The sequence below is a fragment of the Aquarana catesbeiana genome, linkage group LG01 (assembly GCF_042186555.1).
Source record: "Aquarana catesbeiana isolate 2022-GZ linkage group LG01, ASM4218655v1, whole genome shotgun sequence".
In the NCBI taxonomy this organism is placed as follows: Eukaryota; Metazoa; Chordata; class Amphibia; order Anura; family Ranidae; genus Aquarana; species Aquarana catesbeiana.
In genome coordinates, this window is record NC_133324.1 from 275,383,521 (window position 1) to 275,455,609 (window position 72,089).

At 37.0% G+C, this 72,089-nt stretch overlaps 1 protein-coding gene across 4 annotated transcripts; it reads right to left on the bottom strand.

Annotated features, from left to right (window-relative positions):
* Positions 1–9,245: 9,245 nt before the first annotated feature.
* On the bottom strand, positions 9,246–57,662 carry TBX1 (T-box transcription factor 1). Of its 4 annotated transcripts, XM_073628909.1 has the most exons (10): positions 57,193–57,662; positions 47,097–47,207; positions 42,838–43,177; positions 36,943–37,044; positions 34,174–34,345; positions 31,686–31,841; positions 21,342–21,409; positions 19,635–19,732; positions 16,828–16,911; positions 9,246–11,968 (listed from the first exon to the last, which is right to left on the bottom strand). In XM_073628909.1, exons 2-10 carry the CDS (start codon positions 47,134–47,136, stop codon positions 11,583–11,585), a joined length of 1,446 nt encoding a protein of 481 aa, XP_073485010.1. In that variant the 5' UTR covers positions 47,137–47,207; positions 57,193–57,662; the 3' UTR covers positions 9,246–11,582. The 4 variants fall into 4 exon arrangements, with proteins under 4 accessions (XP_073485010.1, XP_073485004.1, XP_073485006.1 ...); XM_073628903.1 differs by lacking the exon at positions 57,193–57,662 and having other exon boundaries at positions 47,097–47,473; XM_073628905.1 differs by lacking the exons at positions 16,828–16,911; positions 57,193–57,662 and having other exon boundaries at positions 47,097–47,441.
* Between the last annotated feature and the right edge of the window lie 14,427 nt (positions 57,663–72,089).

Here is a 72,089-nt window from a genome sequence, read left to right on the forward strand (position 1 = left end):
TCATCCTTACTAAGTATGAACACCGATTGGTCTCCTCCCCTAGTCAGTCCCACCCCCCCCTACAGTTAGAACACACCTAGAGAACACAGTTAACCCCTTGATCACCCCCTAGTGTTAACCCCTTCCCTGCCAGTGACATTTATACAGTAATCAGTGGCTATTTTTAGCTCTGATCACTGTGTAAATGTCAATGGTCCCAAAATAGTGTCAAAACTGTCCGATCTGTCCGCTGCAATGTCGCAGTCCTGATAAAAATCGCAGATCGCCGCCATTACTAGTAAAAAAAAAAAATTAATAATAAAAATTACATAAATCTATCCCCTATTTTGTAGACGCTGTAACTTTTGCGCAAACCAATCAATATACGCTTATTGCGATGTTTTTTTACCAAAAATATGTAGAAGAATATATATCAACCTAAACTGATGAAGAAATTTAAAAAATTTTTTTGGGATATTTATTATAGCAAAAAGTACAAAATATTGTGTTTTTTTTTCAAAATTGTCTGTCTTTTTTTGTTTATAGCGCAAAAAATGAAAACCGCAGAGGTGATCAAATACCACCAAAAGAAAGCTCTATTTGTGGGGAAAAAGGAAAAATTTTGTTTGGGTACAGTGTCGCACGACTGCCCAATTGTCAGTTAAAGTGACGTAGTGCCGTATCGCAAAAAATGGCCTGGTCAGGAAGGGGGTAAATCCTTCCGCGGCTGAAGTGGTTAAACATTTCAATTGTTGTAAACATCTCACTTTTGTGAAATAAAGTGCTCCTGCGTTGATAAATAATCAGTGCTCCAATACTCGGTGTTTAGACAGAGGTGCCCCACATGGATGCGCACTCACCCTTAGACGTTGATCACCTATCGCTAGAGTGGTCACTTGCACTTTGTGGGGAATAAAGACCCCTAAATGGTTTGATCTAAGGTCAGCTGTCTTTCGGATGATCCTCCATGGATGTGGAGAAAATTACAGAAGGGGGGCACCCATAGTGTAAAAGCATATTTTTAAAAAAAAAATTCAAAATTAAACATATGGGATGCACTCACATGGTTTGGTGACTGTGCCTGGCACCCAGTGTAATCAGCATAGGTTACATAGTTACATGGTAGGTGAGGATGAAAAAAGACACAAGTCCATCAAGTCCAACCTATGTGTGATTATGTGTCAGTATTACATTGTATATCCCTGTATGTTGCGGTCATTCAGGTGCTTATCTAAAAGTTTTAGTTAAAGGGTAATCCAGCCAGTCCCTGTTGGACGCCGCTCTGTTGTGGTGAAACCCGGTCCCCTGTCTTTTTTGGGTGTCGCAATGATGCCGAAGGTGGTAGGTGGTCAACGTCTAGGGGTGAGTGTACATCCATGGCGGGCACCTCTGTCTGAACACTGAGTATTGGAGCATTGTTTGTCAACGCACGAGCACTTTATTTCACAAAAGTGGGACGTTTACAACAATTGAAATGTTTAATTCACTTATATATGCTAATCATGTTTGAATTTTGTAACAGCTAAGCGCTGTGTTTAACCATTTCACAGTGGAGGAGATACACTTGGCGTGGGATACACGTCACCATTTGCTTTGGACTTTTTGACACCGTTTTTTTTATGTAATATTCACATGTCTTGATTTTTAAACCACTGATATGGCATATATTGTGTTTGTCATTTACTGGGCTTTATTTATTAAAGCTGGAGCGTGCAAAATCAGGCTCACTTCTGCATATAAACCAATCAGCTTCAAGGTTGTATTACCAAAGCTTAATTGAACAAGCTGAGCTTAGAAGGTGATTGGCTACCATGCACAGTTGCACCAGATTCTGAGTGCACCAGTTTTAGTAAATCTACCCCACTGCATCTATTTATACACCTTGTAGTATATTTATGTTCACAAGTAATTCTGTGTTTGGTAAAAAGGGCAGCACAGTAGGAGATCAGAATTTGGAGCTATATTGAATAACTCATAGCGTGCAAGCTGCTTTTCATTTATTTTTATTTATTGCAATAGTTCCACTAGCACTGTTCAATGTTTGTTTCTACAGTTTTTGACATCATCCAATGCACGACCAGTGGGCACTAGATGATGACAGATTCCAGTTTCCCGTTTTGAGACAGGAGCAAAGAGGACTGGGGTACCTGTCTTTCATAGGATCATGGAATAAGACAAGTTTTACTCTTTTAGAGCCTTTAGATTCCTGAAAAGGAATTAACCAGACCACGCTCGTACAAATATATATGATCAAATGAAAAAATATATAAAATATATATACACAATTCTGAAGTAAAATTAGAATTCCATAACGAATAGTCCAAAAAAAGTGCCCAGTGCAAGTAAACAGTGACACCGGAAAAAAAAATTGTTCTTCCTCTATCCACAGAACTGTGTTTCTACTGTGGAGAGAGGAAAAACACTTTTTTCACTAAAAATATTTTAGCAGTCTACACTATTCGTATCTCTTTTTGTGCTTTCCCATAGAAATACCCATTGGAGATTGGAGGAGACATTTAAAGGATCAGGAGTCTGGCTGACACTATTATTTATCTGAAGTGACCTCCATTTTATAGTGGGGTCCACAAGATCAGGTGAGATGACACCTATAGGGGTTTTTGGTGGTGGGCACATTGGTGGTCCTTTGATAGTGAAGAGTTTGGTGATTACTGGACTACTGAGAAGGCTGGCTTTCCGTTACACTAGAATTGAAGTGGTTTATAGGACTTGGCTACAGACACTTTTATCTATATTTATGCTGCTGCACTTTGCACAATTGTGTTTAATTGGTCTCACATTAGATATGTATTGTGTATGGGACTTTTTTCATTGGATCTGATATTTAAGAAACACCTTGTTTTGCACTTTTGCATATATGCTGTGTATTTTCGAAATATGTATATCTTCTGAGTATTGTAACACTTTTGTTATATAAATAAAACGCTTTACCATATTCCTTTTTATTTTATTTACAGTTGCTAAATAGAATGAGGAAAGCTTGGAATATCGGGCCATTATTTTCAAATTCATGAGGAATAGTTGATCCCAGGATACCAGTAAAGTAGGACTTCTGCAGCCAGGTGCACTCTAGTAATAACTAAATGAAAAGGTGCAGTCTAGGAACGCTGTGTCTTCTGTATGGTTTTCAAAGCTTGATTTTGGTTTGCATGCACCTTCAGGGATCCTGCAGCAGGTGCAGTTACCAGAAGAAGAATGACATATTTGGAGGACAATACAGTCTTTCAGGCTCACACAGGAGAGGACTGAGGTATTAAGCAGTAGCAAGACAAACACAGGACAATAACAAAATGGAAAAAGTCAATTTCGAAATTCTTGTTAACTTGTTAAGTATCAGAAATGTTTTTAAAGCTTAAAGCAAATACCTTTGGATTAAATTGTAAATTTCCAGTTAGCTGACCTAAATTTTAAAATGTGATGGCATCCTAAAGCCTTCAGATTGAAAGTATTTTTAATGTTTATTCCCATTTACTAAAACTGTAAAATACACGTGGTGGAGCAAATTTAGAGAATTCTGGGATTTGAAGCTCTGTGTATATAAAAATACCAATTGAATCTGATATTTGCTGGCATCCTAAGGCTACTTGTGCAACAGGCATCTAGTTATGGCCTTTTGGTGTGCCTAGGAGGTGTAGCAGCCTATTATAACCTATTGCAGACTGATGTATGCTGCAGCTGGGATGGGACTGAATGATGTACCAAGTGGTGCTCATGTTTAGCGCCGTATGTGTCCATAGACGTATGCCCAGGATACAGGTATTTTAGTGAAAAGTAAATGTTTTATCCTCAGCTTTTATTTACCAATGTCTGGACCACATATAACATGTGGGGCAGTGACATGGTCACAGTGGCCTTGCACTGAAACTAGTATGTAGTCTTTGAGTTGGAGAGAGACAGCTTTGATCTGGGCCTTCTCACAGGGGCATTTACTTTGTGACAGATTCCCATTAAATCAATTAAATCATGTAGTAGGACATAGTTTTGGTCAGTTGTAAAGTACTGAGTTTGCCGACAGAGAAAATAGGAGAACAGAAGATGCCATTGTGTTACCACTGCATATGGCATTGAGTCATCTGGAGGGCCCAGCAAGCTATGTGGGAATGCTGTTTATAGATCACAGCTCTGCCTTAAAACACCCTTATTTTATTGTTTGAGGAATTGCCAAAACTGGGTCTGTCACTTTCCACCTGTCTTTGGATTAAGGATTTTTTGGCAAATATATCTCAGGTGATTGACCGACATTCCTGGGTCTCCAAAAAGTTGAACCCCCTACTTTATACCTATGATTGTACCCTGTACTATTGTACAAACAGCATGTTTAAATTTGCTGAAAATACTACAGTACGGTAGTTGGTTGTAATAAAGGAGGGGATGATGAGTTTTTCAGAGCGGAGGTTGGCAAGATAGTAAAGTGGTGTATAGCAAATAATTTAACATTGAATATGAGGAAAATTAAAGAGCTAATTGTAAATTTATGGAAAAGCAATAGCTCTACTTTTCATCAAGGGTGACTGTATAGAGAGGGTTTCTGTTTTTATGTTTCTCAGTGTATACATTTTTGAGAATTTTTCATGGTCACTAAATATACACACTGTTGTAAAAAATCTCATCAATGAATATACTTTCTGTGACTACTTAGAAAGAATGGTCTAGGGCAGAAATAATAGGTGATTTGTCCCATCCTGGCTATCATTTATTCAAATAATTACCGTCGGGCAGATGATATAGGAATATTATATTTTTTCTGAGGCTATTAAGGCCATAAATGTGAACATTAACTCAAGTTAGGTAGCCAAATGGTCAGGGTTAAAGAAGATCCTGTAGCTGCTGACTTTTAATAAAAGGACACTTACCTGTCCAAGTGCTATTTGTAATGTTTACATTTTGATGCAAGACCCTTTGTAGTTAAAAATGTATTATTTATGTTATTGCTTGTAGGTTTGTATTTTTTCTTATATTGGCAGATATGTGTTTTAGATAAAATGGATTGTAGCCCATGTAAGTGTATATTTAGCTAAAGTACACTGGTTTATTACTGCACATCAAACAACCATTTAACAAGTCATAGTTTAATTTACCCCTCTATCTGTGCAGTGTCTCAGGTCTTCATAAATTAGGAGTCATTTTTTTGCAAACACGAAAGATTTAGCTTCATATTTCTTCTATTGAGACATCCTCTAAACAGGTGGTTATAAATTGTGTTTCAGAATAACTAGGAGTAGTGTTACTCACATAACCCAGTAAGTTTTTCGCTCCTGTGGTGCTCTAAGTCCTTATTTGCACAGAGCGTCTGTTTAGCCCCTCTGAACGCCAGAACTCCTAGCAGGAAAAAAAGCTGCCTAAAAAGCACATCAAAAGTCAATATTGCACACGCGTTTAGCTGCATTTAAGAGCATTTAGATGCATCATGCATTGAGTGTTAATGGATGCCATTGGCCAGAATATTATTTGTTCTGCCACTGGAATGTAACAACACTCAAATGTGCCTAAATGCATCTAAGCATTTAGGTTCATTTAGACATAATCCACATTTTTTCTTTCTTCAGCTCCTCTCCTGAAAGCACCTTTGTTGTTTTTTGTTTTTTTTGTTTTCAGCCTCTACTAATATACCTGTAAATGTCTATGTGTGCATGGACAAATGGGGGAGCTTGTTCATTTAAGCTTTAATAATAATAAAACCTGGAAACTGATAGGTTTCTAAGCAGAGCTGCATTCGATTTTGCACTCTCCAGTTTTAGTAAATCCCCCCATAGGCTTACATAGAGGTGCTTTTGCAGGCTGGGAAAAAAAAGCCACATGCCTATAAAAGCAGCATTTTTGAACTCGTGCAGACTTAAAATGAAAGCTTATATTCTAATCTTACTCCTGAGTTTACAAAGAGCAACAAACATAACAAAGTATATTAAAGGAGCAGAGAATGTTTGCACAATAATGCTTTCTTAGCTAGGTGAAAAAGTAAGAACAGTTTAAGGAGAAGCAAGAGACTGATAGCTTATCTCTCTGTAACTCTGCTCTTCCGCAATCTGCATGCTTTGTCCATTGCAGCACCTATGCACGGCACTGTTTCCCCATCTCCCCATTTAAGCTTTGCTATACAGGGACTGCAAGTGGCTGATACCAAGTAAAATTTAGGTACATACATTGCTTGCATTTGAAAATGTACAGTTAATGATCTAATAATAAATACAGAATCTCAGTAAAGGATAATTAAACCCAAGAAAAAAATATGTAATATATTGCAGCTTGCCAGTCCTTAGATGTGGTGACTGCATTTGTTTTCATTTGTCAGGCTTTAGCACATAAGTAAAATATCTGTTGATCCTGCCAGAAATGCATTGTCCTTGTCAGTTTCTGTGAGCTGAACTGGAAGAATAAAAACACATTTATAAACGTCTTATCGTCCTATCCTTGATGTAATGTAGATGACCAAAGGCAGATACATTTGAGGTCAGCCTAGGTAACAACCATGTAAAATCAATAGATACATTAGAATGGGTGAAGGACTGGTTATTTGCAGGATTACTAGGTGGAAGAAAAAATAAAGACTAAACAAAAGAATGCAGCCAACTCATCCAGGGACTGGTAAGCTGCAATATGTTACAGTTTTGAGCTTATATACACTTTAATCACTTCCTTACCACGCTATAGCCGAAAGACGGCTACAGTGCGCCTCTGTTGTTCCGGGAAGGCGTCCATGGACGTCCTCCCGGAACTATGCCCCTCACGCGCTCCTTGGCGTGCTCTGTAATCGGGCCAATCACAGCAGCCCTTTGCCACGTGATTAGCTGTGTTCAATCACAGCTGAACAAAGTGTAAACAGACTTGCCGGTTATTGGCAGTACTTTCCTCATGTGCTGTTACAGTGTGAGAAGAGGAGAGCCGGTAATTGGCAATCCTGACAGGGGACGTGTACACAGATAATCAGGGCACAATCAATGTTGCCCATTAGTGACTCCTCATCAGTGTCCATCAGTGCCGCCTATCAGTGTCCATCAGTGCCCCATATCAGTTTAGCCTCATCAGTGCTGCCTATCAGTGCCCCATATCAGTGCAGCCTCTTCAGTGCCTCGTCATCAGTGCTGCCTATCAGTGCCCATCAATGCAGCCTATCAGTGCCCATCGGTGTAGCCTCATCAGCACACATCAGTGAAGGAGAAAATTTATTTATTTGCTAACTTTTATAACAGAAACAAAAAAAAAGTTTTTTTGTTTTTTTTTTTTCAAAATTTTCCGGCTTTTTTTTTTTGCATAGCAAAAAATAAAAAGCCCACTGATGATTAACCACTTCAGCCCCAGAAGATTTTACCCTCTTCCTGACCAGAGCACTTTTTGTGATACGGCACTGCATTGCTTTAACTGACAATTGCGCGGTCGTGCGACGTTGCACCCAAAAAAAAATTGACTTTCTTTTTTTTCCCACAAATAGAACTTTCTTTTGATGGTATTTGATCATCTCTGCGGTTTTTATTTTTTGTGCTATAAACAAAAAAAGAACGACAATAAAGCAATATTTTTTACTTTTTGCTATAATAAATATCCCCAAAAAATATATAAAAAAACTAATTTATTTCTCAGTTTAGGCTGATATGTATTCTTCTACATATTTTTGGTAAAAAAAAAATCGCAATGAGCTTATATTGATTGTTTTGCGCAAAAGTTATAGCGTGGGGATAGATCTATGGTATTTTTATTATTATTTTTTTTTTATTAGTAATGGTGGCAATCTGCGATTTTTATCGTGACTGCGACATTTTGGCAGACACATTGGACAGTTTTGACACCATTTTGGGACCATTGTCATTTATACAGCGATCAGTGCTATAAAAATGCACTGATTACTGTGTAAATGACACTGGCAGGGAAGGGGTTAAACACTAGGGGATAATCAAGGGGTTAACTGTGTCCTGGGGAGTGATTCTAACTGGGGGGGGGGCTCACTACAACATAACAGAGATCACTGCTCCCGATGACAGGGAGCAGTAGATCCCTATCATGTGACTAGGCAGAACAGGGAAATTCCTTGTTTACATAGGCATCTCCCCATTCTTCCGCTCCATGACACGATCCTGGGCCCCCAGCGGACATCGAGTCCGCGGGACCCGCGGGCACGGTCATGGAGTACACGGTGGGCACGCGCACATGCCCACAATGCCGCGATTTAAAGGGGACATACATCCATTTGCCCAGCCGTGCCATTGTGCTGGCATACATCATCGTGCGCTAGTTGGCATGTGATTAAATACCACCAAAAGAAATCTCTATCTGTGTAAAAAAATAAAAATTATAACAATTTCAAATGAGTATAGTATTGCATGACTGCACAATTGTCATTCAAAGTGTGAGAGTGCTGAGAGCTGAAAATTGGCCTGGGCAGGAAGGAGGTATAAGTGTTCACTAAGCATGTGGTTAATTTGTGTCTTTTATACCTATCTGGAGTTTAGCTTTGATTTTTGTTTCCACATAATATGCTGATTAAAGTGAACACAACATAGCCTTCTGGCACTGCTTACCTCACTGAGCCACCCGCCTGCCGATATCCGAGTCCAGGCTGAGGCTCAGCCGAGTCTGCTGCTTCTTCCAAGGGAAGGGAGAGAGAGGGGGCCCGGAGGAGGGGCAGATGTATATCACTCCGCCGCCTGCGGGACCTGCGCTACTGGAACTATATAAGACCCATCGGAAAATGCAGCTGGATCACTCCGCCGCGCCTGTGGTCCCGTCGACTTCCTAGTCCCTGCAGTGCAGCAAATAGATGCTTTTTCTTGCCAGGACCAACCCAGGCCAGTGGTGACATGAGCAATAGTCACAACTACTCCCAGCAGTCACAACTAGCAATGAGAGCACAAGGATGATTAGGGTGTGCCTGGGCACACCCGGCACACTCCGTGAGCACGCCTATGAGCCTTCACTTTATACACTAACTATCACTCTAAAGAAAGTAGCACCCTAAGCAGGGTACAGGGCAAATAACACACTTTCCACTATAAACAGAGCACCTGATTTTACTAATCCTAAAAAGTGAGATTCCTTCAATCTTACAATTCCAAAGTGAATGGATGCCATTGATCCATTTAGATGACTGCATTGTCAGAAGAATTAATTTGTTCTTTTAATCTATTTTCCCTCTTCTATATCAGCCATGTTGCTTCATGCTGTGAAGGCCGTTTTTTGGGAATGGGCACAGTGTTGCGTTTTCTTATGTGACTAACCAGTTTCCTCATATTACATAGAATAAAGAATGCAAGGCTAGATCCAACAAAGAAAAATATTTATATAAGCAACCATTCATTTTTTTCATTTCTCAACAGTTTTTTTTTCTCTACATACATATCTACAAATGTATCTCCATCTCTATCTACAGAGCTTCAGAAAATGAAGGCCCAATTTCATTGTAATTTATTACTACATTTTCAGTAAGTCTCCAGAAGGAAATAAATAGAAGAGTTGCTTAATTCTGTTCAGGTAAATAAATAAAAATTCAGGGACACTTGCAGTCTGCCGTACAACAATGCTGGTTTGGCTTTAGCATACATATTTGGCTTCATCGGATGATTTGGCACAAACGTACATCCAGAATGAAATTTCTGCAGACAACCAATATGGAAATATTAGATCAAACCTGGCAAAGTATTTAAGGAAGCACTAAAAGTACTACTTTGCAGGTTAACAAAACTCAGATTTCAAAAATACACTGCAAATACAAAACATTTGGCTTTATAAAACACAATTTTACCATTGACTATTTGATATATGAATTAGGTTGTTGGATCAACAGATGTATTACTTTAATTGCTTGTCTGTTGCAGAACTGCAAACGTACACCAAGAAGTGCACATTTGTTTTATCAAAATAAATTGATATGTATATGGAATAGGACTCTAATTTAGCACCAGGAATAATCCCATAATATAATAACATTGAAAAAATGTATTGATATACAGTCTTAAAAAAGACCAAATGGTTTAAACATGATAAAAACAACAATGCAGTGAGCATATGTTAGAAACCAGCACATATGAGTGACATAGGCGTAGCCCAGGATGAAAAACCTCAGGACAAATAAATCAAGTAAGTATAGAATCCTCCTGTGGTAGATAAGATAGTGTGGCCTATTTGGAAGATGCTACGCCTTATGTCACTTATATCAACATATTTATATGAGTGCTTTTGTTTATTCATATAATTACTTTATAACCTTGATTCCCCAGGTTATGTTGGTTAGGTTATATTTATTATTTTCAATGGTATCATCTATTAGGTGGCTGGTTGTTTTTTTTTGTGTGGAGGCCTTATAGCATCCTTTGTGCAACACCAGACGTGCATCCTGCAGTCTCTCTAGGTGAATGCACCCATCCTACATTATGCTATGCCAAGAACCCTTTTTTGTGAGTTATCATTGATATATATTGGATTTATATGTTATTTTTGGTTTTTGTTAATTTCTTCTTTTTGTTTTTCGTTATTTATAGGTATTTATGTTGCAGATCTCACCACTGTACCAACCCCCTGAAGAAGACTTACAACTTTTTGAGTTGAAACGTGTTGGGTTCCCTTATACATGTCATGTGTTGAAGATGTTGTGTACTACATATGTGGTGGTTTATAACTTATGCTCACTGCATTGTTGTTTTTATCATGTTTAGACCATTTGGTCTTTAAGACTGTATATCAATAAATATTTTTAATTTTATTTTATTATATTGTGGCCCAACTCCTGGTTCTAATTTACAGTCCTATTCATTTTATTGTTATGTTACTATATAGGGATGTGGCACCTGTGAATTCTTATTGGGTCTGATGAAGGCTTAACTAATACCTCTGTTTTATTTTACAGGATTGCTAGTTTGTCGAAGGAACATAAGATATACAGCAATAACTTGCATGGTTGTAGTTTAATAGCACAGAATGTGCAGTTTAATTTACAATAGTGCAGCCAACACTTCACTCTCCAAAATAGTGAAAATAAAAAAAGTATCTTAATACCTCACAGTTCCTTTGCCACTGAGCATACACAGAACCATACTGTACATTTATTTTCACAAAATACAATCAAAGAGCACAGCAACAAAAGCATATGGCTTCATTTATGCAAGAATAGTGCAGCTGACCTTGCAGAAGTCAATGCCCTTTTGTAAGTAAGTCTGAAAGATACAGTCATCCAACAGTGCAGATGAGGTGGCTGAAGCTGCTTTTTCCCATCCAGTAGCATTGGTAGAACTGAACACGTACTGAATTCCACTTTATTATTCCTAGCTTGTCACTGTGTGCACCCATTGCACAGCATCACAGCAAGTCAATGACACCTCCCAAGTGCCTTTGTTGGTAGAGCTTGTCCTTCCTCCTGACATATTGTCATAACAGCCCCAGCAGGATTAGGTGGAAGACCCGGCTTGTTTGATGGCTGTTGTCACAACCACAATGGAAACTGAAGGTCTGCCCTAATGAGTTTAGGGAGAGGGCAAGTTTAATTTCAACAGTAATGTAATATCCAAAGCATACACTACTGAACAATTAAAATCATGCATAAAACATCCATTGTCTAATAACTTTAAATAGTTGTCAGTAAGATTGTTTTGTTCCATTGGTTGTTATCTTGGCCCATATTCATAACTGCTTGGTGCACCAGCTGTGGAATACATGTTAGCTGCTGCTGGGTTCATATGGTGATGATGGTAGCCATGTCCTCTAATGCTTGGCAAGGGATAGGGGGTCGGTCTGGTTTTTGCTCCTAAATAGTGATCGTAGGTTGTTGGATACTTGTATGGGTGGTGATGAAGAGGTTCTGAACCTTGAGAGTGTGGGTCCAGACGCAGTTCATGAGGGGGACTGGGTCTGCTAGGGTTAAGGGGCACAAGTCCACCTGGTACAGGAAGTGAAGGGCTAAGAACTCTGGACATAAGTTGCTGGTGAGCTGCGTCTCCATGTAATGGCGTGCCACTGGTGTCCCTTTCATACTCCCTTCTGCTGTCTCCATCTGAAAAAGAAAAGGAAAATAAAACTTCATGATATCTCATTAACAGGGAAACTAATTTCCTGCTTCTTCAAGAAAAAAAATACTTACACTATAAAAATAGAAAAAAAAAAATGAAAAAAATAAATGTGTGTAGCCTGCCCTAGGAAGTGTTAACAAAAGAACATTTTGTTAAAACAAAATCAGAGTTATGGAAAAAAAAACATTATGGGCACAGAGATATAATCACTGTGTCTAGCCCTATTTGACCTTCCTTACGACTGATATCATAAGTCTTAATCACAAAACACAACTTTAACAGCAGTGTACAGTATAATGCATTACTGAACAACAGGTATCTAAGACGCTTCTCATATTGTAGCTGACAGTATAATGTACTCCTTGTTTTATGCCCTAAAAATGTTAACATGAAATCATTACATATATATATACATATGTATATTATTACATATATATATATATATATATATATATATATATATATATATATATATATATATATATACACACATATGTATAATATACATATGCTTTTATCAGAATATTTGCATTTAGCTTATCATTTTCATATGTCATTAAAAGACTATACTTCCTTTTCCATAAACTTTTAGACACCAGTTTGGATGGCAGATTGCGTTTATGGTACTATACCCATACTTCATTCTTTCTCAAAGCTTGGCTAGTCAAAAACGCACTAAGGCCTCATACACAATACAGTTGCTAAACTGAAGTTTAGGATTACAGTAGTAAACTGCTGAAGGTATTCACCCTTAAAGTTCCACCTTCACTGCACAAGCAAAGGGTGCACGTAGCAGAAAGTCTGGAGTAAAGAAGAGATGTCTGGATGGCCGCACACCAATAACATCACCTTTATTTGAATCCAAAAAAGCATAAAACGACGGTCCATACAGTAAGCGAGGGAATAAGATACAGCAGGCAATACAGCTGTGACCATCCAGACATCTCTTCTTTACTCCTGAAGTTTAGGAGCAGATGGGCATTTTTTCAGCAGCTTCTGAACTCTCCTCTATGTTATCTGATGTGTACATGTACACAGGGTCATTTATGATAGTTAAGAGGCAGTTGAGTTTACTGGCATTTTTTTGAAAGCAGAAAAATTGCGCTCAAGACTGTAGTTTACTGGCGTTTTAAACGCCAAATACTTGCAAACCGTGTGTAACTGCGGTAAACTGTGTTTATGAGCATTTGCATTTCTAAAGAACAGGGCCCTCTGATTCCTACTGTATTAAAGTGTATTGTATTTGTACTGTCTACCCTCAAGTTGTTAAAGCGCTACGTAAATTGTTGGCGTTATATAAATCCTGTATAGTAATAATAATAAGTGTTTTTAAAGGGGAAAACATTTCTGATAATTTCTGAACATATAAAAGTGTTGAAAAAACACAAATTTCACCACATGCTTTTTGCCTGCATCAATGGATGAGTCCAGTACCAACGAACTCTGGTCCTCTCACTCAATTTTCTACATCTTTGGAGCCTCAGCAATAGCAACATCAGGAGCATTTCCTCACATATGCTCATGATGGGTTCCATAGCGAAAACAAAAAATAAGACCGCTATCTACAAGCACGTTGCTCTCTCTTCTCTCACAGAAAGGCTGAAATAGTTAATAATACTTGTTTTTCATGCCTTGTGGCCATTTGGGAGGGTCTCCTGAGGTTATCTTTAAAAAAACGCTTCTAACCTCAAATGCTCATAACTGCTGCTAAACACTCATAAACTTGGAATGTAAAATCTGTAAAACCGATATTTTTCACCATCAGTTTCCAGCTGTCAAGTTTCGAACATTCAGAAAAAGTTTTCAGCTGCCCTGTGTACATGAGCCCTACAGTCCTACACATACAGTATGAGTTGTGCAACTTATGGTTTGTAATCGAAATGTGAGCCAGTGGGGTTTGTTCATAAAGGAGTAAAAATTGTTTAAATAGCAAAGCGTTTATTCACTTTCTCTACCCAATTGTGCAGGGATATGTATAAAAAAAATTGAATTTTGCATTTTTGGAAAAGGGTTCTTTGCTATTTTGATGTGATTACAGTGCAACTTTGGCCTCATGGACTTCAATAGAAACACACTAAAAAATGCACGTACGTGCTTTTTTTTGCACATTTTTGCAGGTTATTAAGGCATTTTAACAACCAGCATTCAGTCTCCTTACCCTACCAAAAAACACAGTAGTATCATAAACACATCAAAAACATGTAAAAAACATAACATTTGCACTACACAATGGGGTTTATTTACTAAAGGCAAATTCACTTTGCACTACAAGTGCACTTGGAAGTGCAGTCGCTTTAGATCTGAGGGGAAGATCTGAAATGAGTGGAAGCTCTGCTGATTTTATCATCCAATCATGTACAAGCAAAAATGCTGCTTTTTACTTTCCTTGCATGTCCCCCTCGGATCTACAGCGACTGCACTTCCAAGTGCACAGTGGATTTGCCTTTAGTAAATAAACCCCAGTGACACTGAAAATTGGATCAGATTGCAGCTGCACTAGTGTGAAGCTAGCCTAAAGACAAATATGGGTTGATTTATTAAAGGCAAGAAGACTGTGCACTTTGCAAAGTGCAATTACACTCTTCAAGTGCAGTTGTTCCAGAGTTTAGTAAATTAGATAAATCTTTACTTTGCAAACAGTACTCAATCACGTGCATGGAACATTAAAAAAAATGAATTTTTTGCTTGCTCATGATGGCATGATGGAAGCCAGCAGAGCTTCTGCTTATATACTAAGCTCTGGAGCAACTGCACTTTGCACAGTGCACAGCTTATTTACCTTTAGTAAATCAACCCCATAGACTGTGCACTTTGCAAGTGCAGTTGCACTCATTTTCCCCAGAGCTTAGTGAATGTGGTTAAGATCTGCTGATTTCCATCATTCAATCACATGAAAGCAAAAATGTCGTTTTATTTTTAATTTTCCTTGCACCTGATTGGGTATTCTTTAAAAAGTGAAGCTTCACCACACTCACTAAGCTCTGGGTAAAATGAGTGCAATTGCACTTGCAAGGTGCACAGTCTATTTGCCTTTAGTAAGTCAACCCCTTTGTAATTGCAAGCACACCTTAAGGGTCATTTAAATCTTTTGTCAAATTTGTCAAACTTTCTGTAATACCTAAACCTATTTCATATAAGGATAGTTTCTAATATTGATTATTGTTTAGTTCCACTAAACCTCATTACAAAAATATTGAGATATATATTAAAATAATTTGATGACATCACAAGTCTACACTAAGCAGAAATTGGAGAGAAAGCATGCATAGGGTATAAATGAAGGTACTGATAGACATGAACTGGTTGTTGTTTGATCCTGTACCATGTTTTCAGATAGTAGCAAACTGGTGCAGATATCTCCGGTAGCCATGTTGATGACCTAACATTTTATTCATTTTATTCTTTTTTTTAGTTTTTACAAATTATATATTTAATCTATGTAACATCTCTGCAGTCAAGCAATACAACTTGGTCACCTGCCTGTCCCTAGCCTGTGATTTGACAGTGAAGGAGGAGCATTAAACTAATAAGGTAATCTCTCTCCTTTTGTCAGCATCTTCCTTGTCAGCTCATGTGCATGCAGTAAGGCCTGACTGGCAATCACTACTGCTCCTTTCTCTTATAATGTGCATTGTATTGTACAGGGAATTACAAGAGGCTGATGTAAAGAAACATTCACATACTTGGATTTGTGGCATTAAAAAATAAATGTAATGATGTTATTCAACACATATCTGCATTTATTGTTTTTATCTACATGGAGTTCAGCTTATCTATTATATTTTATTTGTTAAATCTTCGGGGAAAGCATTGGACAAGTGTTGGTACAAATTGTTGATGTTTTGTACACCAACAGACTTTTATTACTGAAATATGGATTCGTTATTATATAGGCAAACTTTTTTTAATAGTGTCTCCCAGGAGAATATGACAGTTGTCTAATTTTAATATTGTGTATCATTGGGGTTTATATAAGTAGGGACTAAGGGCAATTGAAATATGTTTTTTGGGGGATATATTTGAGTGTGATTAATTTCCCTGTAATTTTTTCTTTGTTTTTTTGTATATTTAACACATATTGGGGAAACGCACCCCACAATTGGTGGTATTTAGGGAAGGGAGTAACCACATTTTTTAATATTGTTCCATCTTTAGTTCAAACTTAATAATACATATGTATTATAATACCAACAGGCTGATACTGGGCACAGATTAAGAAAATACAAAGACCAAGGTGGAGGTAGAAGGGGAAAAAAGCCTCATTTGTTATTATTGCTATGCTGAATTCAATGGGTCAGATGTTCTCTCACCCTGTTAGTAAAATAAACAGGGGGCTTTGTGATTGTTCTAAACAGAAGCTGCCAACAATGCAGAAGAGCCTGTGTGAATAGTAAAGCACACATTTTCCAGCACTCCGTACTCAGAATGCACAGGGGAGGAAAAGGCAACACAACTGTTGTAAGCAAAAAGCCTCCAATCCACATCATTGTGAATAAGTCAAACCTGTGTCCTCCTGACAAGACATTCTTATAGGGATGAAATCTGAAAGAAATGACTGACATGTATGTGCACGCTTGAAATTTCTTAAAGTTGTGTAACCCTAAACAAACACAGACTGCGTTTATTTGACCAGACCCAAAGTGTGCTATACAGGATAGGCCCCTTGTTGTCTCTAGAACTGTTTGCTCTGCATAATGGAAAATAAATACATATAAAATGTACCACTGTGTGACACCTCAAGTCTGAAGTTAAGTAGCATGCAAAACTCCTGCAGCTAAGCTCATTTACGAAAGCATACGCATATGGAGACCCTGGGGTGCTAAGGTCATTTAGGCAAATGTACCTCTATTTTGACACGTATAGTGGCAGAGGCTCGTGAAAGGTACACAACTGAATAATTCTGCTTGTTCTTGTAGGGTAGTGTAGCCTGTAAATAGATTCGGCATTGATGAGCAGAAGTGTTTGAATATAAATATATAAGGCAAGTTTAGAAAATGGTACTTTTTGGCTTGAAAACTTTTTTCTGCACTACCATAAGGAGGGGTTCTCTTCTCTGTACCTTGATAGATGTAATATATATATATATATATATATATATATATATATATATATATATATATATATATATATATATATATACATATACATATATATATATAGGCACTTACCGGGCTTTCTAATTAAGAAATAGTAGAAAAATATCAAAGTTGTATTATGCTGACATTTTCGCAAGTCTCGGCACATCTCAAGGTATATATTGTACAATCAATAGCTCATATATGTATACATCTTTAGGCCAACAAAGAGAAGAAGATTGTAGCTTGCTTTTCTCAGACACTCCTTAGCCTCCATGTAGCTGTAGGTCTATATAGACAACAGCACTGGCTTTGAGTGTAAAATGACTGTTCTTAGATTCAAAGATTACTATATGTACTTGTAACATAATAACATTTTGTTATGACCTTGACGGAAAAAAAAATGCATTTTTAGTAAATGCACTTGCAAAATTTCCCAAATGTCATTTTTGATAATTTTCACTTTTTTCTTGCTTGCTGGAATTTATGTTTACTATTTATTTACATATTAGTGTTATATATATTGTTCTAAAGGTTCTCCTGGTGGCTATTAGCAAATTTAGCCGTTAGATGACTTCTGGGGTAAAGGGTAAGCCGCATCAAGAGTGGGTTGTTTTAGTAGATTTAGTAGAGTTTACTAAGATTATTTTCATTAAATTGCTCACAAAAAAAGGGATTAGCAGATTTGTTAAAAAATTTTTTTTTAATTTACATTTTTTCAAGACCTCACGTAAAGTGATATTAAATTGGTCTCTGAGGGAATAGTTTTATTGTTTCTACTTTCAAAACTAGAAAAGTGAGAATATAGCATATTATCTGCACACTGGAAAATAGGCATATTAGTACTTTAAATGCAGTTTGCAATGAGCAGTTTGATTAAATTCATCTTTATGCAGAATATATATATATATATATATATATATATATATATATATATATATATATATATATATATATATATATATATATATATATATCATGCTCTTAGACTGCTTTATAAACTGTTTTAACTATTGATTTTAAACTATTCTTAGTATTATATGTTGCTAGCCTATGCCTCTGGTTGGAATTAAGGAATTAAGGTTCTGATTGATTTCCTAGTTAATTAGGGCAGCCTTATAAGAGCAAATAGTTATGTATGTGTGTGTATTTTGCTATGACTGTAGCCAGGATTGTCGTGGATGTCAGTTTTTACAAATTATATATATATAATCCATGTAACATCTCTAGACTACATATTTTTTAGTATTCCTTTCTTCCTTTTTATAGATGTAATATGGATGGGGACATTGGCATTGTGTGGCTTATATTTAGAAGATGAATATACATATGGTACATATGCAACATATGTGATGTGATAATCACTTAAGATAATTGTATACTGCAATATTTCAGGTGAAGTGGTTCTTACGATACACATTACTTTCAAACATTTCAGAAAAGGTTAATTTTCCTACATAGTGACATTTTCCTCCAAGTACTGGTACATAGGCACCACCTGTCATTTTCGGTGGGAGATATGCCTATCTCTGGCTACCCATCATAATATAGTGTTAAGACCACACAATGCTGAATAAGCCAAAACAAGATTAAGACTGCATAACATATGAAAACAGCACTGTTAAGAGCTCTCGGGTCTGCATAGGAAGATAAAGTGAGCTGGCAAAGATCCTGATGACTAGATCCTAACACTAAGCCCAGGAACCGACCCAAGCAATGTAAGCATCCTATAAGAAAGAAGCCAGATGCAAAATCAAGGCTTCCTCTTTAGGAGCTGCTTTGAAAATGCTGACAATGTTTCTGTGTGCTGCATTTAGCATTTCCAAGCTCAAGGGGCCAGACAGGAACATGGCAGGGTGATGCAGAAAAAAAAACTTAAATAATTACACCCCCTTCTTTCCACTGACTTGTCCAAGCACAGCAGAAATAATGTAGATTGGTGTTGGTGCTTGAATATGCAGCAAGATAACTAAAGTGTAGTGTGCTACATGTTGTTTTCTGCTGCTGCTAAACTAAATTTTTACTGAATTGTAAAATTGGAATAAATTAATTTGAACAAGAAGTTTCCAAATAATTTACTTAAAAATTGAAGTTACCATTTGTCTGGAAATTTGGCGGTCAATAGACAAGTTCTGTAATGAGCAACAACTGTTCATCACACCTATCATGTGACATATTATAGGTCATGCAGTTAAGCGATTAATTCAAGTCAAGTCAAGTGATAAGTCAAGTATGTACCCCTTGATATTGCTGTATTTATTACCAGTACCCCCTTATTCTGCATACCTGAGATCTGTTTTATAAATGATATATTCTTTTTAAAACTCTGTTAAGATGCATGTACTTTAGCAAACAGGAGAATTCCCTAGGGGTACACTTGTTGAGAACTCTGGATCTAGTTTACTAAAGGTCAATATAGTATTTCCTATCATTACTTAGACATGTGATTTTTTTACTATTTGCTTTCATGGGGTCATTTCTTTTAATAGAACATAGGTACTATACATTCTGCTAGCATAGACATGATGTGAGCCAGCATATTGATAAGCATCGAGGCTGGAAATATTTCACTGACCTTTGTCACTTCCATTTTGTGGAGGTGATGAAACAGGATTCCTAGACCTTGCAAACGCACTCATAAGAGGAAGAGATCCTGGCCGATGATTCCTAGGCCTGCCAGATAAAACAGAAATAAGTCAATCCCAAATTGTACATGACCATAATAAGCTAAATACTGGGACACATTTATCAATGAGGCAACGATAAATATAGATAAAGATAAATATGCTTTTCCAGAAGTCAGTGTATCTATGTAAAAAGAACAGTACAATGGCCCAGCTGGGGCTAAATAATACTACTGAAAAATGGCCAAGTGATTAAATAAGCAACAAGCATAGGACTTCTAAAGCAACCAGAAACATTGTATGACAGACAATGGAACTTACCATCTGGGTCTGAAATGGAAATAAGTTCCAGTGCTATACTAACTCTAATGCTGATAACAAGCAAACTGCAGAAGAGCAGACAGAATATACTTTCAATATCTGATACTAACTTTATAAATGTGTTCCAATACTGTTTTAAGCTAGGATCACATGGTTGAAAGGACTGTCTTTTTTCCATCACGTTTTTGTAAAATGAAGTGGATTAGACACAGGAGAATAGGAGATAGCAGAGTAGGGCAGCTTAGAGAACTATTGTTCTCCAGGCAGGGATGTATTAGTAACATACACACCGTCTGCCAAAAATTAATGTCAGAAGAAGGTCAAGCAAAAGTGCTGTTTTTTTCAGATCTCTATGCTATCCTGCTCTGCCCTGTCTCTCTCCCATCTCTCACCTGTTTGTTTATAGAAGCCTGATAAGGGAGAGGTGGTCCTTTAGGAAACTGCATGAACAAGCCCATACAAGGCCTTCTTACATTTTGTTTCAATTATTTCCTATATTTTCATATTCAGCCTGTTTATTAAAGGGAGTTGACCACCTGAAGACCTACAAGGGTAGTCTGATATACATGCATGATCTGAATCTCATCTTACACATAACTAGCAAAGGGGTTCATGATGGGAAGGAGAGGAAGTGTTGATGGAAGCTGCCGATACTCAAAATATGATTTTTTTTAACACCACCAATGGTAAGCAAAATCCCTTCAGGCACAACCAATCAAATAACTATGTCTTACAGCTTCTTTTACCAGGCCATGTCACAATTAGTCTTTGTCTACCTCAAATATTCAGCCAAGTTAAAAAAAAAAAAAAAATGAATCTGTTTCCCCATAGCCATGCTTGGCTATCTGGAATTAAAAATAGAAACATGCCTCATGTAAAACATTACATATTTACTAAATGACTCCTGATGTATATTTAAATACAAACAGAATAAAAGCCAAGTGGCTTTACTAAAAATGCTCAAATAAAACAGTAGCTGTTTTATATATTCATTTTAGTAACCATTCATCGTCATTTCTGCTTTGCATATACCGGTTTAGCAAATTCTTGATATCCCTGTGCAAACATTTTGCACTGAGGTCTGAGGCATGCAGCCACTTGCACTTCAACTAAAGTCAATACAGTGCAAGTGCTAGTGAAGATTTTGTTATTGAAAGGAACCTTGTTCATAAAATTGGAAATGTAAGGTTGTAGTGATTTTTCTGTCCTAGGAGCTTGTATATCCACATCTGTTAAAATGGAAATAGTCAAAACACATTTATTCATTGTGAGAGAGCGATTTTTTTCAGCTCTGCAACTATTTTTCACAATAATGTTTTTCAATAGACAATACTCACCAGTCTTCTGGGTCACAGTCCCGGAAGCCCTTGGCAAAGGGATTGCTAGCAATTTTAAGTTGGGTTATCTAGGATGAAGCAAAAATATATATATATTAAATATTCTTGAAAATATCAACTCAATTAAAAAAATGTATTCATACATTCAAAATCGGTTAATAAAAAAGTTCTGTTTGAGGGCTGGAATTGGTCTATGTGTAGATTTAGCAGTCAGCATTAATTGATTATTTAGCAAAATTTCCATTAACTGCAGTCTTTACTTCTTCTCAGATTTCGTCATTTTGGTGAAATGCATTGGAGCCAATTGAGAAGGAGAATTGAAGGTAGTTTTTAAAGGTGCAATGGTATTTGAGGGTTATGGAAGCTCACGTCAACTATCCTCCACTTGTTCCCGTGACAAAAAATGGTCTTTAATTAGACTCATTATTTTACATATTTTTAATAGGATGAAAAAAAAAGAGTGGAAAAAAGTTTAATAAAAATATAAAGTGACTGTACACTAATAACATTTAAATACACAAAAAATGAAAAGTAAGTCCTAAGAACAGTGCCAGTTTTCAGTTTCCATGAGTATGAATTATCTTATTCTCCACAGATCAGACATTTTTCTCAAAACAACTAATCTCAATTAGTGCAACCTATCTGTGATTAAGGTTGCACTACACTGTTTATTAGATTATACGTTACACTATTTACCAAGATTTCCAGAACTGCAAAGTGACACACACTTAAATATTTATTAGGAGCTGTGAAAACGGTGACATTTAAACCTTATCAGTTCTCGTCTGTTAAAATTATTTAAACAGTTAAAGAATGGTTTACTGAGGCCTTGTTCATAAATTATATATATATATATATATATATATATATATATATATATATATATATATATATATATATACACACACACGCCTTTTTGAAATATATTTTAGTTTTTATGTGTTTTGATATGCACAGCCATTCATTTGAACGAACCATGTATGTGAACTTCATTACTTTTTTAAAAGTCCTGTACATATATGTGAGTTTTGAATAGTTCGTGTTTTGGGTTGTGCGCTATTGAGGTGTGAACAAGGCCTAAAATTGAGCTTAACCTCTTTTTAAAATGTTGTTGGAGCAGATATGGAAAAACAAAAGCTAGAAAAGCAAAGCACTTGTCTATGGTAATGCCTTTTCAAGTTTTATTTTTTCCTAAGCTAATTAAAAACTGAAAGTGTATAACATTGACTTTGGCTCTGTTTTGTGTATTGCAATTTTAATCAGCAAAGTGCCTTCATAATATAGTGGTTTTGGTTGATTTTATTTTACATTTTTAAAAGTTTTTTTCTAACTAATCTTTTATCTTTTTTTTAAAATATTTACATTTCTTACAATTTCATAAGTGAACATTCAATAAAGTGTATACAAATGACACTGGATTGGGGTTTTCTGAGGCGGGAGGCTATGAGACTCAGTATGAGTCAGGGAGGGGGAGAATTCACTAATCTGACTTATTCACTTGTGTGTGTGAATTTCAGCTTGAGCTATTGGTGTCTATACAGCGTGGGATTTTTTCAACAATTCAGGTAATGTTAGTCTGATAAATGAGCACCACCTGCTGGCCATACATTTTTATGCATTTTCACATTACTGAGGTTGGACTGCAGGATTAGTGACAAGCAGTAACTGATAAGGGTTGGTGAATAGAGACTAAGGCAAGTTGCAGACTGGACACTAGCAAACCTGTTGCTGGTGACAACGTACTAGTGACCAGAAGGCTAGAGAGACCAACAAAAACACTAAAATCTGCACTTGTAACTATGTCATCATTTTCACACTGGCTGGTACAGCAAGACCTTGCTGCCTCACTGTTGAGGTAGATGCTGCAGTGTTCCAACCAATGAGGAAACAACACAGAGAGGGACACATGCAGTAAATATTGGTAAGTTCAATTCACGCTCTCTCTAGAGATCCATTTGCTGGTGTGTTCCCGCCAGCAGCAGGATCGCCACTATGGTGTAGCTTAATAAGGCTTGGCTGGAAATATATATATATGTTTTTTTAGAATTACCTGACTAAAAGGACAACAAACATATTTTAACTGTTTTTCCCCAAACATAATAGGAAGTATAAATACAATAATCAGAATACTATAGGAGTAGAGAATGTTCACTTAGCAATGTGAAGCTCTATTTTTTTGAATTATCCAATCATATGTAGGGTTAAGTACTGTTTATTTAATTTCCCCTGTGCATGATTGGGTATAGGAGGATACAGCTTCACTATTCCAAGTGCTTCTTGAACTCTCTTAGTACATCAGTCCCAGGGAATAAACACTACAGCTCAAGTTGAGGTGAAAGTTAGATCTTATAATTACAATTTTTAAGACTCAGCTGTGTTGATTTACTAAACAGGCCTTTTTCCACCACATTAAACACCCACTTGTTTCCAGGAGAATGTAAAAATAAGAATTTCCGTTGCACTTGCCTGGATAGCTGAATGGAACATAGATTCACTGGGTTAGCTGAAAAGGTTACACCTTTAGTAAATCTACTTCAATGTATTTATATTAACTTCGTATAAAAAATTACCAGCTGCTTCCCTCCTTGGACGCTGGAGGGGAAGAGCGGTTATTTACTAAAAAGGATAACTGTATTAACTTTCATGGCCTATCAGTTTATAGGGGAAAATGTTCTCTTAAACCTATTTAGGTAAGGAAAAAAAGTTATAAAAAATGTAATTTTTACACCAGCTCAGTGTTTGGGATCTACAAAGATAAATTATTAACATTTGAAAATTCTAATTGACAAGGCTTATTTAAAGCGTTCAATGTATTTAAAAATAAGGAGAAATACAGAGAGAAGGAATAAAACCTTGCGTGGGCTAATTTTTTTTTACTTTAATTTAATTTGTTTTCAGGACACAGGTTTGGGGGACAAACTAAAATTCCTCTTTTAAAATCTCCGAAAGCTACTTTCTAGGTGCAAGGTTTTTACATTGTGATTCTGATACTTCAGTAGACTGGTTGGAAATTCCACAAAATTAGGTGAACCAAACACTGATCACAACAATCAGGGTACAAAACAAACTAACTGATGATTAATAAAAGTGAACTGCCAGATAAAATTATTTTTTAATATGTTGGAAAATTATTCTCTGCCGACAATCAATTTCGAGAGAAACATTGAGGGGGATAATGATCAATGGTTTGCCAACTCAAATTCACGATTTACTAGGTATTGTTTTGCTTGTGAACAGTGTCACCAAACCAACATGAAATTGAAATGTCAATAGCTGATTCTAAATTAGGTAAAAAATAGGACCAGAAAATTCAGGTTCCTTATGAATAGGCTTTATTACACCTTGCATGAGTCATGCTATTAATAAACAAATGTGCTAAATTTGATTGATCCCCAAATTTTTTAATTAAAATACAATTTGGCAAATTCAAAATTTTGGATCGAATTGCATTAAACTCAGGGGGAACTGTTTTTAAAGCCACTTTTGGCCCTTTGAAGAACTGTAGGGGACCTTGCCAACCCAAAAAAAAAATAAAATAAAAAGCATTTGTTAAGACTTTTAGGCCCACGTTGAAAATACACAAACCCCTAAAATTACAGGTTAGGGGATGCCCTAAAGTTATACGTAGTGTTACAGAACCACAATGGTTCTCAGGGACAGCATCAGTAAATGTGTAAATATTTTGGCTGTGGAATTGACATTTCTTTTTAATTAGTTGCTTACAGACAACAAGAAGCACTCCAACCTATTTGTATTGTATTCATTTTAGTTAAAAAAGCTGGTACCTTTTCTGGTCATTTTAGCAGCAGCAAGTATGCTTCGGTATCAAATAGAGTGCTGGGCATTATGTTTGGGCCAAAATTGATGACAATTCCATCAAAAAGTAAAAATGTTAATCTAATTATAATTTTGAAACTTCAGGTTGAATTTGTGTTTAGCCAAAATTTGAATATCATGATAGTGGGGGCACTATTTTTGAATATCCCACATTAGGGCAGAGTCATAATGGGACAAATGTCCAGAGTTTTATTCCCATTCAAACCCCATGAATGCAGACAACCTGGCAGGTTTATTTAACAGAATTAAATGTCAAAGTGCCGACTACACTTTCCTTTAGAACTTTATAGACATCTCTTATAAAATAATGGCATTAAAGGAATAAAAAATGAAAACTGAATAAAATGAAACTATATTCAATTTATTCATGCATTTGTTGGCATCACAAAATACTGTATTTTGTCTTACTGCCCTACACATCATTGAATATTCAAAACCTATTGATTATGCAAGAAAGCAAAACATCTGGAACTATGGGGCTGTCCATTGCAGAGAATTCCAGCCACAGAACATTGATTTAATTGCCAAAATACCTTTCATAAATTTATAGAAAGGCAAATTTATGTAAGAAAACAGATTACTGAGCTTGATAAATCTGCCCATTAAAAACCAGAACACTTAAAACCTAAAAGATAACAACTACTGTTCAATGTGCCAGTTATCGGAAGAAAACAACCTAACTCCAAGACTAAATACAGCTCATAAAACACAAAATTTAGGATTAGAATCCAGTGTTCTTTATTTCAATAAAGAGTACCAAGACTTTGCCAAACTTCCTCTAAACTCTCACGAGACTTAGCCTGGACCTAGACAGAATTATATTTTGTTTTGCTCAACTGGTACACAAATACCAAGCAAACTCATTTGTGGCAACCTATTGTTTACAAGAGATGTTAAATATTGAAAGCAGAAGATGGCATAGCCACTGCGATTTTGATTTCAAAACCAAAATCATAACAAAGAACGACAGCATGGAAAATTGTTCAAATGTCACAAAGCCATCATTCCCACCCGCATTTACTTTTTTCGCAGTCTTGTAAATATCGATTGCATCATCAAATCTTTGTAGAACTGGGCAAAAAATTGAGAAGAAAAATTGGTCTATGTGGACAACCTCATGGCCCAATAAATACAGAAGCTGAATCGGTCTATATTGCCATAACCTGACAATTTACATACAGCTTAACCACTAGTGGCCCATGGTCTAAAGAAGCAGTTTTGGTGATCTGCAGAGGAACATATGGTTCTTCTCTATAAGTAAAAAAAAAAACTATGTTGTAACGCTAGCTGGAGGAGAAAGCAGGCAAGCTGCTGGGAGAATAGGAGGGTGTGTTATGCACTTGTAAGAATACGCCACATTACATCGATGGGTCAACAGCAGAACAGCTAAGACAAATCGCTAGCTAAATCATACGTGTGTATTTATTTAATTCATCTGGGACAAGGCAGGGCATTTTCTATATTTAAGTAAATCCGTGGATAAAGTATGTGATTGTGAGTTTCCGGAATGGGTTGAAAAACAAACTTTAAGCCCTTTCAGTGACAGTTTCAGACTTAGAGGTCAAAGTGATAGAAACCAGGAGAGAGGCAGTGAGAGGGGGAGAGAGAAAGAGAGCAGCTGTCCCAGGTCATCAGGAAAATGCCAACCTCACATGAGCTCTGCAGACACCACTTCTTTCCCTGCAAACCTGTAAGATTGTGCTCAGAAAATCTGCACACAGCATTCATAGATGGGAGCAGTCACCGCCACTCCTGACTGCGCAGATGCCCTCCCTTGATCTCAATGAGCCTCAGTTCACTTGTTTATTGAAAATCTTGGCTTTGGGGAGCTGTGTGCTTGTGTATGTGCTATGAGCCTCCAATAGCTACTAATTCTACACCCATCCTTCCAATATGAATGTGATAACTGAGAATAACCTTACTGGGGTGAATAAAAAAATAAAATAAAAAAATGATGATAATTTAAAAAAATATTCTGTATTTAACTGTGCTGTAATTGTGCAATTGTGCTGTCCCCCCCCCCCCCCCCCACATTGTAAAGCGTTGCGTACACTGTTGGTGCTATATAAATCGTATATAATAATAATAATAATATTATAATAAAAACATAACAAAATGAATAGGAAATAATAATAACAGTAACAATAATAATAAATACTAAATTTGAAAAAGGTTAAAAGAATAACCTAATTAGGAACTGAATGGCTAATTTAATATTCTCTGGCCCTACTAAATGCCTGCATCCATTTAGATTAAAAGGCAGGCCCCTGCTGCTTTATTTGCAGTTGTTTACCTGATTATATTAGTGGAAATTGACCAGTGATGGGCACTTCCTTTGTGCTAGGTTTGTACATGGGGATTGGCACATCTAGGTAAACAGAAAAGCAGATTTGTCCAAACACAATTTGATTGACATTTAGCAGTGGGGAAGCCATAGAAGTCAAAGTAGAGTGGGTCTAGGGTTTACATAGGTAATGGTATCCCTCTGGGCTTCAGAGTTGTTTTTATTTCCTAGTGACTGAATTTCTGCAGTTTTTGGCTCCTGATGTCCATCAGTGACAGAGCCCTCTGCTCCCCACTTCCTGCTCTACATGGCCAAGTGATTTAGCAGATGGACAGTCAGCATCTCCAGGCACTCTCCTAACAGCATAGATTGCTGCATATATAGTACTTCTACTAGGCCAGAGAGGAGGAGTGCTCATATCCCACATATACAGCATAATTTACTTAAATACCTCTCTAAAGTCAGTTTTTTTTCCCTTATATTTTTCAACGATGGTTTGCGAGGAATTTAGTTACAGCCAGAGCTAAATACTGAAAGTATACAAGTGAGAACGTTTAAATCTAATTAAAACTCGGATCTGCATTAGAGGATTTTTTTTTTCATGTATTATGATACATTCCTTCCAATCAATACACAGATTTACCCAATCTTGCAATACATGATCCAACAGTGCAAATTCCATTTTTGCATACACCAATATGTGACCGATTATGAATCCAATTATTTTCTAACTTGTGTTCCTTTTTTTAAACTAGAGCTGAGACCAACACAACCTTCTCCCGGCCTGCTACATATAACTACATAGAAAACACAGGCTTCATCCTATCTGAGAAAAACAGAATTCTCCCTACCTTCTTCAGCCAACAGTAAAAAAAACACAGACTTCTCCCTGCCTTCTACACCTAAGGCCTCATGCACACGGGCGTATTGAGAAATTCCTCTAAACACTGGATCTTTCTGTCAGGAACTGGACGAAAATATCAGCTTAAAAAATGCTTGCAATTATGCACATTTATGTGCGTTTCTATCTGCATAGTGTTTAGAGGCGTATACACAAACTCATTCTACTGGCCATTAGAATTTTTTTACGCTTGTTTACGTGCATTTGTGTGCGTTTATAAACGTTTATGCATGCTTAAGCAAAAAAAAAAGCGCAAATATGTTTCTCCAGGAACGCAAGTTTCTAGCAGTTTTTTCTACACCCCTGAACGCTGCCCACAAATACCTATATAAACCCCTGCATGTGCATCAACACATTATCTAACATGCAGCTGTGTTCAGAGGTGTAAAAAAAACATGCCAGACGCCCCTTAACCACTTCCGGACCGCCGCACGCCAATATACGTCCTAACTTTGAAGAGGGATATCTGTGTTATGGCAGCAGCTAGCTGCTATAACCCTGGTATCCTCTTCTTCGGCCGGTGTTCTGGCTTCTGAAAATAGTGGTCTCTGCAGCGGATTTGCCACAAGATCACTTTTATCGGCGGGGGAGAGGGCCCCTTATCGGGGCCGTCAGCAGCGGTGGAGGCGATCGGGTCCTTCTGCTGGCTGGGTATGGAGACGAGTGAGGGGAAGATAGCCCCCACCCGTCTCCATACCATTGCAGGGCGGAAGCGACGTCAAAATGTCACTTCTGCCCATAGCTCTTAAGAAGCCATTTTTTAATTTTTTTTTTCAAATGACAAAATTTTTTTTATTGCATTTTAGTGTAAATATGAGATCTGGGGTCTTTTTGACCCCAGAACTCATATTTAAGAGGTCCTGTTATTCTTTTTTTTTTTCTATTACAAGAAAATTTACTGTTGTCTTATTTTTTAATTCAAATAAGTGTATTTTTTCCAAAAAAAGTGCCCTTGTAAGACCACTGCGCAAATATGGTGTGACAGAAAGTAACAACCGCCATTTTATTCTCTAGGGTGTTAGAAAAAAAAATGTATAATGTTTGGGGGTTCTAAGTAATTTTCTAGCAAAAAACTGTTTTTAACTTGTAAACAACAAATCTCAGAAAGAGGCTCGGTCCTTAAGTGGTTAAAGCAGCTTTTTTTTTTACATCCCTGAGGCCAAACAGAGGGAAAATACAGACTTCTCCCTGCCTTCTGTACCTGGGAAAAACATAAACTTCCCCCTGCCTTCATCACCTAGCTGAGAAAAATATAGACTACTTCCTTCATCACCTAACAGAGAGGAACGGACTCATGCTGGCCACACATGTATAGATTTTCATGCTTTGCTTGGGTCAAATCGACGTTCATTTTCAACCACAGTGATGAGAAAATTCTAAGAAGCAGGATGGAAAATATTTCTCGAATGAACAGATTTTCAGACAGTGTATGTGTTTTTTGTTTGGGAATTCCTTTCATTTAAAAATTGAATGTTACAATCAGGTGATATTCTCGATCAACATTTGCCCATTCATTGAATGTACAAAGAATTTTTGTGCGAGTTTACGTATGAATATTTTCACATGAAAATCTACTAGTGTATGGCCAGCATTAGGCTAAATTCATATCTATGCAGGTTGCGGTTGATGCGTTTTTCTGCCATATTTTGCATTTTTGAACATGCGTTTTTGATGTGTTTTGCATTTTTTTTTTTGGCCAATAGGAAAGTATGACAGGTCTGTTCATGTAGTGTGACTTTGATGCTACTTAACTTTTTTAATGCTACTTAACTTATACTACTTTTATGCTACTGAACTTTTTTTTCGGTCACAGCGAGCGCGACATTAAAATCATGCTACTTCACTTGAAGTATTTCAGTGGTGCTTCAGGTGCCACTTGGAAGACATCTGTGCGACTTCCTGCACAGATGTCTTTGAAAGTCACACCTGAACCTGCAAAATATAGTGCAGCAGCTACTTTTAAAATTGCTTCAAATGCGGACAATAGGCTGCGACTTGTCATGTGATTTAAAACGGTCAAATCGCATGACAGGTTACACAGGTGTGACTGGGGGCTGAGTGCCAGAGAGTGTAAAGTTGCATCAAAGCCACACTACTTGAACAGAACTGTCATACTTTCTTATTACCCAAAAAAAAAAGAAAAACACAACGCTTGCGTTTTCGGTGCGGCTCCATTGAAGTCTATTACATAGGAAACGCAATCTGCTGCGGGAAAAAGAAATCCCTGATCCTTTCCAAAAAGCACGCTGGCTCAAAACGAACAGATGTGAACTAGATCCATAGCAAACCATGCTAAATGGACTGTAGTGCTTTTCTGCAAAACACAAAATGCACTAAAAAACGCATAGGTGTGTACCAAGGGTTATGCCTGCCTTATGTACTTGAATAAAACAGACTTCTCCCTGCCTTCTTCGCCTAACAGAGAAAACATTGGGGAGATTTACTAAAACTGGCGCACTCAGAATCGGGTGCAGCTGTGCATAGTAACCAATCAGCTTCTAACATCAGCTTGTTCAACTAAGCTTTGCCAATAAAAACCTGGAAGCTGATTGGTTCGGTTACTATGCAGAGTTGCAACAGAATTTTGAGTGCACCAGTTTAAGTAAATCTTCCCCATTGCATTTTCCCTGCCTTCTTCACCTATCTGAGAAAAACACAGGCTTCTCCCTGCCTTCACTACCTAACAGAGAAGACACAGACATTTACTTGCCTTCTGTGCCTATTTGAGAAAGACACAGGTTCATTTACTAAAACTGTGCACTTTTGCAAGAGCTTAGTAAATAAGGACTTCCATCCTGCAGATTTCCATCATCCAATCATGAGCAATTTAAAAATGCTGTTTTTTTTTTCTTGCATATGATTGGGTATTCCTTGTAAAATAAAGCTTTACCTCATTTACTAAGCTCTGGTGCAGCTGCACTTGCAAAGTGCACAGTCTAGTTGCCTTTAGTAAATCTACCCCATAGACCTCTCCCTGCTTCTGTACCTGAGAAATACATGGACTTTCTCCTGCCTTTTTCATCCATCTGAGAAAAGCACAGACTTCTCCCTGCCTTCCCCAAAGAAACGTTTTCCTAAGTGAATTTGACATATGTAAATGTCCTTACTGATCGCTGGAAAATGGGAACAGTAAAAGGAAAAGTCTATTTATTTGCAAACGACTTGGTCTCCTTTCTTCCAGACTCTGAGCTGTGTTTTGCTGGTAGTGGCTGCTCTGCATTATAAGACCCCCCCCCTCTCCTTCTCCAGGCCATCATCCATCATTGGGAAGGCTCTGATAAATGATGCATTGGAAGCGGTAATAAACTCCAGAAATACTCACTCTGTGGTTCTGATAGGCAGTCACTGCGGTGAATCGGGTTTCCTCAAACACAAAAGTCTTAAAGTTCTCTTCTGCATATTTCTCGCTGTCCTTCCTGGGGTCCACATACACCACATGAAACCGGGGCTGGTATCTGTGCATGGAGTTCAGGATGATCTGCAGGAAGACACGGCCACAATTAGCCCCCCATCTCCAGGACTACACACAAGTGCAACTATGGTTCTTCTAGGCTACATTTCCCCAAAAACACAGTGATTCTGGCAAAATGCAATCATTGTAACTTCGAAATTTACCTGGCTGCTTATTGACCAGGATTCAAAGGCATTCTCTTTTTTTTTTTTTTTTTTTTTTACTTTGCACCCCTGTCTTCTGTGCGCCCTGGACAACTGCCTCACTGCCCTACTCTAGACACTGTCCTGCTCTAATCACTGCCCTGGCCACATATGTATCTTTCCGGCCATCTATACGTTCTCTTATCAAGGCATATTATTTAATCGTCATGTATAAATGCACATAACCCACATATTTATTATTTGCGGCACTCTTTGATTGTTTCATTATTCAGTAAACAAGCAGGCAAACCACGAAGATGTTCAAGTTACTACTTGTCAAAGAGCATCGAAACATTTGTAGCAAGTGTAAAAAAATACATCAGTTCATTAACGAAAACAAAGTATCTAAATAATAATAATAACAATAATAATAAAAAGGAAGAATACGAATAAGAAGTCATGAAAATAAAGTATCCAGATTACTATTATTATTATTATTATTATTATTATTATTATTATTATTATTATTATTTGTGGTGTTGTTGTTTTGTTTTGTTTTTTAACAGTGGTGTTATTGTTCATAATAATAGTAACACTATTCATCATCATCATCATCATCATCATCATCATCATCATCATCATAATAATAATAATAATAATAATAATAATAATAATAATAATAATAATAAAAAGAAGAATAAGAAGTCATGAAAAGGAAGTATCCAGATTATTATTATTATTTGTGGTGTTATTGTTCATAATAATAGTAACGTTATTCATCATCATCATCATCATCATCATAATAGTAATAATAAAAAGAAGAATAAGAAGTAATTAAAAGAAAATATCCAGATTATTATTATTGTTATTAATATTTGTGGTGTTATTATTCATAATAATATTAACACTATTCATCATCATAACAATATAAGAAGAAGAAGAAGAAGGGGAAGAAGAAGAACAAGAAGACGCATAATAATGATAATAGTAATATTAAATGGTATTAATAATAATAACAGTACTCATCATTATAACAATAACATAATAATAATAATAATAATAATAATAATAATAATGAAAATACTTTGTTTTCGTTAATGGCATAATAATGATAACAACAACAATGATAATAATAATGAAAATACTTTGTTTTCGTTAATGGCATAATAATGATAACAACAACAATGATAATAATAATGAAAAAATTGTAGTAGTAATAATAATAATAATAACAATAATAATAAAATCATCATCATCAGTAGTAGTGGTAGCAATAAGTAGTATATTTCAGGTGCTGTACACCGATTCCTTATTTATGTGTACACACAAGTATTTGCACTGTCTTCTAATGACTCTTTTATTACTTTTGCTACAAATGTTTTGATGTGATTTCTATTCTCTTCTTAGCATTATCTCCTAGTTGTGTAAACTGTCATTGGTAAGTTGTTATTCGGATGTGTGATTTGTTGGCTGGAAGAGCCGTGCACAACCAGAAACTGCAGCCTGGGTCTTGATGTTTCGAAATGAATGAAACAATTAAGGAATGTTACAACCTGGGATTTTTGTTTCCTGTCGATAGAATATTTTTGGAGAGGTCCCTGTTATGGGCATTGCCTGATCCTGGGAAGAGTGCTGCCCGCCTCCTCTTTCATTTAAGACTGATTTACTAAAGGAGTTGAAACTTTTCACTCCGTATTATAATTCTATTCAACTATTCAAACATGCGGAAAAAAAAAGCAAATTCATATTTAATTTGAATTTCCAATCATGTGCAGATGCTTGCTATATGATTATATAATTTTTTGATTGAAGATTCCCAACTCCTTTAGTAAATCAGGATTCCAATGCTAGGACAGGGCTGATCGTTTACTAACCACAAGCCAATAGAATATATATATATATATATATATATATATATATATATATATATATATATATATATATATATATATATATATATATATATGTATATATATATATATATATATATATATATATATATATATATATATATATATATATATATATATATGTGTATGTACAATAAATATAAGCTTCTGAATACAATGCTCCAACGATTGTCTAGCATTCCATATGTTTTCAGTTATCAGCCCCCAGCTCCAGTGGTGTCGGGTGCCCAGATGAATATATCAGATTAATAATAGAGATATGAGAGTCTCAGCCTTGTTCCCCCCAATCCCCCAATTCACACTCACATGGCCATTGTCGTCCAGCAAATTGTTTGTCAGTTTCAGTTTGTCAAAGGAGACGATTTGCTTCATCCACTGGGCGCCTTTGGCTGGGGAGTCCGGGTGGTAGTGTACCCTCCCTGGGGTGGCCGGGTCAGCTTTGCCTGCTACCAACCAAGAGGAGCTGTGGAAGGCGTACCTACAATGTACAGAACAAGGCCATGTCATCACTCCATTGCAGCACATTACATTACATGTCATCTACCAGTGTGTGTGTCCAGGAGTGGTCAAAGTTTTCAGGCTGATTTACTAAAGGAGTTGTAAATCTGCATTGTATGAATATTAATTTCCACTGTCCATTTATTTCATCAAAGTGAAAATTCACATATAAAAAATTCTCAACTCCTTTATTAAATGATCCTCACTGTATTTTATTGGTAAAGTAGAAAGTAAACAAATAATATAATGATAATAATACTAATTACAGGCATGCCCCACTTTTAAGTACACAATGGGGTTTATTTACTAAAGCTGGAAAGTGCAAAATCAGGCTCACTTCTGCCTAGAAACCAATGAGCTTCTAACCCCAGATTGATAAATTAAGCTTTGGAAATAAAACCTGGAAGCTCATTGGTTTCTATGCAAAAGTGAGCCTGCTTTTGCACTTTCTTAGTAAATAAACCCCATTGTGTACTTAAAAGTGGGGTATGCCTGTATTATTATTATACAGCAATAATAATAAGAACAAAATCAATAACAACAACAGTAACAATAGTAAGATTAATAAATACTACTACTACTATTACTAATAATAATAATCCTCATCATATTCATCATCTTCATCATTGGTATGTGTGAGTGGCATTGTGTTTGTGTTTTGCTGCAAATTATTTTAGTATAGGATGTGTTACTATATTTACATTATTGGTATACTATTAATTAATACAATTGGGTTGATTTACTAAAAACTGGTGAGTGTGATCTGGTGCAGCTCTGCATTGAAACCAACCGGCTTTCAGTTTCATTTATTTTATTTATTTTTTTTTTTTTGTCAAAGCTTTATTGAACAAGCTGAAGTTAGAAGCTAATTTGCTACCCTGCACAGCTGCACCAGATTTTGCACTCTCCAGTTTTAGTATATCAACCCCAATGAATTCTTCCATCCTTGTTTTTTGGCCATTTGAATCCATAAACATGTGTTTTCAGTGAAGTAACTTGTTGACCTTCTCCAGGCGCTCAGAGACATGACATAAGGTTCCTGGAGAAGCTTCTTCCAAAGAAATAGCAGATCAGTAAGTTATGGATTTTATTCAATAGTAACGTTTTCCAAAAATGATGTCTCGCTTACTGGAATGTGGAGATCCCAAAATGTTTAATCCAATCCTAATTTTATGTGACATCACCCTTGTCTTATCTACAATGACATCATCAACTTCCCCTTTAAATCCTCAACCGAGTATAGCCTTCCATATGCAGACTATGATCTGACAATGCCTTTGTCTTTATTTCATTAAAAACTGCTGCTGCTACTATTCTCATTGTTATGCCAGCCCCTGGGTCCCTTATACAGTCCTCTTTTTCTGCTCAGGTTGGTTTAAAACACCCAGCCATTTTATGGGAAATCATTTAAAACAAATAATACATCTCGGCTGGAGCAGCCACAAAAACTACAAATCATATATCAAACTGTCATATAAAAAGTGTCAGAATTCTGCCTGTGAAATAAAATGGTAACACACTGTGATAATATAGAGAATTTTACATTCATAAGACCACACAGCATAGATATTGTCTCTGCTGAAGGCAATAAAGGGATGGTTGGCTAACAAAGCAATTTCCCCAAACCAGAATCCAGAAAATTAATTTATAACTCTGTATAAAAAGTCATCCTTGCCCAGACTAAAAAAAGACTCTTCTGTTTACTCACAGCTCTGTTGAATGTATATCTAGCTTTTCTATAATAAATATCAATAACAAAAGATGAAATTCCTCCCTGGTTAGGGCCAGTTTACCTGAAATCCCCAATATGATAAATAGGGATTGATTTACTAAAACTGGAGAGTGTATAATGTGGTGCAGCTGTGCATGGTAGCCAATCCGCTTCTTACTTCAGCTTGTTCAATAAAAGGCTTTGACAAAATATTTTTTTTTTAAAAAGTGGAAACTGATTGGCTACCATGAACAGTTGCACCAGTTTTTGCACTCTCCAGTTTTATTAAATCAACCCCGTAGTTTTTAACAGTATTTCTATGATTTCCTATTAACACCTTATGGATTAGGGAATACTAAAATGCTCATACTTTACAATGAATACCAATGTTTTAGTATAAAATGTAAAAATCATTAATTGTGATTTTTTTTCCCAGCCATGTGACTAACAGTTTCAAATATCGTTGGATTCAAAATAACTGTTATTTATATATATATATATATATATATATATATATATATATATATATATAAGGCATACTTGCCCTGATGTGATATATCTTTTATCTACCTTGGGAGTCATATTTATGACATCAGATGATAAATGATGATATATAAGACATGTGCGCTGTGTATATATTATTCATTTCGGGAATTATAGGAGGAAGCTGTCTCTTAAGATCACAAATAAATTCTATATTTACCATACATGTACACCAATAATATTCTTATATTAGTATGTAGCAAATAACATAATCCCTATAAGTAAAAAACAAAAAAGCACAATGAAATCTCATATCATATATAATAATTGCACCCTTCTGTGATCTGGTTTCATTAGGAAATAATTGTGTTTCTTGTACTCACCGGTAACGTTTGTCGTCCACCGGTACGAAATCCATCAGCAACATATAATCGGCCATAGGATCCATCCCGAAGATCTTCACCTGGAAGGTGGGAAACATCCGCCTGTCAGGAAGGAGAGGAGGAGCAGTCAGCAGTGTGCAGCAGTCAGCAGTGTGCAGCAGTCAGCAGTGTGCAGCAGTTAGCAGTGTGCAGCAGTCAGCAGTGTGCAGCAGTTAGCAGTGTGCAAGTCATCCAGACAGCGCCTGTCAGGCCCACTACAATGGGCTAATGACAACAGCTCCCATTTTGGTTTTGGACAATTCCGTAATCGGATTTTTATCGTCCATCTCCGTTCCCTGACATCGCTCTAGATTGATGAGTGTGGCTGAAAAGCTTCTAATTGTAACCTGCACGAGGATTTGGTATCCATTTCAAAGTGTGTGCAGAGCAGCCACTAATTTACTCCAGGCTAAACTGAGTGTATCCCTGATAACAGCGATCTGCCTTATCTCTGGGCAAACTCAAGTGTTGTTTTTATTTTGACTGCTATGGCATGCCTTATTGAGATCTGAGTTTTCCAGATCTGGAAGAATGTGTGCAATAGTGAATGGAGTGCCCCAGCACTGTTCATGGGTGCTGATGACTTGTATGGTTGAGGGAATGCTCTCAGGTTGGATGGAGAAGAAGTGGAGACACTGCAGGAATGTGGAGGCGTCCTTCTCCAACCTATGATTGACTTCTCATGGAGGCCATTGCTCAGGCTGGAGTGTCAGCAGAACAATGCAGGGAAGGACAGACCGGCTGCACACAACACAAATTTTCCTGCTCATTTCCATCTCTGAATGGCGCTTTTAACTAATTTACCCCTCAAACAAGTTTCCATGAGCTCCCAATGTAACAAGATGTCATGTCACACATTCCTGGAAGACTGGACCTAAACAATGGTAGCAGTCCCCAGGGCCAGGTCCCCCTATTCTCCCTGGATTTACTGCCTGGTAACTGGAGATGGCAGGACTGCTGACCCGGTCCCTGTGTGAATTATTCAAGGACTGATTTCATTTCCCTATTACCCGACCCGATCTGTCTACCTGGCCTATTTTATAGAACACATAGGAGAGTCTAGAAATGAAAAAAAAAAAAGTATCTTCATACTATATACATTCGTCTGTTTATGTTTTTTTAAAAATTATTATTATTTATTTTGTATCTGTTGATTTGTCTAAAACAATTGATACTTAAAAATGATGTTCATCATTCCTATGTGAAAAAAAAAGTTGTAATTTTATTGGTAAGTGAAATGATCACATTACCAAAAAGTATAATATATATTTATATAGACACATTTAAGTTTATCATTTTACATGTATCAATTTATTTCTCTCTCTTCCTCCTTTTACACACTCATTAGATAGATAGATAGATAGATAGATAGATAGATAGATAGATAGATAGATAGATAGATAGATAGATAGATAGATAGATAGATAGATAGAACACACACGTATATTCTTTTATAATAATGTTAACAGTTTTGAAATTAGTTGCAAAGATGCACCATGTGAATACAGTATAAAAACGAACTATTGTAGTTCCTTTCATATACATTGTTTCTTTATGTTTTAATTCCAACTTTAGTTTATGGCCAGTTTACCATAAAGTTATACGATTTTTATATATATCTATATCTACAGTTATAGATCTATAGCTATAGATTTAGATCTAAATATATCTACATATATCTATTATATATATAGATATATATATCTATATAGATATATATAGAAGATATACACGCACACACATACATACACAAACACACATATGTTTATAGTCATTATATACATATATATGTATATATGTATATATATATATATATATATATATATATATATATATATATATATATATATATATATATATATATAAATGTCGGTTGCCTGCAAAATCAAAGGTGTATTTTGTTTAGTTATAATTACTTTAGGAAGCAGTGGTATTTTTTAAGGTAATATTTGATGAAGACTTATTAGGCCAAGACTAATATCCTTGTGTGTAACAAACAATAGAAGCCCTGTGTTGAGATGTCGATTATTTATATATTTCGCCTCCTGCAGTTATCCCCAAATAGTGACAAAAGGCAGCTCTGTAAACAGCTGGAAAGGGGCTCCCAGGGTGATCCAAAGGCAGGAAAGGGTTACAGATGTGCTTATCAATGAAATAAGTAGATCGGTCCTTGCTAGGTGTGACCCTGATTAGATATCCTTAGATTGAGAGTTGCAGTGTTCAGGTCCAGGCACTTTAGCTGAATAGCTCCCCTCTTATGTGTGAGTATTTAGGGTGCCCCTGTTGTTTCATCAGATGGAATTGATCTCACTTTTACAGCAGGGGCTGGAAGGGTTAATCATGTGTGCCGGATAGGAGCCCCAACTGTACATGGCTGTGGTGTGAAATTAAAAGAACATTTTTCAACCCCCATGTCATGCATTTTTTTCTGCCTTTCCTATCTGCCTCTCCTAAAGTGACCCATTCTGCTCAATCACCTGTTGTGAACTAATTGGATTCAGTAACTTGGAATAATATTTACTCTGAGCTTCGAGGGGGGAAAATGAGCAAACAGAGGAACTAAATACCCAACCAGGCTCAGGTCACATCTCCAGCCAGGCTTGTGCAGGGGACAGTAGGGACTCTGCAGCCTAGGAACTGGGCCAGGTGCTGGGAAGTTCTATCCTTGTCTTCTACAATTCAGACCAAACTCAAAAAAAAAATCCTGGGCAGGAAACATCATATTTCAGCGTCTTCTGTCTGACTTTCCAGGAGCACAAACAGCTGCAGTGACCCCATACTTATAATAAAACGATCTCATTTTTTGGTTCTTGAGGTCAAAAGTGTCCTGACTGTGGTCACTGATTGTCTCTCAGCGCTGAACATTTAATTTAATTTTTATTTTATTTTACGTTATTTTAAGCAAGATCTACATTTTAAACGACTACATGCAAAAAAATGGAATGTGTGTAGATATATTTATGATTTAAAAAGCAATAATCAATTTTATAAATATACAATATTTCTACTTTCCCTATGTATTTGTAAATTAAACAGCATTTATATGTACTTGGGGAAAACCAATGGGCAAGCTTTGGTATGCTAAATGGGGTATTATAGTAGGTTGGTATAGTATGAAAGGGTATAACATATTTATTATTATTTAATAATGTGTAATATTTTAGCACCCATAAACACCAGTAGTTTGTGTTCGTGATAAGAAATGGTTCAGATATAGCATTAACAATGAAAATGTATTATTATTATTAATAACAATAGTAGTAGTAGTAATAATAATAATAATAATAATAATAATAATAATAATGGCATGAACATGTATGTATGTATGGAAAGAAAAACCCATCTGTCTAAAATACATGTGTTACTTACACACACACACACATCTATCTATCTATCTATCTATCTATCTATCTATCTATCTATCTATCTATCTATCTATTTATCATAAGTTTCTTTAAGATAAATATTGTTATCTCTCTCTGAATACACGTATACACACACACACACACTATCTATAGATATAGATCTATTTATATCTATCTAGATCTAGATCTAGATCTAGATCTATATATATATATATATATATATATATATATATATATATATATATATATATATATATATATATATATATATATATATATATATATATATATATATATATATATATATATATATCTATATAGATATTTATATATCTATATAGATATGTAGCTATATATATCTAGATAGATAGATAGATATATAGACAGATAGATAGATAGAAAGCGTCTGATTTACTTCAATTATTCAATTATCAATTATTTAATCAGTGAAAAGAAAATTCCTGTTTCATTTGCACATGTTTCTTTATAAATTTGTTGTGTGAAGATCCTCATCTTCTTTAGTCAAGTGTATATACTATTATATACTATATACTATTATATTATATACTATACTATTATATACTATATATATACTGGATTTATTCAAAATGATTTTGTTTTATATTAAGATAACTCTTATATGTAAAATATTTGTGGTCTGATATATATGACCACACTTGAATTCTGCACCATTTGCACTCAATATATCACTGCAGAGGTTCCATTGTGCACTAGACATGAAGAACTGTGTATCTAGTTTTTGGGTCAAAGCTGTCATCTATATATCTAGTTCCCCATGTGTGGTTTAAATTTCGGTGGAGGATCATTGGGTTACAATGAAAATGATTATTTCCATAATGTATGTATAAAAAGAATTCTTTTTGTAGATATGAAATGGGATGACCGCAGTGTGATGAGGACAGTAGTTTTGTAAACGTGTTCTATAAATCTGCCTGTTGAATGTAGGGAGCTATAAACCTGATGAACACCCAGCAGGATTTGGAATAATACAGGGGGAAGAAGTAAATCATTGAAGTAAGGAATCCACGGCGTGTCTTGATCTCTAGCATTGTCCTGAAAGCCTCCTTGACGTGGGAACTGTTGCTGTGTTTTAACACCAGCTTATCCTGTCCTGTCCTGTGCAGCTCACACTCCACAAAGCAGAGATCTCCCATTTTCTACAATAATCCCAGGGGTCTTTATACTGGTGTGCCTGGGTGGTGGCTGAGAATTCACCAGGAATTATAGAAATGAAAGCATAAACACGGGGCTGGATCAACCTTTCACTTTATGGATCTTCCAATACAAGTCCTAATACCAGGGGTGATTTACTAAAGGAGTTGAGGATCTTCACATAATAAATCCACTGCAATTATCTAAAAATGAGCAAACATGGATTTTTATTTATGTATTTACTTTTGCATAATTGGCTAATTGATGTTTTCATTTTCAACTCCTTTAACTTTGTCTATGAAGGTGTGCCTATTCCAGTAATGAAATGAAAGCATCTCTGTTTGTAAACACAGGACCGGATCGACCTTTTACTTTATGGATCTACTAATATAAGGCTGCTCATACATTATACAATTTTTTTGGTAAAATTTCTCTTTAGAGATTATTACCAAAAACATAATATATGAGGTTGAACCTAAACACTTTCAAATTGTATGCAATCAGGCAGGCCTTCTTGCACTACATAGTTGAAGGTAAATCTAACGAAAATTGTATAATGTATGGCCAGGTTAATACTGAGGATTGGTTTCTAAAGGAGTTGAGGCTCTTCACATCATAAATTCATTTTAATTATATAATCATCATGTGTAGATGTAATTGTCAAATAGTATTTTTTTGTTTGTTTTTGTTTTTCTGTTTGTTTTTCTGTGATTGTCTAATTGATCATTGGCTAATTAATATTTGCAATTCCAGGTGTGAATTTAGTAAATCAGGCTGTCTGTGCATGTATTGCAATATAGTAAATAGCCCTGTTTTTCGTTGCATGGTTTGCAGGACAGGGTGTATAGCAGTGTGCAGAGGGTCCATCCAGCATTTGTAGTGTCTACTTTACTTTATTCCGGCAGTGGCCGATCTAGCAGGTGAGGAAGCTCCTATGTTTACAGAAATGTTGGGAAATTAAATATTTTTAAGGTTTTTCTTTAATTTTAGTTTTAGTTTTCTTTTAGCGATCTTCATGCTGCTCTTTCTCCTTCCAGCATGAAATATCGGCCTTATGAAATGATCAGTCTATTTTCCATAGCTAGCTCCCAGCCTTCCACCCCCCATGTTCTTCCCAGGCCATGGAAGTCCTATCCTGGACTGGTCAGGGGGGGGGGGGGGCAGGTTGCAGAAGAAGAGCAGGGCCAGTGACAGAATCCAGGTAGAGGTCACTAATAAGGGTGACCATACACACTACAATGTGATCTTGCGATCTCCTATCTCTACAATCCATGGGCACAGAACCTTTGATTAGTGTACAATGAGATGGTGGACTTACCTTCCAGCTTTGGTGACGATCATCTCGGTGCCCAGCTGGTTGAACTCATCCCACAGAGCCTTCATCTCCAGCTGGACGGTGATGTTGGCCACCTTGGGGTTCTTCTTGATCGGAGCCTTGCCGGTGCCGGTTCCCGGGGTGGAGGAGGACGAGCAGCTGGAGGACGAGGCTTCGGGTTCGGGACACGGGTGGCTGGAGGCCGGACCGAAGCTGTAGGGGTGTTGGGCGGCGGAGCACGGCTCATAGTGGGCTTCATGTTGGCTGTAGGGGTCCCCCGGAGACGGGGAGAGGTGGTAGCCCCCCGAAGCGTTCAGGCTGCTCAGGCTGTTGGCTGTGAAAGCTGCAACATCGCAAAAGTGAGAGAGCTGGGTGAGCCAGGGGCTGGAGATGGCAGAAATCATCCCAAAAGGAGCACAGAAATAGGGGGGCAGAGAAAGGATAAAACAAAGGGGGGTGCTGAGTCCTCCTGGGGTATCCACTGATCTCCTATAGTCCCGACAAATGTGGGGGTACCATTCCTAGCAGTGATATTCCTGCTTGGGGCCCGAGCTGTGTTAGGAGCCCAGAGCTGACTGCTGGAGTCTTATCTGGAGGCTGGGCCTCCCTCCTCCTCCTCCTTACACCAAACCGGTTCTTACTTCTAGAGAGATAAGCACACGCTGGAAGCTTGCAGGTAATGTGCCTTGTCCTCGCCTCTGGGACCCTGATAGGATGATTGACACACAAGTGCCTCTTCTTAACAGAGCTTCCTCCACATGACACCCACTTTTCAGGGCAGTTATATAAGGCGTTCCCCTTGGTACACCCCCCTCCTCTCTCTGTCTTCAGCCCTCCCCTTCCTATTGTTTAAACAATACACATACACACTTGTGTGCAGCTCCATCCACAACTAAACAAACAGGGCATTTTTCTTCCGCTAAAAGCAAACAGCAATCACCAATAAGGTGTCACCCCCCCCCCCCCCCCATCAAACCTCCACCCACCCCACCCCTCCACCTTGGCTCCATACCTTCCCTAGTAGACCATGAAGGACAGGTCACTGAGCTGCTCCTCCCTGCCTATGTCATACTACTCATAGGTGACATATTGCTGCTAATGACAGTGCTAAGCACATTGAGATGGAAGCTGCAATGGTAGGTCTTTTACCCAAGACATGTGATACTGGGCACTTCTGCTAGTGGGAGATGAGGGTTAACCTGGCAGTGAATGGGTTAAGCTGTCTACATCTTACACTAGTCATGATTGGTGATATGTATCTAAACTGCATTGATAAAGTGTATGCAGTGATCTGTCTACATCTTACACTAGTCACGATTGGTGATTAATGTATCTAAACTGCATTGATCAAATGTATGTATTATTCTGTGTACATATTACACTAGTCTTGATTGGTGGTATGTACACCTAAAGTGCATTGATCAAGTGTATGTATTATTCTGTCTTCATATAATACCATTCATGATTGGTGATATATCTAAAGTGCATTGTTCAAGTGTATTTATTGATCTGTTTATATATAATACTAGTCACGATTGGTGATATATGTATCTAAAGTGCATTGATCACGTATATATTGTCTACATAGTCATGATTAGTGACATACTGTATGTATCTAAAGTGCATTGATTGAAGTAAATTGTAATAAACTGCCTACAGTTCACTACTGTCATGGCTGGTGATATATCTAAAGTACATTTAGCAAATGTTTGTATTATTCTACTTACATATTACACTAGTCATGATTGGTGATATATGTATCTAATGTGCATTGATCAAGTGTATGTATTATTCTGTTTACATATACTAGCCACGATTGGTGATATGTGCATCTAAAGTGCATTGTTCAAGTGTATGTACTATTCAGTCTACATATAATACTAGTGGTGATTGGTGATATATGTACCTAAAGTGCATTGATCAAGTGTATGTACTATTCAGTCTACATATAATACTAGTGGTGATTGGTGATATATGTACCTAAAGTGCATTAATCAAGTGTATGTACTATTCAGTCTACATATAATACTAGTCGTGATTGGTGATATATGTACCTAATGTGCATTTATCAAGTGTATGTACTATTCAGTCTACATATAATACTAGTCGTGATTGGTGATATATGTACCTAATGTGCATTGATCAAGTGTATGTACTATTCAGTCTACATATAATACTAGTCGTGATTGGTGATATATGTACATAAAGTGCATTGATCAAGTGTATGTACTAATCATTCTACATATAATACTAGTCATGATTGGTGATATATGTACCTAAAGTGCATTGATCAAGTGTGTGTACTAATCACTCTACATATAATACTAGTCATGATTGGTGATATATGTATCTAAAGTGCATTGATCAAGTGTATATATTAATTCTGTCTACATATAATACTAGTCATGATTGGTGATATATGTATCTAAAGTGCATTAAACAAGTCTATGCATTAATCTGTCTACATCTACACTAATCGCGATAGGTGATATATAAAGTACATTGATCAGGTGTATGTAATAATCTGTCTACATCCTCACTAATCACAAATGGTGATATATGCATCTAAAGTGCATTGATCAAGTATATTTATTGTCTACATAGTCATTATTAGTGACATTATCATATGTATCTAAAGTGCACCGATCAAGTGCATGTATTAATCTGTTTATATATAACACTATTCACGTCTGGTACTATATGTATTTAAAGTACATTGATCAAGTGTATGTATTATTCTGTTTACATATAACACTAGTCACGATTGGTGATATGTGTATCTAAAGTGCATTGATGTATTGTCTAGATAGTCATGACTGTATGTATCTAAAGTGCATTAATTGAAATAAATTATAATAAACTGTCTACATCCCACTACTGTCGTGGCTGGTGACACACACACACATATATATATATATATATATTGCATTGATCAAGTGTATGTATTCCACACTAATGACCAGGAGTATACCAGGTCTTTTACCGAAGACATGATATTAGGCACTTTTGGTTGTGGGGGTTTAGGGGTGAGCTGGTAGTGAATGGGTTAGGCTGTATATGTATCTAAAGTGTATTGATCAATTATATGTCAACTGTCTACATATCTAAAGTGCATTGATCAGTGCATGTAGTGTCTACATATAACACTAGTCATGATTGGTGATATATTTATCTAAAGTGAATTGATCAAGTGTGTGTATTAAACAGTCTACAAATAACATTAGTTACAATTGGTGACATATGTATCTAAAGTACATTGTATGTTACACAATGTTATTTTCTATATCGAGAGTTACCAGGGGAATGCTAAAAGTCAGCAATGGTAGGTCTTTACCCAATACATATGATATTGGGCACTTCTGGTTGTGGGATTTGAGGGCTAGGTTGGCTGCGAATGGGTTAAGCTGTCTACTTCTTACACTAGTCCTCGTTGGTGACATATGTAAGTAAAATTCATGGATCAAGGGCATGTATTCCACACTATAGTGGCCAGGAGGCTGCTAGAGGTCAGCAACATCTTTTCTGCCTTCACATCACGTGATTCTGCCTGTTGCTGATAAACTGAAATATGTACTGTCTGTGATCCACTATATATATATATATATATATATATATATATATATATATATATATATATACTGCCACTGGAATACTGCAGGGGATTCAGCATTATAAACTAAGTTACTGGAGTGTGACGAGGTGTCATAAAATGGCCATTGTTATAATAGCCGCCTGTAATAAAATGCACTTCTATTGATATGACTGGGTATATAAAATAATGACATAAGGATTGACATCACAGACAGGTTCAGGCTTATATGGCATATGAAGGGTCTGTAGATTGGCTGTATGAATTGCCATTCATATGCACACCTTAGTCTATAATCTCTTGATAAGTATATGTTATGTTAGAAAGGCGTTCTACGGCCCGAAATATATTTCTAATAAATGTGAAATAAAATACTAATCACTGTGCTGAAGGCAGATGACATTGCATGGGCTGTTTTATGTCTTTTATTGTTTGATTCAATGAAATATGTGTTTTTTTTTTTTTTTACTTGGTGATTGATACATTGCTATATCCCTAACAGCGAGCAGCACTGGGTGAGATAAGAACATTAATGATTTTATTATCAGTGTTGTTGGATGTCATTGTGTACTCTTCTGGAAGTGTCCCTGTGCTACCAGACCCCGGGCACTGTCATGGGACTAACCCTGTGATGATGACAGGGACACTGTAGGGTGTTGATGAGGACACTTACCCTCCATATCCCTGGTCACAGCACTGAAGTGCATTCTCATAGGGTGACACTGGAATCTGTAGAGCTTGTCCAGGGCAGCGCTGGGCTCCTCTGTGGCCACTTCTTCTGAAGCTGAAATCAGAGAGGCGATACTGAAAGCATTGGCTTTGGGGGACAGAGGACTGAACTCTTCCATAAGGGACCCCTAAACACTTTCCCCGGAGAACACCATTCCAGGACAAAGAAGGAAACTATCACTACATGACAGAAAAAAAATAAATAAAAGAAGAAAGAAAAGGCTGCAGCAACACAACTTTCAGATCAGCTGCAACAAGTTTGATCCTGCCAACTCCATTGTCTGTTGTCATGTGCAAATAGCTCGGCCCTGGGATTTCCTGCAGTATCAGGGATTGGATTCGGTCTTATCTGTCCCCAGTCTCTCTCCTGAAGGCAGGAGCTGGCTGATGTCACCGTCTATCCTGCAGCCTTGTGTGTCACCCAGCCCCCGCCTCCTGGACTGCACGTTCTGCTGCTGGATGGCTCATGGAAATAGAGACCTGTCAATCAGGAGGACTGCACAGCACACTGCACCACATACCCACCTACCTACCTACCTACAGGGGATGGATGATGCCCACACTGACCTCTGCAGGCTGCCTTGTCTGTATATTATATATTTATCTATATACATACCACTTACAAATACATTCATAGGAATGTGTGTGTGTATATATATCTATATCTATCTATCTATCTATCTATCTATCTATCTATCTATCTATCTAGATATATATATATATATATATATATATATATATATATATATATATATATATATATATATATATATATATATATATATATATCTATAGATATATCTATAGATATATATAGATATATATCTATAGATATATCTATAGATATATATCTATATATATCTATATAGATATATATATTCATGATATGTAGATATATATATATATATATATATGTCATGAATAGAACCTCCCATATTCATATTGTTATCTGAAAATTGGAAAAAAAGACAAACATGCACGTACATGCACATATATCTATATCTATAGATATATGTCTATAGGTATAGATATATATGTATGTGTATATTAATATAACACAGCATAATAATGAATAGACCCTCCAATGTCTTTAATAAATGTAATACACCTGAAAATATAAAGAGGAAACAAAACATACTATATATATATATATATATATATATATATATATATATGATGAAATGATCGCACTACTACTTTATATATGTATGTGTATATATATATATATATATATATATATATATATATATATATATATATATATATATAAATATATATATATATATATATATATATATAAAAATATATATATATATATATATATATATATATATATATATATATATATATATATATGTATATGTATATAATGGGCCACATACCTCTTCTGTAAGGTATAAATCAATATAAATCTATAATATATTTATATCCCCAGTGAAATGCCCGTTTTACTGAAGCTAGGATATATATAGTATATTCCAAGTATCTATCTATCTATCTATCTATCTATCTATCTATCTATCTATCTATCTATCTATCTATCTATCTATCTATCTCTATATATGTGTGTAGCAGATAAATAGAATCCTAGTCCTCCTATGACTGGTTGGTGTATACATGAAATGATATATCTAGGCAGAATCCTTCCTATGTGTTTTTTGCCCTGGTTGAACCTATACACGTGCGTTGTACACAGCTCCCTGTAGTTTCTGGTGCCCCATGGACTCCCTGTATACTCCATGATATAAAGATTTGGATGTGAAAAGTAATGATATCGCCTGTAATGTGAATGTGACAGTCCGGATGCTTTGTAGCTGATGATGGGAATATAATAGGATGGGGTTGTGGATGAAATGTCCAGGAGATATTACTGTGGGAAAATAGGCCTTTGTGCAGAAATAGTGTCAGATGTTATTATCAGGGCAGGGATTATAGTGTGCTGTATCCTGCTATATCCTGCTCACATTACCTGCTCAAACGGCCCTTTCACAAGGACTCTGACACAAGGGATGCTCTCCTGGCTGATCTGGAAATGGCACAATAAGAAATTAATTTCTTTACTCTGTAGATCCTCACATTAGTACTGATTGAAAAGGGCCTAACAAGTGGGGAAACCCTCTGCTGTGCGGAGCAGCCAATCACATTCTTCCATTCTTTTCCCCGATACCTCTTTGATTGGCGGTGAGCGGTGACACAGAGATGAAGCGGTCTGTGCAGTGCTGTGTGCTGAGCCAAGCAGAAGAATGGGCAGCTATGTACTGGGACAATAATGTGCAGAGCCCAGTGCGGACACCAGCGAGCCACTAATATAGGATCTGCAGCCCTAATTAAAGTCCCAGGGCCACATATTAATATCACTCACTGGGGAATTCTTGGGGGTCCAGTAAGACAGAAAGGAGCTCATTGAGTAAAATGAAGAGGTCCAGGGCTTGGCCATCTCTCCAAATTATCGAATTAGCAGGGCTGGGATCAGATTCACCGCAATGAAATATCCACATGATAGGGCAGCAAAAGCGTGTAATAAGTTCCCATCAAACAGAGAGAAAGACACAGGGGGAAACCCTGGAGATGGATATCCACACCAGAAATGTCACTCAGCGATCAGCAGACTCCATCCACACTCTGCAGGCTGGGGATTGACATACTGGGAACTCACCACTACCGGATTCTATGCTGGAGATCACACACACACACACACACACACATATATATATATATATATATATATATATATATATATATATATATATATATATATATATATATATATAAAAAATATATATATATATATATGTATATTATATGCACAGTTATGTCACAATTTGCTGCAAAGAGCTTCCATCCTAGTAATGATTATTTTTACAGCTTTTCTGGCAATGATAAATCGAGGAAAATCTAGTATTGTCTATATTGATTTAATTTACTATCTCACACATTTTAGGGGTGTCGGATAAAGTAGGGAATAATGTGAATTCTCAGTGATAGCTCAGCTCTGCAGGAATCGCCTATCAGCAATGCACAGAAGAGTCACATCACTGTGCCACAGGGACATTTCCATTTCATAGACACTGCCTGGCCCAATAAGACACTCATCCCTTTATTGCATGTCTGCATACATGTGTGTATACATATATATATATATATATATATATATATATATATATATATATATATATATATATATATATATATATATATATATAAATAAATATATATATATATATATATATATATATATATATATATATATATATATATATATATATATATATATATAGTGCGTAGACAGCGGCTATTATGCACTCTGTATATTCTTTCTGCACCACCACCATTTTTTTTCTACAGCAAGACACAATCATGTGAAAAGCAAATTTTTCAATTCTTTACTTATTCATATGATTGTTTAATTGTGTACACATTATCATCTCCGAAATCATCCTTAAAAAATTAAAACAATTTAAAAATAATATAATTATTAATATAATAATTAACAAATAAATATATTATGTACTATGCACTCTGTTAATTCTTTCTGCACCACCACCAATTTTTACACTTTTTTTCTATGGCAAGACCAGGGTGCCATCATTTGGAAACTCAGTGTTTAATAAGTCGTTGGTGCTGTGCATATTGCAGCACACAGTTGCTCTGCACACCTGGCCAGCACTGGGACTTGCAGAGTAGGAGATCAATTAACTAAAGGAGTTGGGAATCTTCACACAGTACATTTTGTGAATACAGTATCCACTTTAGTTCTATACACACTAAATTAACTATATGTATGTATAATTAATATATTATCAATTATCGAATAATCTAAAAGCAAATTACTGTTTGCTTATTTCATCTGCACATGATAGGACATTTGAAGTGAATATTTACATTATTGTGTGAAGATTCTCCACTCCTTTAGCTGTGTCTGTCAGTGGGGAGATGCTCTGGTGCTGTAGCTATCAGTTGTATTTGTTCTCTGTTTTGACACTTGTGATTTCCGCAGTGTGGGAAGTAGACAGACAACAGGGGTGAGTTAACATTACTGCTCTCTGCTCCTTGAAAACACTGTGGGACCGATCAGTGTGCCTGAAATAAAGATTGTGCTGCCACTTAGCAACCAATGAGATCCAGAGCGGCCCTGGGCAGTGACAAGGAATATTTAACTACTACTGGTGGGGTTGGAGCTGTAACAGTTTTTATTGTTCCTCCAGGTCCATGCTGTCCTAAGAGGTTTATTCTCTAATACCAGATACAATGGACCTAATCATTAGGAGTCATTGTCATCCTGCCTTGTGTTCACTTGAAAAAACAGAAATATCTCCCAAATTCTTGGGTAATTTTTTTGGTCAACAGAGAATATGGTTATTTTTATTATATACATAAGTCCAAAAATTAAGCTCCATGCACACTTAAAAATCACTGCTTGTAAAGGAGTTTTGTGTTCTGCCCATAGAAGAAGCTCAATGCTATCCTGTGTCCATGGACATTAGGACTTTATATTTTGAGATCAACTCCATGCACACTGGCTTAAAAAACGTTGCTTCTATAGGAGTCTTGTGTCCATGCACATTAGGACGCTTAGAGGCATATTTTGAGCTCAAGGTTAGTAGAGGCAGGAAAAATGTTTGCACTTCTGAATGGAGCTCACTGGCAGAAAAAATGCAGAAATCTCCTAAAATTCTCTAAACTTTGTACAAAAAATGCTCTATATGAGCATTTTTTTTTGCAAAGAGAACAGACGTTTTTTAAGCCCAGTGTGCATGGAGTTCTGGTTTGCGTTTTTTTTTCTGCCAGGAGAACTGTAATGGATACACCTTGTTGAAAAGGCAGTGTACAGGGCCAGGCGTACTGTGGTAAAAAAAAAACCTTGTGGGCCCAGTGTACAGTCCTACCCATATCCAGGGGATTGTATGAGCAGTGTGCAGCCACTGTATAACCCCAACCACACCTACAACAAATACATATACAAAAAAACGCTCTGAGCGCTTTTTTTTCTGCCAAGGGAACAGACGTTTTTTTTTAAGACCAGTGTATATGGAGCAAAGCAGCGTTTTTTTAAACCAGTGTGCATGGATCCTATGACAAGCCTATAGCCATACATGAACAACCCAGCAATAATATGTACACTTACTTTTGGAGAAACCTAGCCATTAGGAACAACCCAAGCCCATGTACAAATGCAACAATATTATATTATTCAAACACAGCAATATAAATACACTAATGTACAAACCTGGCCACGTACAAATCTAGCCATATTATACCTATACAGGACAGAATCGGCCATATTATACATTTATTATACAAACCAAGCCCAGCCATATTAAACCCTTGACATCCCAGCCACATTATACGTTTTTGTAGTCACTCAACCGAATTATATAACAAACCTAGCCATATTGTACTCTTAAAGACAAACCTAGTCAAACTTTACATTTATGTACAAACCCAACCCTATAATCTTTAGGACAAACCCAACCATACATAATGGACAAACCCAGCCACATGTCACTCCAGGTATATTACACTTGAATGCACACACCCAGCTACATTATACACAAAACTCAACCAAAATGATGTACATCCGCAGCCATACTATATAATGTGCTCACCTACCCCAAAATTTTGGACAACCTCAGCCATATTATACAATGTACAAACACAGCCATGGTATACAATGTACAAACCCAGCCATACTGTATACAATATACAAACCCAGCCATGGTATACAGTGTAACCCAGCCATGGTATACAATGTACAAACCCAGCCATACTGTATACAATATACAAACCCAGCCATGGTATACAGTGTACAACACAGCCATGGTATACAATGTACAAACCCAGCCATGGTATACAATGTACAAACCCAGCCATGGTATACAATGTACAAACCCAGCCATACTGTATACAATATACAAACCCAGCCATGGTATACAGTGTAACCCAGCCATGGTATACAATGTACAAACCCAGCCATACTGTATACAATATACAAACCCAGCCATGGTATACAGTGTACAACACAGCCATGGTATACAATGTACAAACCCAGCCATGGTATACAATGTACAAACCCAGCCATGGTATACAATGTACAAACCCAGCCATGGTATACAATATACAAACCCAGCCATGGTATACAATGTACAAACCCAGCCATGGCATACAATATACAAACCCAGCCATGGTATACAAGGTACAAACCCAGCCATGGTATACAATATACAAACCCAGCCATGGCATACAACGTACAAACCCAGCCATGGCATACAACGTACAAACCCAGCCATAACCCAGCCGTGGCATACAATGTACAAACCCAGCCGTGGTATACAATGTACAAACCCAGCCGTGGTATACAATGTACAAACCCAGCCATGGTATACAACGTTCCAACCCAGCCATGGCATACAATGTACAAACCCAGCCATGGCATACAATGTACAAACCCAGCCATGGCATACGATGTACAAACCCAGCCATGGCATACGATGTACAAACCCAGCCATGGCATACGATGTACAAACCCAGCCATGGCATACAATGTACAAACCCAGCCATGGCATACAATGTACAAAGCCAGCCATGGTATACAATGTACAAACCTAGCCATAGTATACAATATACAAACCCAGCCATAGTATACAATATACAAACCTAGCCATAATATACAATATACAAACCCCCCGGCCATATTACACCTTTTTATGAACTCCAGCAGCCACACAGCCCCAAATCTATCTCACATTCAAAAGCTTTTAATGACTGCTGAAAATAATTTCTTGGGATTTACAAACAGCACGACCGTAAATCGACAATCTAAATAACAAATCAACAGCAACAATAATATTATTAATTTTATTAATAGTAGTAGTATTAGTAGTCCTAAGTAATAGAATTAGAAAACATAGCCACTTCTATTATTAATCAATATTACGGCATCGTTATTAATTGTATTACATTTTATTTTTTAATACTATGATGATCATCGTCATCATCACTATTATGATGTTTATGAGATGCTGAAATCTAGATGACTCGTTTTGTAGCTCTTGGCATGCATCTACCTTGGATGACATATATAGCTCATCACTCAAACCTCTGTTGCCCTGACTGAAATAAAGTCAGGAAAATCTCCCGGTTCTTCCCATCCTACATCATCATGTACATCCTTTTCTCACAACAGACAGCGGTCCATTCCCCCGGCTGTGAAAGGGTTAAAGGGCACTTAATTTATCACTCTTAGACACGTCAACACCCAGCTCTGTGCCTTTTGTTATTTTTTCCTGTTGCTTTTATTCTGAAATGGCCAACCATTGCAGGAAATTCAAGTCAGATTCAGTGATGCCATTCTATCAAGCCAGCTCGGCAAACTTGTTTTTTTCTTTTTACCTTTGTTGATGAAACGCCCATGCTGGCACCGAGAATGGGTATAATCAGGTATGATCAGCCGTGGATGGGCATGATTAGATAGGTATGATCAGATGAGAATGGGTGTGACCAAATGGGTAAAATCAGATAGGTATGATCAAATGGGTTTAATCAGCTGAGGATGGGTATGGTCAGAAAGGTATGATCAGCCGGGAATGGGTATGGTCAGATATGTATGATCAGATGGGTATAATCAGGTGAGGATGGGTATGATCAGATAGGTATAGTCAGCTGAGGAGGGGTATGATCAGATGGGTATGATCAGGTATGATCAGATGGGTATAATCAGCCGAGGATGGGTATGATCAGATGAGTAAGATCAGATAAGTATGATCAGATGGGTATGATCAGCTCAGGATGGACATGATCAGAAAGGTATGATCAGATGGGTATAATCAGCCGAGGATGGGTATGATCAGATGAGTAAGATCAGATAGGTATGATCAGATGGGTATGATCAGCTCAGGATGGATATGATCAGAAAGGTATGATCAGATGGGTATAATCAGATGAGGATGGATATGATCAGCTGAGAATGGGTGTGATCAAATGGGTAAAATCAGATAGGTATGATCAGATGCTATAATCAGCTGAGAATGGGTATTATCAGATAGGTATGATCAGATGGGTATAATCAGCCGAGGATGGATATGATTAGCTGAGAATGGGTGTGATCAAATGGATAAAATCAGATAGGTATGATCAGATGCTATAATCAGCTGTGGATGGATATCAGATAGGTATGATCAGATGGGTATAATCGGCTGAGGATGGGTATTATTAGATAGGTATGTTTAGATGGGCCAGCTGAGGATGGGTATGATCAGATATGTATGATCAGATAGGTATGATCAGGTGGGTATGATCAGATAGGTATGATCAGATGGGTATGATCAGATAGTTTTGATCAGATGGGTATGATCAGATAGGTATGATCAGATGGGTATAGTCAGCTGAGGCTAGGTATGATCAGATGGGTATGATCAGCCAGGAATGGGTATGATCCTAGTTCTGGGGACATGCCTGGTGTACATACACTGCAATACTAATAAACAGTGGGTGTACATGGTGAGTGTAGCTGTCCCTGCACACAATACAATCCGTGCACATTTTGCAGGAGACATCAATCCGTTTGTTTATTATTCTGCAGTAATGAGATCCTGAGCACTAAGCAAATTTCCTGAACAGCCCCAGTTAAGATATGTGTTTAACCATCACTTAATCCTCATATCAACATATCGAATGACTTATTTGCTACAACTCTCCATTTTTCTCAATGTAAGCTTTATTTTTCTCCTAGATGGAAAGCAGACATATTAACATATTTACCGACACTTAACATTACATGTAACAAGAGATCGGCATGGCGGGGCTAGAAAATACCTTAAAATATTATGATTACATCGCCTCCACAAACAAAGATCCTCTTAACAATGGTGTTTTAATTGTGTCATGTTGGAACCCCCCCCCCCGAAAAAAAAAGAAAACCGTCAAGGGGGCAAATGACAAGGTCACCGAGCTGCAGACAGAAGCAGAACACTGACAGCTCCATAGAGTGCAGCCCATCCTTCTATGTACACCCTACCTGCCACTGACTACTCTGGGGGGGGACCCCAACAAAACTTCTTCATACACAGGAGGAATTATTTACTTCCCCTGTTTAAAATGTTATTATTTCTAGAAATTAAATAAACCAGACCAACAAGGAGATCGATTTGCTAAAGGGGTTGAGAATATTCCCTTAGTGAATTCAGTAAATACGTGTTTCCTTTAAATACTCAATCAAGTGCAGAGAAACTTAACAAAAACAAACAAGACTAAAACAATTTTTTGCCTATCAATTGATTGAATGATTGAAGAGAATACAGTTTCACTTTATTTACTTAACTAACGTCTCCTCTACGTCTTTAGTAAATCAGTAGCAATCATCAAACATTTTGGTTGGTGTTTACCAAACCTAAAAATTGTTGCATGCAATTTACTAAACCTTCAGCACCAGCAACTTCAACATTATTAGTAAATAAACGGACAATGTACTGAACATGTGCCGCTGGCGGATAGTATAGTCGATTGGTTAGTATAGACCTGAATAAAAATATAATTCTTGCACAATAATAATAATAACAAAAACAACAATAATAATAACAATATGCAATGTGTGACTAAAGTATGTGAATGTGCAAAAAAATGTAGTAAAAGACAAACTAAGCAAACTAAGGAGTGGTTAACAACAAAAAACAACACAAAAAAATAAACAAAAATTTATACTTAGGTAGTAATTACCATATTGATAATATCTCTTTATATATATATATATATATATATATATATATATACATCTCTCTCTCTATCTTTTTATCTATCTGCATTTCTCTCTCTCTCTCTCAATATATATATATATATATATATATATATATATATATATATATATATATATATATATATATATATATATATATATATATATATATATATATATATATATGTAGGTAGGTGAGTTTTGTGAGCCCATGTGAAGTGTAGATGGAAGATTGTGTCTATGTAGTCCCCTGTAGGATGCTGCCTATCTATGAAGCCTCCTGGATGATCAGCCTCTTTCCCTGTCTACTTACTTGCTAAGTCCCAGGGTGATCCCCTGACTTGTCCTCAGAGCAGACCTTGGCGCTTGGATCAGACAGCAGTGGCCTCGGATTTATTTATACTGCTTCCAACACAGCATGCAGTCCTGGCTCCTTTTTCTCTTGCCCTATAAATCCAATAGAGGATATCTTAAGGCAGCCTCTGTGGACCAACCACTAAGGCTGGCATGTCCCTACACCTTTTTTTTTTTTTTTTTTTGGTGTAGAAATTGATTAGGCGGTGGTGTAGAACATGTGAATCCAGAGAATGACCCAAGTGCTTCCAAGAGTTCAGCTCATGACTCCTAGTGGATGGATTATTCTGATGGATGTAGTGTCCCTTACCATGGCTCGGATGGCAGCCTAATTAATGTCGGTGTGTATGGGGAAGTATGGGGAAGTATAGTCAGAGCTCCTATATCCAGGGATGAGAAGAGCAGTAGGTAGTATCTATGAGCAGTGCTAGGTAACCTTGGCTGGTCTGGGGGGTCTTGTTTCTCACTACTCTAGCGCCTCTTCTGTCTGGATGCAGGTGTGTACTCCGAGCACACTGTCCCCATAGACTCATATACAACGCCACTGCACTGCGAGCCCCATCACACCTCACAAGGACAATCATAGGGGCACCATGGCAAAACAACTTTACTGCCTATGATAAATCAACAAATCAACATATAAATACATACATGCGTGCTCGTGTACCTAGATGGGGGGGGGGGGGGGGGGTATTTACTAAACCAAACGGTATATTTTAGCTGCGTTGCTTTATCAGTGCTGTATCAGACTGGATGTTTGTAGCGAATACACGTTCGTTAGTTGGACAAACCCTTATTAGGAAGCAATATAACTGGGGCTTATTTATGTATTCACAAATAGTAATCAACCTGTATTGGTAGGTATTGACTCACTTACCGCCGAGAGGATACATAGTTCTCAATGGACGGTTATTCCCCTTCTCACTTTTCCAGGCATATGATCAATCTGTCACTGAGCAGTCACACTTGGGGGAGCCTCAGCTGACCCACAACCGCCTGCAGACAGACATACAGCTTTTTATTTATATATATATGTCTATATATATATATATATATAGACATATATATATATATATATATATATATATATATATATATATATATGTCTATATATATATATATATAGACATATATCTAGCTAGATACAATACACACACACACTATCTATCTATATATCTATCTCTACACACCTGTCTATATAACATCTAGTGCTGTCATTGTGTACTGGTGTAGCTCCTTTTCCCACCTAGGAGTAACGAGGACATGTGTCTGTCCCTGCGGGTCCCTCATAAAATACACAGCTGTGTAGATTAGGAGTAAATTTATGTTGTGTATGACATATGGGTGGAGCGGTGCACTGTTGATTTATACTGGTGATAGGTGTGTGTATATAATAGCGTGTTTATATTATATATATATATATATATATATATATATATATATATATATATATATATATGTATATATATATATATATATATATATATATATATAGTGTATGTGTATAGTATATGTGTGTATATATAGTGTATAGTATATGTGTATATATAGTGTATGTGTGTATATATATATATAGTGTGTATGTGTATAGTGTATGTGTATATAGTGTATGTGTATATATAGTGTATGTGTATAATGTATATGTGTATATATAGTGTGTCTGTATAAATAGTGTATGTTTATAGTATATGTGTATATATAGTGTATGTGTATAGTGTGTATATGTAGTGTATGTGTATATATAGTGTGTACATATAGTGTATGTGTATATATAGTGTATGTATATAGTATATATGTATATACAGTGTCTGTGTATAGTATATGTGTATATACAGTCTATGTGTATATAGTGTATGTGTATAGTATATGTGTATATATAGTGTATTTGTATACAGTGTATGTGTGGGGCGCCTCTGGCTCGGTTAGTGCCGTTCCTGTCTCCGGTGATTACATGCCATTATCCTTTCATTTGGTCGGGTATCACAGTGGTCTACTTTCAGCGACACAGATACTTGTAATGAACATAAATACTCCCCTGTACTGGGAATCCATTATAGCTCATTTCTGAAATCTACAGCTTATATTTATATATTTTTTCCTATACATATGTATTTGTGGTAAACACGCTGAATATATTTAAGAAGATGTTCTATCAAAAAAGGTACAGATTGTTCACTTAGATAACTCACTTGAACAAGCTGTAATCACTTTAATTATTCAGTAATGCGCTGGAAAAGAAACGATTTTTTTTATTTACCTTGATTCGTTTACCTTGAGCTCTTCTTCATATTATTTACTAGGGTCAGTGACCATTCTGTTTGCTAAATTAATGATAATTACTCCTTTAATTACTCATTTGGTAAATCACCCGATAATCTTTCTTTCTTTCTTTCTTTCTTTCTTTCTTTCTTTCTTTCTTTCTTTCTTTCTTTCTTTCTTTCTTTCTTTCTTTCTTTCTTTCTTTCTTTCTTTCTTTCTTTCTTTCTTTCTCTCTTCAGGGAATCCACTATCCTCATTAATGATGTAGCAGCTCAGGTGAACCATGAATATAGATAATCATCAATAGACAAACAAACCATGACTGCGCTGTGTAATTTATGTATCCATATATATGAATATGACATGTTTGAATTTACAAGCATATCTCACCCACTGAATATACGAACACCCCGAAATATCGTCCAATATTAGAGATAAGCTCCTACTCAGTGGCATTGAAACTGTGTCTAGTAACTAAAATCATGAATCTTCATGAATGAAATACGCTGGTTTTATTGTATAATCCCACGAATTCAGCCTAGTTTGTTTCGCTGATTCAAAAAAAAAAAAAATCTGGTGGACCTGACATCTATTAAATATCTGTTTGCTGAGTGAGTTCAACTGAGTGCTGACCATGTTATCCTCCCTATAAATGTAGGGATTTTTAAACCTTAGCATAGGCTTCCTTTTGCGGAAGGGAGTTTAATAAGACACCTGACACCTCATGTGGATGTGGAATTCCCTTCCACAGGTGGTGGTCTCAGCGGGGTCATCGATAGTTTCAAAAAAATATTGAATAAACTATTAAATAAGCAACTGAACGACTGCAACATACAGGGATATACAATGTAATACTGACATATAATCACACATATAGGTTGGACTTGATGGACTTGTGTCTTTTTTCAACCTCACCTACTATGTACTGTGTATATTCAACAAACCAGAACAAAACATATGCGTCTATCCTCAAAACTAAACGTTTGGGTTTATACAATTATCAGCACTCTTTCTATCTATCTATCTATCTATCTATCTATCTATCTATCTATCTATCTATCTATCTATCTATCTATCTATCTATCTATCTATCTATCTATCTATCTATAGACATGCATGTATACATACGTGTGTAATACTTTGAGTATACAGTATATGCAGTAAATTGCTATAGCTCCGTTAATTTATGAACAAATATCTACATTATGAAAATAATAATAATAATAATAATAATAATAATATATATATATATATATATATATATATATATATATATATATATATATATATATATATATATATATATATATATATATATATATATATATATATAGTAAGAGAAGAGAGGAGAGTTCATGCACTAGATTTGTCGACTTGTATTTTCGGGCTATTTTCTGTTCAAAATAATAAGAAATAACAAATGGATTTATTATTTTTTTACAGAACATTGCATATCTGGCAGAGTAATCACATGAATGTGTCAAATAAAGTATACACTGAACACAGACTAATTGACATATTTTGAGTTTAGTAGAAATAAATCAATTCATAACCATACTCTGTGCGTTCCAATCTATGATTTATTGGTAAATGCTCCGAATATTTTCCCTAGCCATGAAAACGTGATTTCAGTGGTGGCAGACAAGCTGGGTGACACTTACCGCATTCCCTATCTGAGCCTGTGCACTGACCTGGCAGTATTTGTATCACTATATTCCGTTATGTCTGTCTGGCTTCTTCTGTATTGTGATCGGTGAAGTACTTACAGGAGCTGCTGTGTTATTTTATGTCATCCACACAATATTCCTGGCACACCCGAGCCACTAAAAGTCACATTTCTCCTATTTAACACTATGAGTTCTTCCATAATGAACTAACCGAATAATGATGATTAATGGCCAATCACCACAAATAGCTGCACAACTCATATATAAAAATACACAAAATGTTTAAAAACTAAATTATACACTGTCAAAATTCAAATGGCTCCATAGGCAAAACAAATGCCGTATAAAAAGAAAAACTACAAGGGACATGTGTGTTGAATTTATACAACTGCCCTCCTATCAGTCATCAGCTATAAATCCTATGCATATAGTATATAGCTGGTCATCCTGGCCACCATCAATACACATGTCATTTGATATCCACATATGTACACATTTCCAACACAGTTTAAATAATCACATGGGTAAGTGCCAATGCACAAATGTAATATATAAATAGTAATATCCATTGATGCTGCAGAGAGGTACTGGTATTCATCCACTGTTCAGTTGCTGAAACAAAAGCAAGCTACAAAGTCTGTCCATATTACCAGGGGAGGGAGGCTGGTTGGCTCTGCATACTCATTAGTGGGTGTGACATCACTATATATATCCATGATACACCAACACTGTACTGTATATCCCAATTATAAACTATATGCTCCTAAGAGACAACATATACCCCCAAAATGCTCTATACACCCCAAGACACACTACTCTGTTTCCCCGAAAATAAGACCTAGCGTGATTGTCGATGATGGCTGCAATATAAGCCCTACCCCCCAAATAAGCCCTAGTTAAATTTATTTTAGGTCTTCTTTTCAGGGTAGGGCTTATTTTCGGGGACACAGGGTAGGACTTATTTGGGGGGTAGGGCTTATATTGCAGCCATCATAGACAATCATGCTAGGTCTTATTTTTGGGGAAACAGGGTATATACCTCCATGACACACCATACACCTCCTAGACAGCCCCAAAACCCTGTATACATCCTTTTGGCACACTATCCACCCCATGGTACACCATAAACCTTATTTACATATTTACATATTTAGTAAGGTTGAATAAAGACACCAGTCCATCCAGTTCAACCTGATTGAGTGTGGGTGCGTGTCTACAATTATCCCTATTTAAGGTACCCATATAGTGCCTTCAATTTACGCAGCTCTCCACACATACATCGGTCCCTACCCTCAAGGAGCCCACAATCCAAGGTCCCCAACTCACATTCATATACTAGGGCCAATTTTGGACAGAAGCCAATTAACCTACCAGCATGTCTTTGGAGTGTGGAAGGAAACCGGAGTACCCGGAGGAAACCCACGCAGGCATAGGGAGAACATGCAAACTCCAGGCAGGTAGTGTCTGTGGTTGGGATACGAACCAGCAACCCTTTTTACTGCTAGGCGAGAGTGCTACAAACTACACCACTGTGCCGCTCTTATGACACACCATAAATCCCACGGCACACCATATATCCCCCATTCAATACCATACATTCCACTGGCACACCATACATCACTATGGTGCACCACACACTCCCATGGCACATTATACACCCCCATGGCACAACATACATCCCGATGGCACATTATACATCCCCATGGCTCAACATACATCCCCATGGCACATTATACATCCACATGGCTCAACATATATGCCCATGATTTACCTATACCGCCATGACACTACATACAGTACATTTGCATAACATACTATATAGCCCTGCACAATGTTTATGCCCATAGCATATCTGCACCCTCATGACACACCATATACTTCCACAACACTCCATACAATCTCAAAACACATTATACTCCACTATGGCACACCATACAATCCAAAGTATTTGCACTGAAAATGGTTATCACAGCAAAACCAGTGTCACTTATGTGTATGGAGGTTTAAATTATTGTAGTGAATAAATAAAAAATGATTGTCCATAAGGCGACGTCACAATCACTCTTCACTTCCCAGAGGGCTAACAAACACTTACTAGTTGTGCCTTCTGGCACTCCTCAAGTCCATAAACAACGTGTAAAGAGGAAAGGAGAGCTGCTACTCCAGACCAGAGGTGAATAAATGATAAAAAGTGGCCCTGCCAGTGGGTGGGGCAAAATGCATCAGGGTGGGTGGTTTGGCGGAGACATGTAGGCTGAGGCTGCTCTTTATCATTTATTCACCTGGGCTGATTGGTAGTAGTGGCAATCCTTTCCTTTTTACATTTACTAACCCTACTACTGGATTGGTATTAGGAGAAGCCTGCACCCCATGTCCTGTGACACAGGGATATGCTTTAAACTCTACTTTGAGTGGCGCCAAAAGCAATCCATAAGCAAAGTGATTACGCCTGTCTAGGTGACCACAGTAAAACAAAGTGCTGAGCATATACCAGTTAATGACCCTGCTCCTTATAAGGCTGGGTTCACATATATATGCACATTGGATGGGAGTTTCCCTGCATCCAATTTGCATGACAGGTGAGTCTGACTGGCTCTCAATGGAGCTGGTTCACACAGGTCCGGGGCAGCCATGGAGCGGATTGCAAAGAGGTCCCGTGCGTGTTTGGGTCGGGTTCAGGTGCGAAGTCAGGCAAAAATTCGTACCTGAATCGCATCTGAACCGGTGAACAGACACCCACCAGACCCCAAGCACGAACCTGCGGCCGCACATATGTGGACACAGCCTAAAAAGGCTGTTCCATTTGTGTCTGATTACTCAGAATAGCCCAACGAATATAAGCAGAGCTCCTTTATGAGTTAAAATAGTACTAATAACACGTTTTGCTATTTAAATAGCTATTATCCCAGAGTTGGTTCCTTATCACTGACCAGGTACACATCTGGGAACACATGTCACATACTCTCCCAACCTCTGAATGGGATTCCAACTGGGCAAGTGTTTTAAGTGTGCAGGACCTCTAGAAGGAGATTCCCCAGGGTTACCTGTCTGGCATCACTGAGGTCAAATACCTTATTGGGCACAATCGCTAAAATAGCAAATGACGTAGAATTGCATCATTCACAATATGAATTGGGCACTACATCTGTAGAGAAAATCTTTACTTTTAATATATATGGAACAAGGCTGACATGTGCAACCGGACAGCAGTTAGAAAGCAAAGCAGGATAAATCCTGATCAAATGCAATTTTTTAAGGTTTTTTTTTCTACATAAATGTACTTACAACCCAGCTTGTTGATTTTCTTTGTGTGAATTCCAGCAAAATTTACTTTTCTGAAGAATTATTACTATAAAAAGTAATGTGTAAAACATGGTGAACACAACTAAAATGTACTGCATTACAACTGCACTGTATGGTGTAAAAATGAATAGATTAATACAGCATTGGGCCATGGGATGACTGTCCGTGGGAACTAGCTAATATTAACCTGTGGTTCATTCAGATCTGTATAGTTGTATGTGCAGCAATTGGCCAGCATGCTTACAAACTACAATATGCAGCAGTTTGGGTGCAATTTACATGCAAAGCACTGATAGGCTTCTTTTTACAACACCTCACCAGTACACTCAAACTGCATTTTAAAACTGAAGTCTAGGCAAACAGCTAAACACTCTGATGAAATACATATATGAAAGCTGTTTTACGTGCCAGAGGATTTGTATTTCTATCCTGCCAGTCCTGAAGATTGTCCCCCCCCCCTTCCAATCTGAGTTTTGCTGTACAAGGACTGTTAGAAGCAGATACCAAGCCAAATTCAGATAGTTACAGTTCTTGCATTAAAAAATACATTTATAATGTAATAATGATTACTTAGCTACAATTATTTGTGTCTTTAATATATGAATAGAGTTCAGCTTTAAAGCCCAACTTCAGAATAAAAGTAGCCTTTCTTCCACCCCCTTCTTTCTGATTGTTGGGTTAACAAAAAAAAAAAAAAACCCAAAAAACAAAACGTTTCTAAATCCCCGTTTTTACACTTACCATAAGCTACAGTCACGTGATCATCCAGTGCTGGGTTCTTCTCCTCACTGTTCACTTCCTGCATGGGCCCTTCCTTGGGGTGTCCACAACACACAAGTAGTTCCCATTGACTGGGTAGCGGAGGGGCTCTCTTAGGATCAAGAAGAGATCTGATGGAATGAAGGGGACCAGACAGCGACGGTTAATGTGCGGCGCTGGATTTGTGGTCTCCGTGGGAGGGAACCATGTCAATGAGGGACCTAGATGGGCATACTCAGGTGAATTTAACTGGCTTCACCAGGCAAGGAAAACTTCATACCAGGCAGGATGGGTTAGACCAGGATTCTCATCCAGGGTTCCATGGAACCCTAGGGTTCCTCCAAAGGTTGCTATAGGTTTCTTGAGCAATTTCTGCCTCTTAGATAAGCTCCCACTGTCTCCATTGATCTTTATACCTATCTGTAAGGGGTAATTCCTCCCAATGGCCACAAATGTAAGGAACATTTTTCCTACTGACCATCACACTAATGTATCATAGGTTGTAGATATGGTAACTTTTAGCAGGGGTTCACTGAGACCGGAATGTTATTTCAAGGGTTCCTCTGTGTAGAAAAGGTTGGAAAAAGGCTGGGTTAGTGTCTTGAGTGGAGTCTTGAGAACTACTGCTGTGGAGCCCAAAGCGATCCTAATTTCTAAAATTACCTTTTTCATCTAGGATAAAAGTTTTGCCCTTTGAAAATTGCTGACTTTTTAGCTCTAAAACATATCTATCTATGTCTGTCTGTCTATCTTTTTTTCACAAGATCGATCTATCTATCTATCTATCTATCTATCTATCTATCTATCTATCTATCTATCTATCTATCTATCTATCTATCTATCTATCTATCTATCTATCTATCTATCTATCTACTGTTTGCATGCTTGCCCCCTCTCCCCCTTGGATATTATGTAGATCTACAAGCTGGATTTCAGACTGAACATACTGTTTGAAGCAGAAATCCAACACCGGTTGTGCAGTTTTTATTGTAAAACACAAACCTGCAGCGTGTTTGGTAAATTGTGAGGTTGGGCGGACAAAGGCCAGTTCCTATGGCACATAGCTCTCGGCTCACTGGGGAAAGCAGCTCTCCATACACGCTTGTTATCTATACTGTGTTGAAAACACAGCTCACACCTGGGGCTTGATGGGAAGAGAATGCTAAAAATGCCACTTGTGTGGCATTTAGTGGCACATAAAACCACAACAGTCCAGTCAATCCCAGGCAGGGGATCAAATAATGGAAACACTCAGCCATTAGATGTAATAATTACACCAAAATGCCCTCTCATGTGTTAATGGAAAAATACTTACTACCGTCAATGCAAGACGAGGATTGTTACCGTTATAATCCTGTCTGTGCTGAAATATTGTAGCATGTGTGGTCACTTTTTTTTATTGAGGCTTGAAATGAGACTGATTGCTCGTTTAACATGGAAATCCGCTCTATGCAGGGTTAGATGTCTACTTTCTGTATGACACAAAAAATATTATGTGTTACGTGTGGTGTCCTGGGTGGCTTTAACCCTTCTCTTTGGGGATCGTGTGAACAGGGCTGTGTTGCTGTAATGTGTAAGGCTGGTGCTCCAGAAAAAAGGTGTTGTGATGACACATTAAAGCTGAATTTCACTCATCAAGTGTCCCATAACATTGTATATTTTCGGAACTCCTCTCATCAGACCACTATTTGCATATTTCTGAAAGCAAGGGAAAAGGCCTCCCTTTCCAGTTAATGCTTTCTCCATCAGTAACTCATTAATTGGAGGAGCCAGCACAATACACAGGACCGAATTCCTGCAGCTAATGAAAGAGACTTGAAAGGCCTGAGCTCTGGATGTTTGCATATTTCTCAGCTTTCAGAAAGAAAACTATCCTGCACTCTAAGAAACTTTTATTAACTATCGGGACAGAAATTAGCCTTTCCCTTCCAGCAGTCAAGAAAAGAAACAAAAATAGGAGTTGGAAAGCGAAGGTCTATAGGGACAGGGGGGAATTCCTTGCTGCAACAGGGGCCAAATATTGACATATTATAATAACAGTAACAATAACATGCTACAGAGGAAAGTATGTCAAGTACATTGCACATTAATACCAAAAACAAACACCCTGGTGACTTTATGATCATATCTGCCTAATGCTTAAGCGGGCCAGGTGAAGGCACTTTTTCCATGACACAGTAGAACAAGATTACCAGTTTGTATTAATGCAGTTGTGGTGAAACTTTAAATCCTAGCATGGAAAGGTCATCAACTGGATTGCCTACCCCTGTGCATAGCAGAACAAAATGTTGGTAACTAATCACATATTTTTACTATATAGCCGTGAGTAAAAAAAGGAAAAAAGATGCTGACCGGGAAGTACTAGTAACAGACAATTTTCTCTTACCTTTCAAATTTCCCTTTCTTTCATTACTATACTGTAAGTTATGAAAGGTAACCATAGACAGGCGTTATTAATCACTTTTTTCCAGTTTAGGGATCAATTTCATGTATGTTGATATTGGCCTTCAGATCGGACCAGCTGGCTACTGTCAGGGAAAGCAATGGGGCTCTTTGCGGCTCTATGTAGGTAGCCAGCTCTGGGGATGGTCAATTGTCTTGGCACAACAATTTTCAATTTAAGGCTATGCCCAGCTTAAGACCCATCCACATCCATATTTCAGGAAAGTGCCAACCGAATAAGTATCAAGGTCATTAGATGAAAGGTGTTCAAACCCTTGTTTCAAAAGTGTCTATAGACATGAGATGATCAGGAAAAACATAGAAACATAGAAGAGTGATGGAAGAAAAAAAAAAGAAAACAAGTGGTCTCTCTTTTTTTTTAAATCTGAAAATACGGCCTTCTTAATCCTTTATCACACTCTTCATTTTTATATAGGTTCCATTCATGGTTTCCTTCTTTCCTGGAGGCTGATTATTTTAGGTTCCTCCAGTCTCTGATGATCCCTCAGGCCTTGCACCATTTTTGTGGCCCTTCTCTGGACCGCCCCTGTCTTTCAATATCTTTATTGTTAGTAAGGTTTCCAGAACTGGAAACATTGGGGTTGATTTACTGTTTAAGTAATTTATTTATTTCAGGTACTTCTATAGTGCCGTCAATTTACGCAGTGCATACAAAACCGGAGAGTGCAAAATCTGGTGCAGCTCTGCATAGAAACCACTCTTCCAGGTTTTTTGTCAAAGCTTAAAGGGGTTGTAAACCCAAAAGTTTTTTCACCCTAATGCATTCTTTGCATTAAGGTGAAAAACCTTCTGTAGTGCAGCAGCCCCCCCAGAGCCCCCCCCCCTTTACTTACCCGAACCCGATCTTTCCAGGGACGAGAACGAGTCCAGCAGCTTCGGCCGCTGTCGCGGGTCCTCATTGGACAGATTGATAGCAGTGGGAGCCAATGTCAAATCCAGTGACACAGAGGCCGGGGAGCGGGGCCAAGTCCTGCTTTCTGTGTCAATGGACGCAGCAGGACTGGGGAGCGTGCCCACATGAGTGCCCTCATGGAAAGCGGGTTTCAGAGGGGGCATTCGATGTGGGGAGGAGCCAGGAGCACTACGGGGGGGGGGGAACCCCCAGAAGAGGAGGATCGGGGCCCTCTGTGCAAAACCCTTGCACAGAGGAGGTAAGTATACCATGTTAGTTATTTAAAAAAAAAAAAAAACACAAAGCTTTCCAACCTCTTTAATTGAACAAGTTGAAGTTAGCGGTTAATTGGCTACTATGCGCAGCTGCTCCAGAATTTGTAGTCTTCAGTTTTAGCAAATCAACCTCAGTATTCTAATTGATGTCTAACTAAAGTAATGTATAGTGGAATCAAGGCCTCCTTTCTCCCGCTGAACCTTACATTTTTTATTTGCTTTACCTACTGCCAGATCACACTGTTCACACATTTTGTAATCATCTGGGATGAACACCCTAAGTCTTTTTCTTCTATACCTCTGGCCAACACTGTACCCCTAGTACTGAAGATTGCAACCTATAGACATATTCCAGAATTTTCCTCACATACTCTTCTTGTTAAAAGACTGGGTAAAATTTGCCCAGGTGAATGTTATAGTTGTATCTATACTAGGCAGGATCAGGATTTGCTTAGTGAATAAACATGAATACAGACTGAATTTCATGAGCATATATATTTATTGATGACTCTTTAGAAAAAACGACTAATCAGTAGGGACAAGAGTAATTTCCCTGGAATTTTAGCAAAAATCAGGAGATTACAGTAAAATTTTACCATGTTGCCAAAAATTGCCCAGTGAATCCTTTAAAACCATCAATAGGTAAGTCAAAATTAAGGTTAGTTTTGAAGGTTTTAAAGGATGCACTGGGCTTTAAATAGCTCCTGAGGGTTTGCAGAAAAACAGCCCTCATTAGCTTCATTATTTAATATTTTTTCCACAGAAAGAAAGAAATACAGCAAAAAAAGTAAAAATAAAAAATGTAAAGTGACAGTAAACATATAACATTCAATTACACAAACAAAGGAGAAAAACAAGTACAAAGAAACCTAAAAAAAACCAAAAAACAAACCCTCCGAAATTAAGAAAAAAGGACACATTTTTAAAGTAAATTTTGTTTAAATGTCTCAATTATTAAAATTTAGAGTTTCTCCCCTCCTTATTTTCCTCTCTTCCACAGCTTTACCCACATCACTCTCCTACCCCTCCTGTACAATGTTTTTTTTTCTCCGAATGCCCATTTTTTTTTCAGGTGCATCTCAAGAACAACAGCCAAGATACAGTGATGCTATCTTTTGGAGTAACATCCCAGTGCTCGCCTTATAACTCAACATGAGGGTGGGGAGCTATGAGTAGAGGGAGACTTTTTTCTCCTTGACCTCTGTCAACACAGAGTCATTGCCTTTTTGAATAACAAAGCACATCTTAATCACTCTATTTTTCCTACTGTATTGTGGACTATGGCCCCCTGGTAATCTCTATTTATGTGTGTTACTAACCTTGCTAGATTTAGAAAGTTTTGCATCTGTTCTTCATATACTTTGTGTACAGTTACCATAATCAATAAAAAATTACATTCAGATAAAAATTTGTGTTCACTTTAGTGAGATTCCACTGATGGTAAAATTGATCATTTTGCAGACATCAATCTGCTCATCCTACTGATCAGCAGTTGTGCCCTCTAATTGTAGGTGCAAAAAAATATGAATTAATGGTAGTCTGAAGAAAATTGATGAGGCTGGAATGTTTTCTTTGTATGTGCGTCTGATCTTTCAAAGACCTGAAATTATGTTTTTGAAAAAAGTTCATACACAGAAGATAATAGTGGATCTTAAAACATTGAAACGGGTGGTGTTGGTCGGTTGAAAAAGAGGTGGTGTTAACAACAGCAGGAATAGTAGGCTGCAGTGGTAAATTGAAAAGCTTCAGGAATTCTTATTAAAAATACTGTATGTAACTTCATTTAACACATATTGAGGTTTAAAGTTTATGTGCATTTTGTAAAATAAGTGAACCCATGGTTATATTGAATGCCCAATCTTGTGCAAGAAAAGAAAAAATGAACAGGATTTTTGCTGGCACATGATTGATTGATGTTAGTAACCACCGTAAGTACAGCTTCATCTTACTGTCTGGTTCAGTAAACACTCACTTGGCTAGGTGAACAATCTTTAAACTTTTAGGAAATAAACCCACCTTATTTCTTTCTTGCAACACATTTTTTCTTTTAGGTATATTTTTGTGTTGTGTCCCTCTTTCATGTCACTGTTAAGCTACTCAGAGACATAAAATAACAGTCACCTTATCTGTCTGTTTTTAGTGTTTTTTGGTTTTGTCAACAATAGCAAATACGTGGGGATGGAGAGATGGCCACCAGCTTGCCGCTCTAGGGTTTGCTATAACTCAACCTTGAAAACCTATGTGTGTCATCAACCTCCTCAGTTGGTAATAAATACTTTTCTGGTCGTATGTTTTTAGGGAGCCACAATCTCATGCACGCTGGTGCCTGCAGATGGGCCCAGCTGGTGGTCACCCTACCCTTTGAAAAAATATCTAAGGATCATAAGGTGTTTGTGGTAAATACTTGTCTTATGCCTGTATGGACCTTAAGACTAATGAATTGCATTATTTCACATGACTAGTGGTGTTGACATTTACATAAACAGCTATTTTTCCTAAATGTTTCCAAAAAAGCCTATATCCAGTATATATGAGTGAAACTGATCTGTTATATATGACTCGGTAGCACATTATAAAACTGGGTGCAGCCTATTTCAAATCAGTCCACGTGGTTTCTGGATATATTTCTCCCAAGGGGATCACAAAGTTTCTTGTAGAATCCTGTAGCCAAATAGATTTGTAATGGTAATATTATAAACTGACACAGAAGCTTTGTATCTATGCTCAATGTTTAACACTGTTAAAAAAAAAAAAAAACACCCCCACATGTTATAGTACATGTCTCAATGTTCTCACTAACAGAAGACATACTAGTAGTAACAAAGGAAATTAAGTTACATACAAAATTGACTTCTACATTAATTTTCCAATGTGTAATAAAAATGATTGCAAACTTGTTCCAATGGCTAATACTACCATTTACAATGCATCCCCTTTTTTAACAATTTGTTAGGCATTAAAATAAATGGGTTGATTATTTTGCAAAGTGAACGTTCATTTAGCTTAGTGGATAAAGACAACACTATAATCAGTTTGAATATCCAGCCATGCATAAATTAAATAAAGAAAAAAAAATCGCACGCGCATGACTGGATAATTGACGTGAATGCAACTGCACCTTATTCAATAAGCTTAGTGAAGATTTAAAAAAGTTAACATTTTCTAATTCCACAGTAAATAATAAATACAGCAATTATTATTATTGGAATAAAGTTATAAGAATTGTTTGAATAGTTAA

Bases quoted from the DNA above. Each gene is read 5' to 3' on its own strand.
- TBX1 (XM_073628903.1), bottom strand. From the start codon at position 47,271: ATGGAAGAGTTCAGTCCTCTGTCCCCCAAAGCCAATGCTTTCAGTATC. The intron at 37,045-42,837 runs GTAAGTCCACCA...CCTTCCTGACAG, and splicing joins ATCGTCACCAAAGCTGGAAG to GCGGATGTTTCCCACCTTCC. The intron at 19,733-21,341 runs GTGAGTATTGTC...TTTATCTGGCAG, and splicing joins GACTGTGACCCAGAAGACTG to GCCTAGGAATCATCGGCCAG.